The sequence below is a fragment of the Gossypium hirsutum genome, chromosome D13, assembly GCF_007990345.1.
Source record: "Gossypium hirsutum isolate 1008001.06 chromosome D13, Gossypium_hirsutum_v2.1, whole genome shotgun sequence".
NCBI lineage: Eukaryota > Viridiplantae > Streptophyta > Magnoliopsida > Malvales > Malvaceae > Gossypium > Gossypium hirsutum.
Window position 1 is genome coordinate 57726802 of NC_053449.1, and position 70022 is coordinate 57796823.

At 32.5% G+C, this 70022-nt stretch overlaps 9 protein-coding genes across 12 annotated transcripts; 5 read left to right on the forward strand and 4 right to left on the reverse strand.

Annotated features, from left to right (window-relative positions):
• Positions 1 to 1367: 1367 nt before the first annotated feature.
• On the reverse strand, positions 1368 to 5042 carry LOC107888293 (TATA-box-binding protein). The gene is made up of 9 exons (XM_016812356.2): positions 4513 to 5042; positions 3335 to 3422; positions 3157 to 3228; positions 2943 to 2993; positions 2739 to 2783; positions 2518 to 2610; positions 1961 to 2062; positions 1808 to 1881; positions 1368 to 1705 (listed from the first exon to the last, which is right to left on the reverse strand). Coding segments are annotated over exons 1-9 (606 nt in total). The 5' UTR covers positions 4593 to 5042; the 3' UTR covers positions 1368 to 1704.
• A 15573-nt stretch (positions 5043 to 20615) lies between these two features.
• On the forward strand, positions 20616 to 26707 carry LOC107888294 (casein kinase 1-like protein HD16). The gene is made up of 17 exons (XM_016812357.2): positions 20616 to 20944; positions 21642 to 22104; positions 22524 to 22649; positions 22737 to 22810; positions 22922 to 22991; positions 23080 to 23135; positions 23248 to 23319; positions 23415 to 23509; positions 23622 to 23688; positions 23774 to 23903; positions 23993 to 24211; positions 24298 to 24428; positions 25073 to 25247; positions 25348 to 25438; positions 25741 to 25898; positions 26005 to 26193; positions 26414 to 26707. Exons 2-17 carry the CDS (start codon positions 21697 to 21699, stop codon positions 26471 to 26473), a joined length of 2121 nt encoding a protein of 706 aa, XP_016667846.1. The 5' UTR covers positions 20616 to 20944; positions 21642 to 21696; the 3' UTR covers positions 26474 to 26707.
• Positions 26708 to 27458: 751 nt separating this feature from the next.
• Positions 27459 to 28390, forward strand: LOC121225161 (uncharacterized). The gene is made up of 2 exons (XM_041109273.1): positions 27459 to 28001; positions 28079 to 28390. The coding sequence occupies exons 1-2, from the start codon at positions 27825 to 27827 to the stop codon at positions 28157 to 28159; spliced, it is 258 nt and encodes an 85-aa protein (XP_040965207.1). The 5' UTR covers positions 27459 to 27824; the 3' UTR covers positions 28160 to 28390.
• Positions 28391 to 28595: 205 nt separating this feature from the next.
• On the reverse strand, positions 28596 to 31257 carry LOC107888295 (J domain-containing protein DDB_G0295729). The gene is made up of 3 exons (XM_016812359.2): positions 30722 to 31257; positions 30127 to 30195; positions 28596 to 29372 (listed from the first exon to the last, which is right to left on the reverse strand). The coding sequence occupies exons 1-3, from the start codon at positions 31022 to 31024 to the stop codon at positions 28755 to 28757; spliced, it is 990 nt and encodes a 329-aa protein (XP_016667848.1). The 5' UTR covers positions 31025 to 31257; the 3' UTR covers positions 28596 to 28754.
• An 8349-nt stretch (positions 31258 to 39606) lies between these two features.
• LOC107890156 (adenylyl-sulfate kinase 3) lies at positions 39607 to 41808 on the forward strand. Of its 2 annotated transcripts, XR_005923084.1 has the most exons (8): positions 39607 to 39731; positions 40014 to 40166; positions 40253 to 40402; positions 40659 to 40777; positions 40861 to 40945; positions 41096 to 41142; positions 41236 to 41401; positions 41577 to 41808. XR_005923084.1 is itself a non-coding variant. In XM_016814658.2 (7 exons), exons 2-7 carry the CDS (start codon positions 40043 to 40045, stop codon positions 41335 to 41337), a joined length of 627 nt encoding a protein of 208 aa, XP_016670147.1. In that variant the 5' UTR covers positions 39607 to 39731; positions 40014 to 40042; the 3' UTR covers positions 41338 to 41808. The 2 variants fall into 2 exon arrangements, 1 of the variants encoding a protein (XP_016670147.1); XM_016814658.2 differs by having other exon boundaries at positions 41236 to 41808.
• A 1305-nt stretch (positions 41809 to 43113) lies between these two features.
• LOC107888296 (probable protein S-acyltransferase 17) lies at positions 43114 to 46869 on the reverse strand. Its single transcript, XM_016812360.2, has 10 exons — positions 46382 to 46869; positions 46195 to 46288; positions 45388 to 45482; positions 45128 to 45295; positions 44973 to 45045; positions 44789 to 44841; positions 44183 to 44274; positions 44047 to 44099; positions 43776 to 43901; positions 43114 to 43681 (listed from the first exon to the last, which is right to left on the reverse strand). Exons 1-10 carry the CDS (start codon positions 46528 to 46530, stop codon positions 43403 to 43405), a joined length of 1182 nt encoding a protein of 393 aa, XP_016667849.1. The 5' UTR covers positions 46531 to 46869; the 3' UTR covers positions 43114 to 43402.
• A 7424-nt stretch (positions 46870 to 54293) lies between these two features.
• Positions 54294 to 56594, forward strand: LOC107888297 (gibberellin receptor GID1C). Of its 2 annotated transcripts, none has more exons than XM_016812362.2 (2): positions 54294 to 54741; positions 55551 to 56594. In XM_016812362.2, the coding sequence occupies exons 1-2, from the start codon at positions 54735 to 54737 to the stop codon at positions 56531 to 56533; spliced, it is 990 nt and encodes a 329-aa protein (XP_016667851.2). In that variant the 5' UTR covers positions 54294 to 54734; the 3' UTR covers positions 56534 to 56594. The 2 variants fall into 2 exon arrangements, with proteins under 2 accessions (XP_016667851.2, XP_016667850.2); XM_016812361.2 differs by having other exon boundaries at positions 54361 to 54741; positions 55451 to 56594.
• A 5795-nt stretch (positions 56595 to 62389) lies between these two features.
• LOC107888298 (gibberellin receptor GID1C) lies at positions 62390 to 64964 on the forward strand. 2 transcript variants are annotated; one of them, XM_041109275.1, is made up of 2 exons: positions 62390 to 62741; positions 63542 to 64964. In XM_041109275.1, the coding sequence occupies exons 1-2, from the start codon at positions 62735 to 62737 to the stop codon at positions 64435 to 64437; spliced, it is 903 nt and encodes a 300-aa protein (XP_040965209.1). In that variant the 5' UTR covers positions 62390 to 62734; the 3' UTR covers positions 64438 to 64964. The 2 variants fall into 2 exon arrangements, with proteins under 2 accessions (XP_040965209.1, XP_016667852.2); XM_016812363.2 differs by having other exon boundaries at positions 62391 to 62741; positions 63442 to 64964.
• A 3478-nt stretch (positions 64965 to 68442) lies between these two features.
• LOC107890157 (histidine-containing phosphotransfer protein 1) lies at positions 68443 to 70014 on the reverse strand. Its single transcript, XM_016814659.2, has 6 exons — positions 69565 to 70014; positions 69311 to 69441; positions 69155 to 69223; positions 68933 to 69004; positions 68783 to 68855; positions 68443 to 68701 (listed from the first exon to the last, which is right to left on the reverse strand). The coding sequence occupies exons 1-6, from the start codon at positions 69622 to 69624 to the stop codon at positions 68657 to 68659; spliced, it is 450 nt and encodes a 149-aa protein (XP_016670148.1). The 5' UTR covers positions 69625 to 70014; the 3' UTR covers positions 68443 to 68656.
• Between the last annotated feature and the right edge of the window lie 8 nt (positions 70015 to 70022).

A 70022-nucleotide genomic window follows, 5' to 3' on the forward strand; every position in this document is an offset into this window, starting at 1 on the left:
ACCAACTGCTAAAGTAAGAAACTAAAACATGTATGATATCAAATACTAGCCATCTTCTTCCAAATGACACCATACATGTATGGAGATAATTAGATACGTACTTGTATTTTGATATCAAATAGTTAATAGCCAAATAAGAATCTCTTTAAACTTGTAAAAAGAGCTTCAAAACACCAACCAAAATAGCTATCACGTTGTCCCAAACTGCATTCAGTTGAATCCACTGCAACCAGAAGTTAGCTTGCCATTTACTCACGACTACAGTTTACAACAAACATTTGCATAGAGCCAAATTTTGCATGGCTTAATCTTACAAACAAGTATATTCAGTTGTTGTTAGGAATAACCGGATTATTACCTCAAGAAGTAGTAGGCGACCTTCTATTAGTTCTGGATTGTGTCTCCAAACCTGCCCTTCAAAGGTTACTGCTCTTACATTTGCATTGAAAGTAATATACCACGTGAAAAACAAAATCGTGATTTAATTGCGAAAGCATGCATTCTTTGAGATTATTTTTCATAAAATATTTTTTTAACTTTATATATGATTTCACTAACAATATATATATATATATTGTTTATAAAATTAAAAACCTTATGGTTTTTGGGCCAATTTTTAAACGGACTTAAAAAAAAAGTTCAATGAAAAAAAAGTAGAAAAATAAAATAAATGTGTTTAAAACTCACTCTCTTTCCATTTTGTTCCTTTATCATATCCTTCCACCAATCAAATTCTATTGTTTCATCCCCTTCCACCAATCAAACTCCCCATCTTCCATAATTTATTTTCTTTTTCCTACTTCCACCTTTTTCACTACAACTCCATTGCCACCCTGAAAAGTGGCTGTAGTCATTAATTTTCTTCACCACACAGCCGAAGTGTCAAGAAGACCAAGTCCAAATTACACATCTTACCTGTGAAATTTCTTAGTAGAGTATAATTCAATTATTAAAAGCGCTATTACCTTGTTGTAGACTTTGTTAACAAGCTCATCATATGTGCCATTGTGAGGATCAAAATGGCAAGCTAGATGATAATCTAACACCCTAAAAACTACATAGAAAAGTCTAATGCAGAAACCATCATAGTGCTTTTCGCCTGGATGTTTACCATCGAGTCACGTTGGGGGGGATGAGGAGAGACAAAAAAGACATGAAAAAATTCCATCGAGCCGTTGATTGTTTTAAGTTTTGATTTATATGGACCCTACGTAGTTAAAATGGCTTTGGGAGGAAGGAGAGACCATAAAAATGGCAGCTCGGTTTGCAAATTCAGCAGAGCCCTGAGAGTGAGAGGGAAGTCCATTTTCACACAGCTTAACCAAGCTCGAGCTTAAAAAATTATGCTCACTTGAACTCAATCAAATGCCAAACTCCAAGTTTAGAATGAACTCGAGTTTGTCTTTCTTCAACTAGTTTATCTCCACTCAGAAATTTTAACTTGGTTAATATAATATCCAAAATTGCAATATGCTAACAATTATACATTATAGCATATACGAGGTACCCAAAGTTTCCTAAGACTAAGATGAAGGATCAAAATTTTAATCACTAAAACCAAAATGTCCTAAATTACTGCTTAGATGAAGGATATACCATCCATTTAAGCAGCCTCCCCATTCTTTATATATTCACACTTACGAATCCAACTCCATGCACCATGGCTGATAACCAAATCAAATAAAAGTCCCATCCGAAGGTATATCTGCCAGCAAATTAAAAGATCAGTTGAAGCAAAACCGGAAAAAGAAAACAAATAACACTTGTCAATCATTTCAGAGATAGGGGACAAGGTGTAGCTTCCTACCATTGTTGGTTCTTCCGAAATTCTGTAAGGACTGGATATATATTCTCAAAGGCTGTGTATGTTTCATCTCTAACCTGAGTCACTCCAACAAAGAGAAATTAGTAATTGTCGGACATAGAATGTGGAATTGATGAACAGTCTGAAAGCAATCACCTTGGCTCCGGTGATCACAATCTTCCCTGACACGAAAATGAGAAGCACAATCTTCGGTTGTTTCATACGATAGATGAGGCCTGGAAAGAGTTCAGGTTCATACTGTATTTAAACAACATCAAAGATAAGTCACAGTCGTTAAACCAAACAAGCAAAATCTGGACATCAAATATGTAACGGACGCAACTAATTATCTCAACCTCATCCAAAACAGAATCAAATCCAAGAATACATAGCATATTATAAGACCAAACTTATTTTTATGTTTCAAGGCTGTTTACTAGCTAAATGAAAACTCAGTCTCAAGTTCATTACAAATGATGTTTCAAATTTCAATATCATTGGACTGAGAACTTTGACCTCAATCCCTTGAGCTTAACACCCTTAAGGGCCAGCAAGTGAAACTCAAGGAGCTCACAAAGAAAAGGCTCATTTTGTACGTCCATACAAATCATAGGGAAGAGCTCAGACAGCCAGCTAGTCATGCTGGGAAAGGAAACATGTCCAATATTCTTAAATAACAGCTAAACAAAAAATGAACAACGAACACCACTTACACTTGAAAAGGCACTATGGGAGTATGCAAGACCTTCAAGTCTGATGGGAAATTTGACATCACAGGACCCAACAATGTTCTGAATTTTGAAGTCCTGCCGATCACAACAAAAAGGTTAAAAATGAGTAGGGTAAAACATCATCGAAAGTAGAGATATTAGTCTATATACATGGAATTTTATGAGCATGGTTTGTATAAGAGAAAAAGGAATTATGTAAGTACCTTAAACTTAGCAGGAAAACCAAGCTTTTGGATAATTCTGGCATACTAAAAGCGCAAAAATAATGTCAGCTATAGCCTTCATCTTTGCATCCAACTATCCTAATGATAGAATATATTTACACATATAATCACACAACAAATTCACATGAAACATAGTTCACAAACGCATTTGAAGGAAAAAGCATCTCAAAGAAAAATATTTACCTTCCTTGCAGCCAGTTTAGATTGCTGTTCACTTTTAGCACCAGTGCAAACCTGAAAAAGCAAGAAAATTTGTTTTAGTAAATAACTAAATCAATAATTAAACAAAGATAACATGCTTGGGCTCAAGCAATTGATGTAAGCACTAGTTATTTACTTATGGGTTTCAATACTTAAAACAATAAAATAAGTGCAATTTTAATTCCAATGGAAGTACCATCTTTCCAGAGGCAAAAATCAAAGCTGTAGTTTTTGGCTCCCTGATTCTCATAATGACAGCAGCAAAACGCTGTAGGTTGTTTTATAAATAAAAAGGTTAGCATCCAAATATATTAGCAGCTGATAGAGAAGCTGCACAAACTAAGAAAGCTAGAATTTAACCATCCCCTGCATACCTTCGGATTATATTCTGCATTTCGAGCTTGAAGTGCAATTTGCTTAAGATCCAACTTGCAATCTAAGTTCACAGTTGATACAATGTTCCTTGAAACACAGTAAGACTAATTCTAAGATTTCCAAATATCAACTGTGGTCAAACCCGATCCATAAAGGAATCAGAGCACAATTTAATAGAAGAAATTGGGAAAAAAAAAACTTTCCATTTTTTTGGTTAAAAGTTCGATACAGATCCACACCTTGTTAGTTGCTGAATCATTAAAACCTTACAACCATAGATAGGATATATGCTCGGATGCTGAACTTTAATAAACCATTCAATCTGAATTGTTAATAAAGAGATTTTACTGAATGCAACAGTTTCCTACATCTGTTAAGATCAGTTAATGACGAGTAACCGAGCCAAAAACAAGTCAAGCCCCGTGCAATTTATGTGTTTGGCTGGTTTAACTAAGAACAAGACTCAAGTTTTATACATGATTAAACCAGATGAGCTTGATTTCATTTGCAGGCTAGTGGGCTAAGCCTGCACAATCGTATTTGATGTAATTTATTTATCATTCATATCAAAATTAATCCAAAGAAATCTACGAAACTTTTTTATTATATCAAACGCATCAAATGAAACATAACACAATGTTACTCCAATTATATCGAATTAAAGCTTTCTACTATTACATTACTCCAATGATATTCTCAACAGAAGCATACTTTAAGCCATAGACAACAAAAGCTGACATATCATGGCCCCTAAATTCACCATTTCTCTTCCCAAAATACAACCAAAACCCATCTCAAAACTCCCTCTCATCATTTCAAAGAAAAATTTGATACACACACACACACACACACACATAATATATTTGCTCCAAAAAGATTTCATTTTCAATGATTTAATTGACTACAGGTCTGCAATACAAGATATCATCCACAAACTCTGGTCAGCCAAATAACATCCCATTCAAGTTAGAAATTCACCAAAACCTCAAACACCCATATCCCAAAAGCACTCCCCCCCCCCAGCGATTTAATTGAGAACACATCTCCATTACACCTAAAAGATCATCCCATCGCGAAACTCTGTTCAACCAAATCTTACACATACATATAAATTTATTGCACAAAGAAAACGTATACATTTCAGAATACAAAGACGAGAGGCAAAAAGGAGACTTACTGAAGAGTGGGAACAATGCCAGATGGGTGCTTGGAAAGATCAACTGGTTGGCTCCCTTCCAAGCCACCTTGTTCTGCCATCGCTTTTTTGTTCCTCACCCAAAAAAAATCCTCCAAAAAGACTATGGGCTTCCTCTTAGAAACACCGAGGGAAAAAAGCAGATCGAAATTCACACAAGTCTAATAAAATTGAACCCTATAGCAAAATTTGAAGTTTTCAAAGGGTGAACACGAAACTTAGGAGGAAATGAATGAAATAACAAAAAACAAAAACAGATCACAGTTTGATACAAATCTGAACAAATTCATTATTTTTTCACTAAAAAAATTATGAAATTACAAACAATAAAGCTACAAAATGGAGGGAAATTTGAGAGAAGAAAGAGAGAAATGTTTGAAAAGAGGTGTTTATATAGGTTTTTATTTGAATTCTTATATATAAGAGAGAAATTACTGAAAGGATCTGGTTCGAAAATGAGATTTGTGAGAGATCGGCTCATAACAGATAGAGATGCGGGTGTTTCGAGGGACATATGCACCCTAAGATTATTCTATTTATAAACGTTGACTCTTTTAACCGGTCAAGCTGTGGAAGTTACCTGTTTTTGCCGGTCATGTTTAGAGGTGTCCATGGGCCAGGTGGCCCGGCCCAGCCCGACAGCCCGTCCGAAATATGGGAGGGTTCAGGTAAAAATATAGGCCTGAAACATGGGTTTGGGCAAAAAAATGAGGCCTGTTTAGAAAACGGGTCGGGCCTCGGGCACCACTTTTTTTACCCTAGCCCAGCTCGGCCCGGCCCAAATATATAATCAATATATATTCTTAGTTTTTTTAATTTAAAATATTTTTAAAATACTTTTTTATTTTTATGTTTAAAATATTTTTGGTGTTTATTAAAAAATGGGTCAGGTCGGGCCGGGCTTAGATTTTTTCGCGGGCCAGGCCAGGACAATTTTAGGCCCATATTTCGGGCCAGGCCAGGCCCAGGCCTAAGACGAAAATTTTGGCCCAGCCCGGCCTATGGACACCTCTAGTCATGTTGGGAGGAAGAGGTGACTTGTCCTTCCCCTCCTAAGCAAATGAGAATTTGTGATTAAAGTACTCTCAAATCCACTAATTGTTTCAATATCAACTTTGTAAATTGAATTAAAGCTGAATCAATTTTTAATATTTGTTTTACATATTTAAATTATTTTATATTTATATTTATATTTACATAAAATATGAAGTTATCAATAACTTATATTATATATATTAGACAATCATATTAGACCTTTCACCAAAGTAATTGATTATTGCAGAACTTTGATAACGCACAATCTCTTCATAGCATCGGAAAAAAAAACTCAATCTTATAACCTTACTTAAACATCATACTCATTAGGCTTAACAATGCTCAAAAAAACATATTGAGAATAACCTCTAACAACATCTATCAATCTATCACATCCATCAATCTATCACATCCAATAGACGTTTTGTCTAATTTCTTCAAGTCAACTCTAACAATGTCCTAAACTGATCTAGGGTAACACTCGCCACTTTATCATTGCACTTGAAGGAAAGGGAACACAATGGCTGGGACGCATGCTCTACCTCAATCCCCCAAAAACACCCTTCATCATTGGGGCAAAAGTACTTGTACCCTCATTCTTCTCATTTAATTCTAAGATAACATTAAAATCTTTAGCCAAGATCCAAGGCTTAGAGACTGCCTTAGCAAGGCAACCCAACAACTTCTCGAGTACTTTTCAATTCAAACAATTGGGACTACCATAAACGATGGGAAGGAAAAATCCCTTATTCAAACCGATGGAATGTATCTTTAGATGAATAAACTGAGGGTGGTTAATAAGAATGATGACAAAGACAAAATTATTCCAAATAATCTAAATGCCCCTAGAAAACCTAAAAAACTTCTATTCTATGGGAGAAGCTATAATGCATTTTCTTTATAACATTGCACGTTACCAAACCATTGACTCTCGTGTATATTAAATCAACTAAGCTCATCTTAAATTCCTTGAAATATTCTCTAAATATTCGCAAAAATGTACTTTTACTAGAACATTGATAATTCCAAAATAATCCCGAAAAATTCATCAAATAAAAAAGACAAAAGAACTCTAACCAGTGATCGCATGCACGCGTGTTAGAAACAAACAATTTTTTAAAACGATTTAAAAGTGTGGTTTTAACTACAAACGTATAGTGTTTTTGTAGTGTTAATGGAACACTAGAGTATTTTAAGGATCAAACCCAAAGAATTGCCAAATTGATAAATGTGTTAACAACGTTAATTACAAGTTAAAAAATTATTAATCTAGTAGAATCGGAAATTATTAATGCAAATTCAAAGAAAAATACAAAATGGAAGATAGAACGACTAAACCAATGGATAGATGGATAAGTGTCAAATTGAACCCTTTGAGATATCAATCCCAACAAACTCAATTAACAGTTCTGATCAGCCCTCCTAGAAATGATCATTGGCAAATTGAAGGATGAAGAATGAATTCTCACAACTCCTTAAAGAAAATCAAGAAAAAAATTACTTCTAAAAATCACAAGAAAGAAATATTGCGCAAAGAAACAAACTCTCAGAATTGAAAACTTTATTAATGAAAACAATTTGTGACATTAATGAACAATGAAGAAGCCTTTATATAGGCTAGCTAGGTACATCCAAATAAAACTCTAAAGTATACTGAAACTCTAATTAATCTAAATAAGAAGTAGTTTTAAATTAAACTTTCTTATTTAACTAAGAAATATAAAACTCCTAAACAACTTAAAATACTTAAACAATATCTGAAATTTGTAATAAATAAATAATAAAATAACAAAAGCTAATAAATACAATATTGGGCTCATATATAATAAAAAATTAAGCTTAAAATCGAACCCAATATGATTTAAACTCGAATTAAAAGCCCGAAACATGAAATTAAGTGATTTAAAGTGCGTTGCAAAGATAAGAAACAGATATTCGATTGATATGAAGACATATTGACCCAAAAATACCTATATTCCTTCCAAAAATGCACCGCAACTTGATTGATTATAACACGGTTAGATGTGTGGGCTTGATTGAGGTCCTTGAAGTGTAACACCTAAGCTTATTAACATATTTCACATGAGCTTGTCCTCATTCATTGAGATTTTAAGTCCACAAATAAAATTGGTCCCTTCTAATTCATCTTCACTTCGTATTAAGCTCCAAAGTTTATCGTCTTGAAGCTTCAGCTCTTTTTCTCGAAATTTCTTTGTGACAAAGTCTTGAATGAATATGTTGAGTTTTGACTTAAACTTATTAGATTTGGATCTCGTGATTAGGCCTTGAGGTAAACTAAGATCATCTCCCTCATGGACTTTGAATTGAATTGGGCAGCTCGTATCATTCTTTTATGGTAAAGTCATCATGATTTTAACGGAATTAGAGTTGGATTAAGAAGATTATTTAATTGGAAATATATTGAGATGTTTATTTTGGAAAATAGAAAAACATATATCGGGTTGAATTCAATTATAAAGTACTGAGTTAAAAGTTCATGAAATACTTGTAATTGGACCCAATATGGGAGAGGCCCAAAAGCCTCTCGTGTTAATTAAAGGGATAGCAAACCCTAGTATTATTAATTAGAGTTATTGCCCCTTATACTTCTAGATAGACTAGAACTTCGTTTTTCTAGTTGAAATAAACTTCTACAATTCAACAAAAGTTATGTGTAACACCCCTAACCTATATTCGTCACCGGAATAGGGTTACGGAGCATTACCAGAGTTTACATATCAAATAGACAGACATTTCACATCATTTAACATTAATGTCAGAAACCAATCAAAAATCAAATATATTGTTCCTTATACGAGCCCTCGGGGCCCAAAATACGTATTAGAAACAAATCGGGACTAAATCGGGTAATCGGAGAATTTTTCAAAAATCATTAAAAATTTTCAAATGTGTAAGGGGCACACGCTCGTGTGGCCAGGCCGTGTGACTCACATGGTCAATAGACACGCCCGTGTCTTAGGCCATGTGGGTATTCGAAATAGGGGCACACGGCCGTGTCCCAACCTGTTTCCATACTAGTGTAACTTTCTAACTTAGGTCACACGGCCAAGTCACGCGCCCGTGTGCCAAGCCGTGTGAGCATGCTGACTTGCATTCTTAAAAGATGCAGGGGAAACACAGCCGTGTCACTTGGCCGTGTGTCACACACGGCTGAGACACACGTCCGTGTCTCTGCCCGTGTGGACGAAAGTAGGCCATTTTCCAAGCTACATTTCTCACCCAAATTTTTACCAACTTAGCCTCAACAAATCACACATCAATAAGCCATATCAAGACATTCAACACAAACTAAAATCATGTCTTAAACATTCATCATCACCACAATCAACCAACATGCTCTTAGACACCTCAAATGACAACTTATAAAAAAGTCAACCAAAAATCCAAACTTACCTATTTAATCCATCTAACAAATTTACTAAGATTCACCACAAAATAATTGCATACAAACATATATCACTCACACCAACATCACTAATATGCCTCATTCTCAAACCAATATATATAAGTTGGTTATATAAACAAAATATAATTCATAACATTTACATAAGCCAAACTTTGATCCAATCCACACAAAGGCCTATACATGCCATATAAACCGTATTGAACGTTTCAAAAACTACCGGAATAAGCTGGATAGTGTGACTTGAGTGTTGATCTGATCGTCTAACCTTTCAAAAATCTACAAGGACATTAAACAACTCAAATAAGCTTAATAAAGCTTAGTAAGTTCGACGGAATAAATAAAAATCTTACCGAACTAACTATAATAAATCAAATAATAAAAACCATTCATGATAACTCCCTGTCAATCACAATTTCAATTGATGAATAGATCTGTTTTCAAGTCATTACCAAAAATAAATAACATGTCTTTCAATTTTAATAAGTAAATCACCTTACCAAATCATTCTCATTCGAAGAACGACTTACGAATAAGAGTACATCGTTAACAGAAGCTCATAAGAGCTGGTCCATCTGAATATGTCAACAGAAGCTCATAAGAGCTTAACAGAAAGTCATAAGAGTTAAACAGAAGCTCGTAAGAGCTAAACAGAAGCTCATAAGAGTTGAACAGAAGCTCATAAGAGCTGAACAAAAGCTCGTAAGAGCTTAACAGAAGCTCGTAAGAGCTGAACAGAAGCTCGAAAAAGCTAAACAGAAAGTAAAACACAAGAGTTAGCAAAAAATCTGAACCCTGATTTACTTGGGTAATTTTTTGATACTTTTCTCCAATACCATCATACGCCAAATCACGAATGTACTCAGATCATGCGTTCAATTCAAATCGAATATCCAATTCAATATCATAATTCGTATAATAAATTATTTCCAACAATAAAATATATGCTTAATATCAATCATCAATTTATATAAATATTAAAGTTTAATCGTACGAACTTACTTGGATTAAATTATAGTAATTGTAAAAGTTTAGAGACTAGTCTACTATTTTTCTTTTTTAACGAGTATCTACGAGATCTTGATCTAAAATATAAAATTACTCATCCATTAGCATATATTTCATTTCCAATTCATTTCATAATTAATACCCTTTTATTTTTCAAATTGATAGAATTACCGCAAACTTTTACAATTTTTGCAATTTAATCCAGGTAAGTTCGTATGGTTAAACTTTAATATTTGTATAAATTGATGATTGATATTAAGCATATATTTTATTGTTGGAAATAGTTTATTGTACGAATTATGATATTGAATTGGATATTCGATTTGAATTGAAAGCGGGATCTGAGTACATTCGTGATTTGGTGTATGACGGTATTTGAGAAAAATATCGAAAAATTACCCAAGTAAATCGGGGTTCAGCATTTGTTGCGAACTCTCACGTTTTACTTTTTGTTTAGCTCTTTTGAGCTTTAGTTTAGCTCTTACGAGCTTCTATTCAACTCTTATGAGTTTTTGTTCAGCTCTTACGAGCTTCTGTTTAACTCTTGTAAGTTTCTGTTCAGCTCTTATGAACTTCTATTGGCATATTCAGATGGACCAGCTCTTATGAGCTTCTGTTAACGATGTACTCTTATCCATAAATCGTTATTCGAATGGGAATGATTTAGTAAGGTGATTTACTTATTGAAATTGAAAGACATGTTATTTATTTTTGGTAACGACTTGAAAACAGATGTATTCATCGATTGAAGTTGTGATTGACAAGGAGTTATCGTGAATTATTTTTATTATTTTATTTATTATAGTTAGTTCGGTAAGATTTTTATTTATTCCATCGAACTTACTAAGCTTCATTAAGTTTATTTGAGTTGTTTAATGTCCTTGTAGAGTTTTGAAAGGTTAGACGATCAGATCAACACTCAAGTCACACTATCCAGCTTATTCTGGTAGTTTTTGAAACGTTTAATACGGTTTATATGGCATATATAGGCTTTTGTGTGGATTGGATCAAAGTTTGGCTTATGTAAATGTTATGAATTATATTTTGTTTATATAACCAACCTATATATATTGGTTTGAGAATGAGGCATATTAGTGATGTTGGTGTGAGTGATATATGTTTGTATGCAATTATTTTGTGGTGAATCTTAGTAGATTTGTTAGATGGATTAAATAGGTAAGTTTGGATTTTTGGTTGACATGTTTATAAGTTGTCATTTGAGGTGTCTAAGAGCATGTTGGTTGATTGTGGTGATGATGAATGTTTAAGACATAATTTTAGTTTGTGTTGAATGCCTTGATATGGCTTGTTGATGTGTAATTTGTTAAGGCTAAGTTGGTAACAATTTGGGTGAGAAATGTGGCTTGGAAAATGGCCTATTTTCTTCCACACGGGCAGAGACACGGTCGTGTGCCCCTATTTCGAATACCCACACGGCCTGAGACACAAGCATGTCTATTGATCGTGTGAGTCACACGGCCTGGCCACACGGGCATGTGTCCCCTACACCTTTGAAAAATTTTAATGATTTCTGAAAAATTCTTCGAGCACCCGATTTAGTCCCGACTTGTTTCTAATACATATTTTGGGCTCCGAGGGCTCGCATAAGGGACAATATGTTTGATTTTTGATTGGTTTCTGACATTAGTGTTAAATGATGTGAAATGTCTGTTTATTTGATATGTAAACTCCGATAATGCTCTGTAACCCTGTTCCGACGACGGAAACGGGTTAGGGGTGTTACATTATGCCTCATCTTCTTATAAATAGATGACACTAGTAGGGCTATTTACACAACTTTAAAATATTGTTACTTTGCCCGAAAATAGAGATAATTTATTCTCAACTATTAAATCTATTTTCTGGAATAACAATTTTTGTCGGTTTCCATTGAGAAGGGAATTTTCGTTTTCCAACTTAAACAAAGAAAACTATTTCTAGTTATGTATTTTGATTCGAATTGTTCGAACCCACACTCGAAGCAGTTCGTGATACAAGAATAGCGGAGAAGGTCATTGGTTTAAAGCCGAGAACGACAATGATTTGTCTATCTGAAAACACTGATGCGAATTCAATTATGGGTTTATTACTATAAATATCACAAATCAACTTAGTTTTCAAAAATTTAAAATTTTGCTGCGAAAAAAAAACCGTTTTCAAACTGAATTTTTTCAACACCTTGGTTAAGTCTGCCTCCTTAGTGATCTATTCACAAACCACTTCAAGTATTTCTCCTAGGCTCTTAACAACCCACTTTGGATGCACTACTTTCCCCTTTCTCCGACCTAGTTGCTTAAAAATTTAAGGCATTAGAATCCTGCCCTTTAACATCACCTCTACCAATTGAGGAAACATTAAATATGCCTTTGCTATTATGTACGAGGATTTACACATCACTTAAATCTGTTAGCACCAAGAATCTGAAGTTATCGAAATCATTCCCAACATATTCCAATTGTCATTGGTCCTTTCTACTTCTATGCCTCGATTTCCACTTTGCTATCATCCAAAGTCCAAGATTTTCAACCTCCGCCAGTTTCTTCCGTTGGACCTTCGGGTGCCCTTTCTTGTTAACTTTCTCATTTTCTTCTTCCACATCAAAAATCATACCACAATTCTCCTTTACGTGCCCATGAAATCCACATTCGAAACAAATATTTGGTAGAGATTCATATTCTACATTCTAGAGCTTTCCATCAATTTGAATCTTTGCAACCAAAAGCTCATTCAAGTTGACACATATTGCCAAGCGCATAAATCTACTTAAGGGGGAGACTTGGATATGTTTTTGTATGAAGAGAATAAAGTGCACTAAATCTATTCAAGTGGGGAACAATGTTTTGTGATTGCATATTGATAGTAAAACATTTGTGTTTTGATTTGACTTGTTGAATTCACAGATGTGAATTTAGTAGTGAGAGTATCAATCTTTAAAGTTCAAAAGTGAGGAAAATTATTACAGGGCGTGTTAGTTGAAAAGAATGGATATTTCTCACTGAACTAGGATCCACAAACGTAGAAAAACCAAATTGTGCAAACAATTCTTGTGTGTTAGATTTGATTTTTGTTTTTAGAGTTGGTGTCAAAAAAGTACCCACTTCCCTACCACTCTTTCTATAGTTTGCTAACAACAGTTTCAAAACTTCAAAATACGTAAACTTAAAAGATGATCAAACATGATACATCAAATACATTAAATAGTGAATTGGTCATAAATATAAAATTTATATAACAGATCAAAATGTAACTAAAACCTACTATTTCCTACATCATATAAATTTAATAATATATAAAAAGTAGTTGTATTGATTTTTATATGTCAATTGGTCATGCATATCATATAATATAATTATGATTATAATTAAAAAATAAATCTTTATATATTAAAATATTAATTTAAAATATTATGAATATTTGCTTATTTTCTACTTAAAAGCATCATAAAAATAATAAGAAATATAAGACATTTTTAAAGAACCTTTAATATATAAGGGATTGATACAGTTGATATTCAAATTTCAGAATTATTGAGATAAGGGAAATAGCAAGGACTAAAATTGTGAATAAAAAAGGCCGAGTATCCTAATTAATAAATTATACGAGATGGAAGGATTTAATATGCAAATAATCCATCTGAATATGAAATAATAATGTTTTTCTTTCCTTTTTCTTCATTTCTACCCTTCAGCCGTCACTGGATGGAAATTCATTTCCAGATTTCGGCTTAGTTTACTTCAACTGTTCGAAAATATTTTTAAAATTTTATAATAATCTTGAACTTTTTTTTTTGCATCTGTGCATTTATTTTAAGGCTTAATATAATTTATACAATAACCAAATAAATTAATAAATTAATTTTGAGAATTTAAGAAAAATATATAAGTGAATCAAAATCTTACATATGAGAATTTATACCAGTAAAACCCACTGCTTTTAGTTGAAGCCATTGAACTTGCTGTTTTATAAGTACCTCCTTATCTTGCACCCTGTAATTAAAAAACGAATGAACAACGTTTAATGATTTCGAGAAAAGATTTTAATATATTCCAAATAGATAAACAACTGTGTACATACTCAGTAGACCTGTCCATGGGCTGGGCGGCCCGGTCCGGCCCGACGACCCGCCCAAAATATGGGAGGGTTTGGGTAAAAATATAGGCTCGAAATATGGGCTTGGGTAAAATTTTAGGCCCGTTTAAAAAATGGGCCGGGCCTCGGGCAAGATTTTTTGGCCGGGCTCGGCCCGAAAAATATTAAATATATATATTTATTTTTAAAATATAATAGTTTTTATTTTAAGTTTATTTACTTTCATTTCCTTGACTAGTGTTATAAAATAATAATAATAAAACATCAAGTTTGTTTTACTAATCAAATGTTAGATTTTGTTACAACAATTAATACAATTAATACAATTAATAATTTGATAATTTTACTAATCAAATGTTAGATTTTATTACAACAATTAATACAATTAATAATTTGATAAATTTACTAATCAAATGTTAGATTTTATTACAACAATTAATACAATTAACAATTAATAATTTGATAATTTTACTAACAATTAATTTTAATAACAATTAGTTTTAATTTTATTAAAAAAACTAATTTTAATTTTAATTTTAATTAAAAACGGGCCGGGCTGGGCTCGGGCCCCATATTTTTTCTTCGGGCCGGGCCTGGGAAAAATCTCAGGCCCATATTTCGGGCCGAGCCGGGCCCGGGCCTAGTAAATGGGCTGAAAATTTTTGTGGGTCTGGCCCGGCCCGGCCCATGGACAGGTCTAATACTGAGCACCATTCGTTTAGACTCAAAGGCTCATCCGAAAAGTGGGGGTTTTAGATAAAAATTATATGCTCGAACAAAAAATAAGATCCGTTTTCTAAATTAGTCAGACCTCGGGTAAGATTTTTTGGTTCGAGGATCTAGTTATTTTTTTTTTGCTGTTGTTTTGTTGTTGTTTTTCTGTCATTTTTCTATCATATTATTACTATTTTGTTGTTATTATTTAAATATTGTATAACTCTTATTTTGCTACTATTTTTTAATGTATTTTTAATTTATTGAAAAACATTTATTTTAATATTTAGCGTATTTGATCTATTACATTTTTTAAAAATTATTTTTATATAAAAAAATTTAATATTGTTGGGTCAAGCGAGCTTAGATTTAGTATTTTTTATCTAAATCGGGCTTGGATAAAGCTTTAAACTCATTTTCGAAGTCAAACCTAAAATTTTTACATTGACCTGATCCATGATAAGATTTGTTAACCATACAAATGATATGAAAAATTTGAATGACCCATATGTGAATGTGAATGGTAGTTATCTATATGGATTGATTAATGTAATTAGACGATGTTGTAGCTTTGTCATGGTAAAGCAAGATTTAGGGTAGTTAATGTATTGTAATCAATTTTATAGTAAAATAAATTTAAATAATAATTTTATAAAATACATAAGCAGAATAAAAAATTAATGTACACTAAAATTCTATTATATATAGCTAAAAAGAATCTAAATCAATAAATAATTAAAAATATTTTATTAAAAAATCCAAATGCTACAAATGACAATGGTTTGGTCGTGGTGACTTTCCTAATACTATCCTTCGACTTTTCCTTCCTTATTTAAACATATACGCTTATATTTCCAACTTTTCCATTTGCTTCACATTTAAAAAATTACGTAAAAATCTTTAAAAATTATATAAAAAAAAGCTAAATTCTAAGAAACATACCTATTGTAATGAAAATCATTGCAAGCATTCATCTATTTATAACCGTCAATAAGTACATGGTAGTCAAAGATTTTTAAAAATTCTAATTATCTAATTAAAAATTATAATAAATATTAATTATTAAATATAATAATTATCTAAATTATTATAAATATTTCTTATTTAATAAATAAATATTTTTATAAACAAATGGATAATAAATAAAAATTTTGAAATGTAAATTTTACTTATATTTTAATTTAATTTAAACTATACAAATTATATCCAAATTTGATAATTAGTTTTTAAATTTTTATTTAAAATTAAAAATTAAAATATATAAATGGATATTTATCTAATTATATTTTTATTTAATTAAGCATTTATCTAAAATTTAAAAATTTTAGTTATCTAATTAGAATTTTAATAAATTTTAATTATTAAATATAATAATTATCCAAATTTTCATATTTAATTAAATAAACACTTTTATAATCAAATGGGTAATATATAAAAAAATTATATGTAAATTTGATAATTAATTTTTAAAATTATATATTATATATAAATAAATATATAAGTTAAATCAAATGGATAATTATCTAATTAATTATCCTTTTTGTTTTTAGATAAATTTAATATAAATTAAAATATATTTTATAATTTCTCAATTAATTTTTCGGTTAATATATTAATATGGAAATTAATTTATCAATTGATACATAATTGCAATTGTACAACTCAGAAATTGATTGTAAAAATAATAAAATTGATTATTATTTATCAATTAGCATCCTTGTGTATAATAAACCCATTTCACTCGGAAATATAAACATTTCTTTTACCCATTGTTTACTATGGGTAATATATTAATTATCAAATGGATATTCAATTTTTAATTTTACTTAAATTATCTAAATTATATTCAAATTTGATAATTAATTTTTAAAAATTTTGATGTTAAAATTTAAATTTAGAATAAATAATATATAAATAAATGTATAAATTAAATCAAATAGATAAATATCTAATTAATTTTATTATCTAGTTATATATTTATCTTTTAGAGATAAAATTAAATTAAATTAACTACATATTAAATAAAAAATTAATTCAAAAAACTAAAAAAAACATAATTATGCCACTTGTCGCAATTATTGTGTATATACTTTGTTATATTAAATATATATAAATACATTTATGCAATTATAAAATTTAAAATTATTAATTGAGTTGAATAATTTAATTCTATAATTATATTTTAAGTTTAAAAGTAATGCTTAAAATGTTTAAAATAAAAAGTAAATTTAAAATATAAAAAAATTTATATTAACCGGTATGAGTCTATATGCATCTATATAAATCGATATTTATACAAAACCGACTACCATGGGTATCCTAGATGACGTAGTATGAAATGCTTAAAAGAACCCTAAATTGGCAAAAGTAGAAACAGAGGCAGCCGCCGACAAAGGGGATTTGTTTCTTTAGCAGGGTGGGTTTTGGTTTGAGCATGCACCACTCTTCTTTTCCTTCAGACTAGTTGGTGAATTTAATTGAGTTGGTTTTTTTTAATTTGCATTAAAGAATTTTAATTTTTTTGGTGAATTTAATCGGGTTGCTTTTTATTTTTAATTTATATTAAAAATTAGTTTAAGGGCGTAAAAGGTTCTTAATTTTTTTTAAAAAAAATTAAATCCCTACTCTTTTTTTTTGCACTCAGTTTAATTTTCGAAATATATCAAAAAGCTCTCAAACTTTTTCAAATAAAGTAATTAAGTTTCTGTCTTCTTTTACTCAATTAGGTACTTGAATTGCTAAAATACATTAAAAAGCCCTTTGACCGTTAAAGTTAACTGCTCCTAAACATTTTTAGTTAAAGTCACCACGTGTCATAATCAATGCGTAATATGTGACAAAAAAAAGGATAAAAATAAAAATTAATAAAAGTTATAGAAATTATTAATTTTAACAAAAAATGTAAAAATATTTAAATTGGAAAAAATTATAAAAATTGTAAAAAATTATAAAATATATAGAAATATAGAAAAAAATTATAAAATTTTATAAGTCGTAAAAAAATTATAAAAAATGTAAAGAAATATAAAATTTGTAAAAAAATTATAAAAATTATCGTACCAAAAGAAGTATTTTATAATTTTTCTATAATTTTTATTGATTTTTATTTTTTATCATTTTTCACCACATATCATGTTGTGTTGTGACACGTGATGACTTGAACTAAAAATAACTTGGGATCGTTTTTTAACAATCAACGGTTGAAGTTAATGGTTAAATTACCTTTTCGTTGTATTTTATAATTTTTTATGATTTTTATAAATTTTTACAATTTTTTATTAAATTTTAATAATTTTTATAACTTTTATTTATTTTTTATTTATTATATTTTTTTTGCCACATACCATGTTGTGGTTGTGACACGGGTAGTTTTAACTAAAAAAAATTAGGGGCAATTAATTTTAACGGTCAAAGAGTCTTTTTGGTACATTTTGATAATTTAAGTACTCAATTAAATTAAAAAAGAAAAGGCTTTGTTGTGTTTTTTTTCTTTTTTTTTTTTAGTTTGAGTGATTTTTTGATATATTTTGAAAGTTCAAGTATCCAATTGAGCGTAAAAAAAACAAAAATTTAATTACTTTTTTCTTAAAAAATGTGGAGACTTTCTAGTGCCTTAAATATAAAAATTTTAATTTTTCTAATTCGATCAAAATAAATTTATTTAATATTAAAACAGTTTTTCATTAGGTAAATAAAATCTATGGATTTCAAATGGAGCTTCCAACTTCAAAATGAATTCAAGCTTGTGCTTCTTCTAGCTGGAGTTTTGCTTAATTCGATTAAAATTCTATTTTTAGACACATATTTAATATGTATATATATATATATTATATTTTTATATTTGAAAGATCATACTTTCATAGTCGTATATGTTGAATATAAATATGAAAAAATCAAAGCTCGAAAACACAGTCCCATGTGCAAATATGCAGAGAGTTATTCATACACGATCCACAATCAATGTTGTCCACCTTCTTTAATACAAATGCAGTAAATTTATAAAATTTGATTACACCACATGTTTTTTTTCCCCTTATTTGCAAACATACTCCAAATTGTTAACCATAAACAATAATGATTTCTTTAACTAGTTCATTTTCAAGTTTCTATTAACACATAGTCAGGGACGAAGCTAGAAAAATATTTTTAGAGGACCAAAATTAAATTGTAATTTTTATGATAGTAAAAATGTAAATTTTAAAGAATTAAATAAAAACTTTATTATTGTTAAGGAGCCAAAGCATAAACGTAATTTTATTTTTACTAAAAATTTCTATTTTAGTGGGGCTGTGCCTCTCCAACTCCTTCCAGATTCGTCCCTGTACATAGCCATTTTCTACATAAATATTAGAAAATGGTGTTTTAAAAATTTTTCCTTTTGCCGGTTGAGTATTAGCTCAATTGACATCGACATTGTTGTCGATATAAGAGGACATATATTCGAGCGTACTGAAGTGCATTATCTTTTTATTTAAGAGTTTGGACAGACCATGAGTAGTTTTAAGTATTATATTAAAAAATAAATGTTAAAAATCGTAATACTACCCTAAGCAAGTAAATAAAAAAAGAATTTTTTGCTTTTAATTAAAAATCAATATTATTTTATAAATATTTTGGGCATTTTGCATTCCATTCTTTTATTTTTTTTATTCTGAACGTTGTTTTTTATTATTATAAATAATTGTTATTCGATACAACCTAATTTAAAATTAGATTATACAAAAAATATATATATTAGTAAAATTGAATTGTAAATAATATAAAATTTAGAATAACTTATAAAAATAGTCACTTTTGTTTGTCTCAAATTACATTTTAGTCACTTATATTTGAAATGTTACGTTGTTGTTTTGTTACGAAGTGGTGACTCTACCGTTAAGCTCCGTTACCTCCCCAAGACGATCTTACATGGCAGTCCAAATTAAATTTATTTAATTAAAAACCTATCTTCATCCCAACAACTAGACATCCAAGTTGGCATTTAAAACCCATTTGGACTGCCACGTAGGGAGGTAATAGAGTTTAATGATAGAGTGAACACTTTGTAACAAAACAATAACATAAGTGATAAAAACGTAACATTTCAAACATAAATGACTAAAATGTAATCCGAGACAAACAAAAGTGACTATTTTTTATAATTTACCCTGAATTTTAATATTATTCAATTTGTCCCAATTCATGAATAAATGACAAGTAAAGAAGGAAAAAGAAAAAAAGAAAGAGAAAGAATTGAATGGTAGCCAAACCTACCCAAACGAAGGGGAAAATCTGTTATTTGAATCACCCAAATTGGTATTTGGGTCAATTGATACTTATGTCCATGCATTTAAAACAATTAATATGAATTATACAGTAAAGCGAGTGGGTTTTAGGCCTTTGACCCTTTGTAAATTGTAAGTCCACAAATACAAAATCTTCTTTTGGTTCCTATGTTTCCACATTTGCATGTCTATCATATTTTATTTTATTGGAAAAAAGGAACAATACATTAACTAGTATTTTAAAATAATTTTTCCTTCATAAAAGCTATTTCTCAACCTATTAAGAATATTGGAAAATAAAAAATAATTTAAAAAATACTTGTTTAAAAAATTAGATTTGATCATAACGTTATTTTTTTCCTGAATTAATTTTTACCAAATCCAACTTAAAGTTATAAAATATTTTATTTAATATTTGATAAATAATAAGTATATTCCTATTTTGTTAATATAAGAATTTAGAACTTACCGTTCAAAAAAAAAATAAAATTAGAGCTTACCTTAAGAAAACCATGTATATATATATATTACTTTTTAGATGATTTTAGGCTCTCTTTTTTTTTTGATACGTAAAAGATCCTCACCCAAATCTCCACCTAATAAACTTTCTTATTCTCTATCTTCTCTTAAATTTCAATTCAATCAATCTCTCAAGAAAGAGTTTTTTTTTCTGCCTCTTTTTGTTACCCTAAATTTTGGAATAAATTTCTATCTTCATACCGCAATAATTCAAAGAACAAGACTGGTTTTTATTTATTTATTTCAAAGTCTTGATTTTTGTATCTGGGTTTTTAAAATTAAGCCCAAGAAATGTATCATCTGAACATATCGTTAAGGATCTGAGCTAGACCCATCAAGTTATTTTGAGGATATTTGATCTGTGAGTTCTTGCTTTAGCTAGTTTGATGATAAGTTTTAGTTTTGATTATATGTTTTTGATGAGAAGTTGAATGATCAGATTCCAGAATTTGGTTACTGAGAATCTGCTTTGAACTGATTATATAAACGGTTGCTTTTTATGGAAAGTTTTAAAATTTTGTCAGTTTTTGGGGGTGATGAGTGAAATATGAATATTGTTGATCGAGCTTTGTTGTTTCCTTTTGATAGATATAATGAACTCAAAGTTTCGTTGTTTATTTTTTTCATTGTAAATCACCGATGATCTATGAAGTGTGAATTGCGTTGATTTTTTTGTATGTTTTTAGCTACTTTTACTTAATAGATATATGGTACTTGGCAAATAATATATTTCTTGTTGAAGGGTATTTGATTAATTGCTAAAAGTATTATTTTTGGTTTATCTTCTTTGAGATAGCTTCTTAGTGGATGATTATAGTAACAATTGTTTGTTTCCTTAATTTGATCATTTGCTCTCTGATTGTGTTATTATTGCGTATAGTTTTGATGGCATGATAGGTTAAATTTTTGTAAATCTTGGTTATTTGTGGAAGGGTACCTTAAAAATGGTTAAATATTTAGTTATGGATTATATGAGCTTTCCAAATGTGTAGTGTTTTGCTTACGAGACATGTGTTAATTAGTTTCTATATCGGTAAAGTTGTTAAACTTTTTCACAGGATTTCGTAGGGGAGCTTAGGGAACTAAGTGGCATGTGAATTGCACGCGGTGAGGATGCCAGAATTGCGAAGTGGAGCCCGGAGATCGAAACACCTTGATGATCTTCAGCCACCTCCTCAACCGGTTGAACAAGCGGAGAATTGGGTTCTGCCTGCACAAAACAGAACCAGGAGGAGAGCTGGTGGAAGAGGAAGGGGTAATGCTGCCGGTGTAGCCAAAGGGCCCTTGGCGGCGGTACCCACAAGGCCTACAGCCGCCGGTAGAGGCCGGGGCATTAGGTTGATAGATTTAGATCCCGAGCCTCGTCAGGTTCTTCCTCAGGCTGAACCTTTGGCTGCCGCTGGACCTGCTTTCAACCGAGTAGAAGTAGTGGCAGATAAAGATATTGCGATGGAGGGTCGGAGTGCTGATAAAATAGTTGGAGTTGAAGAAGAAGCTAGCACCACCCCTGTTCCTGAAACGGTAGCTCCGTATTACATACTATATCTTTCCTTTATTGTTGAATACAATTATTTACTAATTAAATTATCCGTATTAAGTTGCTTATTCTGTTAAGCCCCTCTTTGGAAAAAGAACTGTCTGAATACGAAATTCTTTTCCTAGTATGCTCTTAAACTAAGAGCTAAGTACTATCTTACTAACAACTATCTTATTAATACAATTCCGAACCTAGTGATTCTTCATTTAAGCATTTTATAAACTATTCGAATAATTATTTGTGTTGATTTTGCGTGAAAGTGATGAATGTTTTAGTATCAAGCCACATGGATTCCAGTTGTCTGTCTTCTATTCCGAAACTTTTACCGTAAAACATTCCTAGTATTAAGTTGTTCACCTTGGGGAAGCTCTTGACTGAATACTGTTTTCGTTACTTCTTGCAGGTACAAGTGGGTAATTCTCCTGTATATAGGTTAGAAAGGAAATTGGGCAAGGGCGGTTTTGGCCAAGTTTATGTTGGCCGAAGGACAAGTGGTGGTAGTGATAGAATTGGACCCGATGCAATTGAGGTATTTCTGAGAAACTTGTGCTCATGTAAAGGTTTTTCCACATCAAACCACTTGGGAGCTAATGTGGTAAGATTTGTTTCGTTGCAGGTGGCCTTGAAGCTTGAGCATCGGAACAGTAAGGGTTGCAATTATGGTCCGCCTTATGAGTGGCAAGTGTACAAGTATGGTGTTTTTAATCATCAAACTTTTAGCAAGCTTTTGTTCCTACATATTTTACTGCAGTTGTTTAAATTCTCACATTTTTTGTTTTAATCTCCAAATCAAATGAAAAGTTCCCTAAGTGGGTGTTATGGGATTCCTTCTGTGCACTACAAGGTTCGCCAGGGAGACTTCTATATTCTTGTGAGTTTTGATTTCAAGCTTCTTAGTGTTTTTATTCCAAAATTACCTAATGTATCTTAATCATAAAGAATTTTATTGAATATTTCAGGTGATGGATATGCTTGGTCCCAGTTTATGGGATGTTTGGAATTCTCTAGGACAGTCGTAAGAAATAATAGAATCTTTTTTCTTTTGTTCCTCTGTCATACCTCTTTGGGCATGTTTACATGTATCTACTATATTCTCTCAACTTTGGTAATATTTTGTACTATGACAGGATGTCGCCAAATATGGCTGCATGCATTGCCGTGGAGGCAATATCAATTCTTGAAAAGCTTCATTTAAAGGGGTAGGCCATATCATAACTTTCTAAGATTTATTGGATTCAACCTCCTATTTTGCATAGTCACAACTGACTGTCGTTCTGTCATCTGCTTGAAAAAGGTTTGTCCATGGAGATGTGAAGCCCGAGAATTTTTTACTAGGTCTACCTGGATCAGCTGATGAGAAGAAGCTATATCTTATTGATCTTGGTTTAGGTATGTTCTTTTGAGTTCTCTCATCCCCTTTAATTGTATGTTCTTTCCAAGGTTTCAGGCATGAGTTCATTATGGTTGACTGTTAGTATTTTCTTCCTCTCCAACCAATCAGCTTCAAGATGGAAAGATGCACAGTCTGGTCAACATGTTGATTATGATCAGAGGCCGGATGTTTTCAGGTGTGTAGACTTGTTCTTAAGTGTCACCACTTACTGCTTATGCTCGGTGTTAATATCTTCACCCTTCGGGTATTTCTTCTATCAGGGGAACAATCAGGTATGCTAGTGTGCATGCGCATTTGGGTCGGACTGGAAGTCGTAGAGATGACCTTGAGTCATTGGCATACACATTGATATTTCTAATAAAAGGGCGGTTACCATGGCAGGGTTATCAGGTTCGTGTTGTTGTTTCGATTAAGGATTTACTTAATCCGATTTACTTACTTCCTCTGAACTATATTTCCTTTTGTCTGGAATTTTACAGGGTGATAACAAGAGTTTTCTGGTTTGCAAGAAAAAGATGGCCACTTCTCCAGAGTTGATGTGTTGCTTTTGTCCTGCCCCGTTTAAGCAGTTCCTTGAGGCTGTTACAAATATGAAATTTGATGAGGAGCCCAATTATGCGAAGCTTATATCCTTCTTTGAGAGCCTAATTGAACCATGCACTCCATTGAGACCGATAAGAATCGATGGAGCTCTTAAGGTGGTTTTTATATCTTTTCCTTCAATTAAATTGGACTGGATAGCCTTTTCAATTAAACAACCTTTTTGCTGTCTTCTATTGTATAGGTTGGGCAAAAGCGAGGAAGACTGGTCATTAATTTAGAAGAAGATGAGCAACCTAAGAAAAAAATACGACTAGGTAGTCCTGCTACTCAGTGGATTTCGGTTTACAATGCACGTTGTCCTATGAAGCAGAGGTAAAGTTTTGCATTTTCTTGTTAAATATAATTTCCATTTTTTCCCCTTCTGCTCAAACATTTGGCTAAATCTCGACTTTGGGATGTTGTTTGCTAGTTTATCCGAGTGGTATGAATGATCAACATTTGCTTTTATGGTATTCCCACAGTGCATTAATTTCATCATGTTTTCATCATCACAGAAGCATATTTGGAAACTCTATTAACTGTATATAAAAGCAATCCCCTTAGGCGAATCTTCACAGTATATTTTAGCCATATATAGTTGTAGTTGAATCTATAGCTATATTTGAAATTGAGCACGTGTAAATTTAACTACAAGCTCCTTTTTTTTTTTTAATGTGAATTGTTTAGCATTTCACTAGCTTATAAACATGTCCATGAACTGAGCTGTCCACAAGGCTCACGGGTTAGGCCATTGGTAAGGATCTTAAAACCCTTGTACTCATAGTCACTGGTTGTTCAAACTGGACCTTGGTCTATTAAAATTAGACTGCCAGTATCTGATATTTGTTTGGCTGTGCATTTTGCTTGAAATATATGATACTGAACCATGAGCTGTGAAACTTGTTTTGCGTTTGTTCATCTTGAGGTAGTTTGTGAATGGTGTTTATCCGACCCCTAACTTTTTATCAAAATTGTAGATATCACTACAATGTAGCAGATTCAAGGTTGCGCCAGCATGTAGAGAAGGGTAATGAAGATGGATTATTTATTAGTTGTGTGGCATCGGCTGCTAACCTCTGGGCCCTGATCATGGATGCGGGAACTGGTTTCACGTCCCAGGTTTATGAATTGTCAACCGTCTTTCTGCACAAGGTTGGAAAATTACTCAAAAGTACTATTTCCTGTTATTTTTGTGCGCGGATTGCGTACATTCTCTTTACTTGCTCATTTAATACTTATTGGATTTCATCAGGATTGGATTATGGAGCAATGGGAAAAGAACTACTATATTAGTTCAATAGCTGGAGCAAATAATGGAAGTTCCTTGGTTGTTATGTCAAAAGGTTGGTAAATTCTTATTTTACAATTTAGCCTGGAAGTTCAAGACACCTATGTTACTCGGATTCTTCAATTTTCTTGGAATAGCCGTATTTAAGACCCATTTCCAACACAACTCGGATGTGTGTATGAGGATCCTTCAAAGATCCTCTAAATACATAGAAACACTTGGGAAAAAATGAATATACTTATGCCAGATGTATTCATATTTGACATTCGCGTTTGAGTCTGAATAACAATGGAGATTTTTATACACCTATAACATAAATTATATTGACAACTGTTACAAAATTCCGCGACTTTGTAGGGACTCCTTACACTCAACAGTCATACAAGTTGAGCGAATCTTTTCCCTTCAAATGGATAAATAAGAAGTGGAAAGAAGGCTTTCATGTAACCTCGATGACAACTGCCGGGAGTTGCTGGGGTGTGGTAATGTCAAGGAACTCTGGGTTCTCTGATCAGGTATTCGTTCCTTTTCATCTTTATGTATGTCTTTGGTTTTCTGCTACCCTTGATTTCTCCAAAGCAGCTGCTTATACTTTGTATTATATTTAATTCATGATTCAAGGTTGTGGAGCTTGACTTTTTGTATCCAAGTGAAGGAATACATCGGCGATGGGAGAGTGGTTACAGAATAACATCTATGGCTGCAACCGCAGATCAAGCTGCCTTCATACTAAGCATTCCGAAACAAAAAATGATGGATGAAACTCAGGAAACTCTGCGCACATCCGCCTTCCCGAGCACCCATGTAAAGGTGTGTATTGCTTGCCTATGTTGTTTATATTCTTTGTTTTTCTTGAAGTATCCACATCCAACACCCATATTTGTCATATTTTTGGACACGAACATCAAAAAGCTTAGAAAATTTGTAGATATCCGGATTGACTCTCACATTCGAATCTGAATAACCTATTCTCTTTGATTATATATGCTCTGGAGTTTGATGTTTATGTGATGATTGTTTATGTTTGCAGGAAAAATGGGCAAAAAATCTGTACCTAGCATCAATTTGCTATGGGCGAACTGTGTGCTAGTTCTGTGTGTTGTGGAGTGGGGTGTCGGATACAAATATGTATCGGACATGAGTATGTTTTACTTTTGATGTAATTGGAGGGTCATATTTATATTTCTGTATTCATATCCGAGATGTGTCGGATACGGGTTTCAGATACAATTATTTTAAGAAAAACAAAGAGTCATATAGTAACATAGCTAGTTTAACTTGCTTCATAAAGAAGAAATAATGATTCAAAGATCAAATTTTGGAAGCTGTTTCTTGACTTTATATACATGGGTGGGGTTGGTGGGAATTGGGAAACCGGTTCTGAAATTTTGAAGAACCATTCAAATGTTGTTGCTCGGGGTAGTATGGAGAAATCAGGTTAAACTGGTGTTTATTATTATTATTATTATTATTTTATTTATGAATTTCTAATTGAATCGAGAATTTTTTTTTTTAAGTTTCATAAGTAAAAAATGACATGATTATTCAAAAAATAGAATTTACACGAAATAAAATACTTTTAATTTTATTATTTTGGGGTTGAATTCTTGAGCCAAAATATGTTGATCGAAAAATTAGACTTAAAATATTCTATCTGCGTATAGAAGATGCAATGAGTATAAAAAGTGACATCAACATGAAGTTAATATAATATTTAATTATAAATATTATATTTATATTTATAATATTTTATTACATTCAAAATAATAAAATCAATGTTTTTAAAATTAGTTTGGTGATTGAACCAGTAAAATTACCGGTTTGTCAATTCGATTAATTAAATAATTAAAAAATTCATAAAAAAATTAATCTTATGTGTATCTGTGAACTAATACTTTAACTGATTCTTGATTCAATCGATTCAATCTAATCTAGTTTAGACAACCATGAAAAAAAATATTTGTACCTTAACTGATTCTTGATTCAATCGATTCAAATGGTCAATCTAATCCAGTTTAGACAACCATAAAAAAAAAAACATTTGAGCAATAGAGGACCCTAGAAAATTTAGAAATTTCTAATTTTCTATACTTGCCAAGGAATCTAGATTAAATACCATACCAATAATAAGACTATCTCTTAAGAGTTGAATATTGTTATCTTTTTCAAATCTTTTGGGTTATATGTTGGAACTCCAAGCTATCAGTTAGTTTGGTATATATTCTTTTCATACAAAACAGAACTAGAAAAGCTAAAATTCTAACCAATTGTTGATGTAGTTGGTAAGCCACTATAGATTTTGTTATACCATACAATAATATGCCCAAACCAATCCGTAGGCTTGCTTTTAAGGAGAAGATGCCTCCATTTTCTTTCCATTGTCTTTCTTTAGTTTCTTAAAAAAGAAGATATCATTGATTTTGAAAGAAGACAAAGGAGAAATGTGTCCGCTGAGGTTCTTGCTGGTGTTTCTCTCAGCAGTTTTAGCAGGATACGTAACATGGAGGACGGCACATTCGTCATCCAATATTGACGATGATGGCGGCAATGGCAATGTAGTTTCTGAGGATTCTGGGAAGATTGTTGCCATAGAAAAACAAGAAATCAGTTCCAAAAGGGTATGTGCCAGAAATGTTTCATTTTCTTTTTTAGGTTTCTGGTTTTTGTTTCTTACTTTGATTTTCTTGGAGTTCAGATGGTTCAGAATGCATTCTGGGTATTTGTTGACATGGCTAGTGGGAAGTATTTGTGGAGGAATTTCAAGAATTCAGAATAGGAAAAGAAGAAGAAATATCGACTCTACAAATGTCGAGATTCGAACATAGATCTACTAGATATCAACTTTTAAAGATGACTCATGAGTCATGACTGCACGAATCTCGAACCTAAGAGCCACTTGTATAATTTTTACATGTTGTACAATTCAAACTTGGAACTTAATCTAGGAATGTGTGAATGCAATGGGGGAATCTGGAATGTAAAGAGATGAAATGCAATTTTTTCTGGATCTCTACCCTGTAATGAATGCAATCTATCCAAGTATGATCTTTGCCAGAAAAATTGAAATTTCCGACAAAATTGTTTCATGACTTGATGAATAGAAATTGAAACTCGAATTCACTCGTGTCCAGATTCGCATAGGATACGAGTGTTGGTCTATCAAAGACGAGTATTTCAAGAAAAACAAAGAGCTGGAATCGATCGAAGTGACATAGCAGAAAAGTATTACTAGTCATGTAAGGAATATAATAATAGAAATCCACATTCTTGAAATTTTCTTTCTAACAAATTGCCCTTTGTGTTAGATTTCAATAGAACAAACATATGTACAAAATCAACAGTTGATGTTGCAGATAATGTAATGAAGAACATTAGTGCAGATCAACCTGAAGCTTGATAGACATGTATAAAAGTGCAAGGAGGGCACCTTGAGGGAGTGGAGCATATCTTGCTAGATTGGAGCCAACCCACATGGCTATGACCACCAGAACAACCACACTGCTGCTGGTTTTCCCACAAACCCAACTCGCAAACAAAAGACATAAAGTCAGCAAAACGCCGCCTCTTCCGCCTAAAACCCATGCAATTACGTAACCGATCTTATAGCCAGCATCCAGCTTTTTATCGAGTAGAGCCATTAGGCTGCTGAAGGTGAGAGAAAACTGAGACCCAAATGTCTGCAGCAAGAACAGCAATATGAAAGCAGATTTTATAACTTCTATAAATGACCCTCTCCCTTGTTGCAGGCTTTCTTTGTCGGTCTCATCACCAGTTTCTTCGTAAAAGGAAGAATATTCCTCATTTACTTCATATTGTTTTCGGAATCTTTCTTCTTGCATTTTTCGTTTGAGTTCAGCCCACCTATATATCCTAACCCCATCTTCATACTTGGGACTATGATTCCGCTTTCCTTTGTATGACCTCCCAACATCCTCTTGAAACGTAAGTGTTCGATCATACCTAATCCTTGTTACTTCGTTAGATAAGACCTGTTCAGAAGTGAAAATGCTTAAGAGAATCAATCATTGATGTCTGAAATATAATAACCCAAAAAAGAAAAATAGTGGGGAAATGGAGACAAAGGGAGTTACTGCATCCGAAGAAGTATAATAGAATTTCTCATCTTAGTGAAAGCATTGCAATGGCCTACAAAACCATCATTACAGCCCAAGCAGAAGCAAATTTTCATGACAAGAAGTAACTCACGGTCATACTTAAGGAACTGAAAGGAAAGTTTTAGTATTAGTAATCCAAAGCGCTTTTTCACTCGTTTGCACTCTCTCCCCATTCTTTACTTCCTAAGAAGCTCATTATTCAGTGTTGGCTTTAGTAATCCAAAGCGCTCTTTCACTTGTTTGCACTCGCTCCCCATTCTTTACTTCCTAAGAAGCTCATTATTCAGTGTTGGCTTAAGCTAGATCCCAGGAATGCAGCTCCGGACTGTACACAATCCTACACTTCGATTTTGCATAGAGTGGACACATTCAAGCTTGAAACACACACACTTTTGTGCTTTCAACCTAAAATTTCTACTGAGTCCAAATATAGATAACAAGAATTGCAAAGAATCAACGTCTTTCTTCCTACATGGCTACATCTACCCAAAGCTACAACGAGTTATGCTGGTTCAAAGTTCATAACTAGATCCTCTTGATCTAAAGCAACCATTTTCTCAAACTTATTGTAACAATAAAAATCAGCAAGCAATGAATCATGAGATAACAAGGAAAAAGGAATTCTCACTTCATAAGCCTGGCGGATGCTCTTGAATAGCTCACTAGCTCGTGAATGCTTGCTCACATCGGGATGATACTGCCATCAAAACATGAAAATACATGAACCATAACAAAATTCATTTCATAGACACTTCCTAACTAACATACAAATATACTGATCTCGACCGGAGCCTCACGTTCTTGAACTCTATCCAAAGATTCAAAGAAAAAACCATTTTTAATATATATATATATTAAGATAAGATTCGTGCAAAAGCAGAACCCGACAAAATTAATAGTATAAGATTTTTTTTAAATTCAGAATCTATTTCTATAAATTTCCTTCACGAAGCATAATAAGTTCACTGTAATTCATATAGCTTCAAAAAAAAATCATCGGTATATAACAAATTCAACCTCAGAGTAGCTCTAAAAAAGGATATTTTTCGAGCCTCCTATTACAAATGATCATTTCTAGATCACAAAGTTCTTAATAGTTAATTCACAAGATTTTGTAAAAGAAAATTTTAGACCTTAAAAACAATTGGCGGTGAAAAAAAAAATAGTCAAGCATAAATTGAGTTAAAGTAATTGAGAATGGAAAAAGAACAAAAAACGATTACCTTTCGAGCGAGAAGTCGATAAGCTCGCTTGATATCAGCGGAGGAAGCATTCCGAGCGACGCCGAGTACTGTATAATGATTCTGCTCGCCGTTGATTCCAGTCGCTGGTGTGAACGATGATGATGACGGTGGGACCCAGCGGTTACGATGTTCGCTCGGGTGTTGGTTGTAAGGGTGGCGCCAGCTGCCGTTGAACGGAAAAGCGGAAATGGAAGGGTTGCCGCCGTTAGCGATGAAGGAGAAGGAGGAGGAGGAGGGAAAGCCGTGGATGGAAGTGGGTCCCACCAAAAGGTACCACTGCATTGTGGTTCATGGATTTGGTAATGAAATCTACGCCTCTTTAAATGGCTTTTTTCTTTTTCGCGTTCTGGAGGAAGGAGCAGTTCAGTAAAGGAGGAATGGTAATTTGACTTGCGAGTGACATAGGATATGGTGAATGTCTCGGACCAACCGTTTAGCGAGATTTTTTGACCCGATAATTATGGTCTTAGCCCAATCTAGTGTATTAATTTTTTTTGTTGTTAATGAATTACAATAATAGGGTGAAGCAAGAACAATTAATATAATTAGTGCGACTCAAATCCAGATCATACTTGAGACGAGAAACACCATTGACCATCAGTCATCATATGAAGTTTCTAGTGTATTAAATTTTACTTTTAAAATACTATTACATTTTAAATTATATATATTCAATAATATTAATAGAAAATAAAATAGAATATCTTGAAACTATAATTTATTTTTAGTTAATGGAAGACATGAATAACACAAATTTTTATAAATTAAATAAAAATGAAAATTATGACATTATTTATTTATTTTAAATATCATAATATTTTTATTTATTATTTTTTGTTGTTTTGGAAGGTGAGATATATCAATATTATAATTAGACAATTTAAATTTTACATCGATATAAATAGATTTTTTTATTATTAAAATTAGATTAGCCATATTATTTGTGTTATTAACTAAAACTAAAATAAACAAGTTTTTTTCAAGTAAAATTTTTAATTGATTTAATATTTCTATTATATTTATTTAGAATATTATTTTTTTAATATATATTTAAGGTTTAAATTTTTTTAAGTAAATAAATAATTAAATAATTTTAATTTAATCAATGACTAAAATATAAAATATGATAATTTTATCATTAAATTTTCAATTAGACAAACAATGGAAATGTGTGTGAAAAATGAAAATGTAAATCAAAATATCCAATAAATAAAATTTATAATTATTAATATTATAAAAACTTATTTATATTGTACTAAAAACTTTTAATTGAATTTGTTGAGACAAAATGAGCTGATAGTTGTTGAATTGCACTCGATAGTACTAACTGCAGATTGTCACTAAGGTGGTTTAATACTTGCAATATTTGAGTTAGCAATTTAAAGATAAAAATCTTTGGACCTAATTATATGTTGTTATATTGAAGATACTTTGATCTAGACCTGATCATGGGTTGGGGCTGACCGTTTTCTAAGTCAGGGTCGGGCTAGCTCGAAAAATGGGTCTAAAAGTTTGTCCAAGCCTAGCTCAGATAAAAAATGTTAAACCCGAGTTCGATTTGTTAGTATTAATTTTTTATATTATTTTTTATATAAAAATAAATTTAAAAAATATAATACATCAAATACGCTAAGAACATTAAAATAAATGTTTTTAACAAATAGGGGTGAAATCAGGGGGTTGGCAGGAGCCCCGACACCTCTAAAATGGAAAATTTTTCATATAGGCCTTTTAGTAAAGGTAAAATTATACTTTGATCCCCCTAAAAATGATAAAAATTTGATTTAATCCTTTGAAAATTATAAAAATAGAGGCTATTAAAATGGTGAAATCATGCTTTTACTATCGTAAATATTACAATTTAATTTCAACCCCCTAAAAAGATTTTCTGGCTTCGCCCCTGTTAACAAATTGAAAATTCATTAAAAAAACTCTTCATACTTAAATAACACTAAGATAATTGCAACTTTGCAAGCAAATACATCTAAAATAGTAGCAAAATTAACAATAAAATAAGAGTTATACAATATCAAAATAATAACAACAAAATAATAGTAATATAATAGCAAAGTGATAGTAAAACAGCAGCAGGAAAAAAATTAGCCAGATTTAGGCCGAGCCAGGGCCAAAAAATTTTACCGAGGAACGGCTCATTTTCTAAACGGGAATTTTTTTGTCCAAACCTATTTTTGGGCCTATATTTTTGCCTAAACCCTCTTATTTTTCAAGCGGGCCTTCGGGCCTGGACAGATGACTCAACCTATGATTAGGTCTACTTTGGTTCATCTATGGAAACCAATCATTGGCATTTGAATATTAGGTTGAATTGGATTCATGTGAATCAATTAAGTCCTTGGAATGTGGATATGTGACCAATATAGTGCTGTTAATTTTGGAGAACATATCTTCAATTGATTTTGCTTTGATTGTTAATTATGTAATAACTATTTTTAAGGAATTATTTTGTATTCATATAGATTCTATGTTAGCAAGCCGAAATTGATATATGCTTAAGGTTTATTTAGGTTTTGTATGAGAGCTTATTTGAGTGCATTCTAATTTGTTCACTATAGAACTATGTTGTTAGATAATGCAAACTGTTATTGTAAATATTGTTGAGTGTTTACTGCCCAAGTTCTCAGGGGGAAGATTGGAGGTGAGTATTTTACTCTTTAGGTATAAAGACGAGATCTCTATACTTGTGGAGTGATAGAGTGTGAATCACGTGTATTTGTGAATAAAGATTGTAATACCCCCTACCCGTATTCGTCGCCGAAATAGGGTATGAGGCATTACCAAATTTTACCGAATAAAATTTTCACAAAATCCCAAAGTTTTTTTTAAAAATTCAATATAACCCCTTTTACAAGTATCTAATCTTCCCTACAATTTTAAACCGAGACCAATCCAACACAGCCAATCAATTTCAACATATTTTCAAGATTGATTTAATGTATTCATAAGATAACTCCATCACATACCAAAACTAAAATTTGTTAGTCATACCAATGGCTAACCATACATTCATTTCACATTAACATTTACTTTACTAGCTTATACATGCCATTGATTTCCAAAATAAAGTTTCTTTATATACCGAGATATTGAGGTTGATAGTGTGATGCGTCTCCGACCAAATCAGACCTCCGAGCTCTTAACACTACAAAACAGGGGAAAAGGAAACAGGGTAAGCACTTTTTGGTTAGTAAGCTCATGTAACAAGAATTATACTTACCTAATATTTTCAATACAATGCAATAAACATTCATACACCCACTCAAAACATTATTCCCCTATCATGCACAAACTCAACATTCAAATTAGTCCAATAATTTCCACGTATCAATAATATATACCATGATTGATGAGCTCATCAATACCATGATTTCCATTTCCTTATTATTTTTCCATATTTATCCCGTTGAACTACTTGGAATTTCGATGGATTTTCAGGGGTACACCTAAGTGTACAAATCCGGGTCCGTCAATTCATATTTATGTGCACACATTTCCATTTCAGAGAGCACACTCCCGTGAACCTCATCCTTACAGCCGGATTACCAGTCCAGGCTAAATCCCTTGTAATATAAACTCATAGAGTATTGTCAGGATTATCAGTCCAGGCTAAATCCCCTGCAACAACAATTACTCTAATGAGCTTGAATCTGAATTACCAGTCTAGGCTGAATTCAGACCCTAATTCAGATTACCCGTCCGGGCTAAATCTATTTTCCACATATTCTTCGAGAGGGCTATATCAGGATAGGATCACCCATTCGGGCTAGATCCTTTTTACCGTCAATTCCTTTTCAGAGATCCATCGAATTTTTCTTCCATTCAACCGGGATTTCTCCCCTTTTTATCAAATATATCAATGTTTCATCAATTTCCATACAATTAACATTCAAATCATATTCACATCAATAACAAACATTTCAAGCATTCAAGAATATAATTCAAGTTACACGAACTTACCTCGATACTTGCTCGTAAACAAAAAATCTAATAATCCCAAACTTTTTCTTTTCCTCGATCTAGCTTCGTATTTGAATTTTCTGGATCTAAATAAATAAATTTAATCATTAAACTAATACATTTCATGTTCATATGTAACATTCTCTATAATTCCATTATTATCTATAGTTCATCTAAAGTTGTCTCCTTGAGTTATAGTCACTAAATTATTTATATCTTGAGCTAAGGAACTCCAAATTAAGATCCACTAATTTTCCCCAAAACTAGACTCACATATCTTCTTACCATAAAATTTTCAGAATTTTTGGTTTAGCCAATAAGTACAGTTTATTCTTTAAATTTCCCATGTTTCACTGTTTGACAGTTCCGACCCCTCTTCACTAAAAATTAATTATCTCATTGTACAGAATTTGGATGATGTTCTCGTTTGTTTATTTTGAAAATAGACTAATTAATTATTTTAAAAATATAAATTTAAGCCCCTAATTATTTTTCTCCAATTTTTTATGATTTTCCAAATTCAGAACAGGGGAACCCAAATTCATTCTGACATTGTCTCACAAAATCTATTATATCTCATGATTTACAATTCCATTGCTTACACTGTTTCTTTTATAAGAAACTAGACTCAATAATATTTAATTTCATATTTTATTCATCCTCTAATTCGATCTCTATAATTTTTGGTGATTTTTCAAAGTTAGACTACTGCTGCTGTCTAAAACTGTTTTAGTGCATGATGTTAATTACCATTTTTCCCCTAAGCTTTCAATAAATGATAATTTCATCCCTGCTCAATTAACCTATCAATTGAGCTGATTTTTCTCAATTAAAACTTTATCCCATCACTTTAAACTACTTTATAACCTTTGGAAATTAGAATTTTAGCACTAGACTTCAATTCCAAACCTTTTCACAATTAGGTTCTACAAATCAATTTCTATTGAAATTACCTAATAAAGTTATCTCATAAACAAATTAAAGCTTCAATTTCATGCTATTTCATCATAAACTTCCAGCACATATTCATAGAAATTTTCAATTTCATTCATAAAATCAAAAACTAATGAATTTAGTAATTGTTATTTTTCCATTTTACCCTTATTTCACCAATTCTCCGGATTTTATGTTAGTAAAATTTGTTATTTTTCCATTTTACCCTTATTTCACCAATTCTCCTGATTTTTCTCAGCTTATGCAGCCCAAAATATCTCCTTTTGGGCTTATTTACAATTTATGTCCCTCCTCATTTAACAATTGAGCTATTTAATCATTCTAGTAACTTTTACACCTTTTTCAATTTAGTCCTTTTCACTTAATTGACTACCCAAACATTAAAATTTTCTAACGAAATTTTAATACCATATTACTAACACTTCATAAATATTTATAAAAATATTTCCGACTCGGTTTTACAAGATCGAAGTCTCGATACCTTGTTTTTACCCAATTTCTTTAATAATTTCTTTTTCTAACTAACCACTAAATCGGTAGAATTTTTCTATCGATATTTTCATACGATTTTCCTATCATATCAATATTCATGCAAAAATATTAAAATAAATTTCTCATTAAATTGGATTTGTGGTTACGAAACCACTATTCCGATAACCTTGAATTTGGGTCATTACAAAGATAGTGGAATTATTCACTGAGCTAAGCTTTGTAGACGTAGGGAAATTGAATTGCGTAAATAAACCTTGATGTACTTTATGTTTTTGTTTGCACAATTTTAGTTGTGTTAAGCCGTAGTGGCCATTGTAGTCTAGCACTTCTAGTGTAGTTTTCCTTTTTTAGCAAACAAACAACTTAAGATAACAACAGAGTTAGTGCCATGAGTTATCCGAATACCAACTTAATTAAAAAATGATTAAAACCTATTCTTTAACAAAATAATAAATATAATTATATAGTTTTTATTTTTATATAAAATCTATAAAATGCCAACACTATACTTGAACCTAATATATTATGGGTGAGCATTTAATATGTTGATAGTGTACTTTTCTTTGGTGAAAAATTAAAAATACAAAGTAATTAAACTAGATCAACAAAGGAGGATCCTCAAAGAATCTTAAATCGAGGCTTCTAGTGCAAATTGACTTAGCCAAACTATCTGTAATTGAGTTCTCTTCTCTAGGCAAATGTTGAATCTTCCACTGCTTAGACATATTTAGGACTTGAATTATCCTCTTGATTAGGGTAGAATTAGAGTTTATGGAAGAGCCATCTTGAATAATGTTAACAATCTCAATAATGTCATTTGAATTGAGATCCTATCGAATCATCTTTCCAAAAGAAGGTTTAACCCATCCAAGATCCCCCAAAGCTCAGTCTCTGTCACTGTGCAATTACATAAATATCGATAGAACCTAATGATCCACCCACCATTATGATCACATATGAAACCTCCAACTACTATAACACCTTCGTTAAGCCTAACCGAACCATATGTTCTTAAACAAACCCAACTACGAGCTAAAGGTGAAGAGTGGAGATAACTGCGAGGCTTATGAAGTGCAGTTTTGGAGATTAAAATGTATTGTTTTGCCCAACTGAATGAGATTTTAAGAATCTCATCATTACTCTAAGAAATGCCTTGAAAGGTAAGCAAGTTCCGCTTCTTCCAAATATGCCAAGCAATGATCCCAAAGAGGCATGGCCAATCCACCCCATCCAAAGAAATGTTGAAATGATTCTAAAGGTTTTCTGTCATCCAAATAGGGAGGGAACTAGTGCAAAACCTAAAGAGTTTGTCTTCTGGGATGAGTTTATCCCAAATAGTTCTAGCAGTAAGGCAATCTCTGAATACGTGCAACACATCCTCATAATCTTGCCCACAAAACCCATAAGTGTTGTTACTCCCAATGCCTCGCCTTACCCTTTCAGCATTCGTAAGTAGGCGTTGCTTGAGGGTGAGCCATAAAAAGAAACAGATCCGTTGAGGACTTTTAAATTTCTAAGGTATCTCCCAAATATGTTCTTTCGAATTCAATGTACCTTCTTAAATCTTCCCATAGGTGCTTTTAAGAGAAAAAGAACCAGTTGAAGTAGCTGTCCAAGTTATTTTATCAAGATCCGAAAAGGGGTGCGGTGGTGGAACACCTGCAATTTTGTTAATGGTCTCTTCTAAGATCCACAATCTGAAGAGGTCCAAATTCCACGATTTTTCACCTGCAACCATGCTACTAAGAAGACAATCCATATTAAGGTTAGAAAGAGATGGAATCTGTACAAATAAGGGACCACAATTTGGAATCCAAGGGTCACGCCAACATTAGATATTATTTCCATCTCTAATAGACCATAAAAGGTTTTCGCGAATGAGGGGCCATACCTTAGAAATGGATCTCCATAAAAAGAAGCATCTAAAAACCCCGTACTTTGACCAGGACCCGAACCCAAAGGGCATCATCGTTGACACATTGAATCCCAACTTTCTAAAGCCATATTTGCACTAGCACTAGAAGATCCCCAAACGAATTTCCGTACAATGCACTCAATCTCTTCATAAAGGCCTTTGGGAACCATCATCGTCTGCATAAAATAGCTTGGAATTGAAAGTAGAACCGATTGAGCTAAGGTCACCCTTCTTGCTAAAGAGGGCTATCTTGCATCCCAGCTAGACAACTTACTACGCACCTTATCAACCACAAAGCATAATGTATTGTTGGTAACCTTCTCATGGAAAAGGGGCACACATAGATACGTTCCCAAGTTACTTACCTCCTAAAAACTAAAAAAATCTACTGATACTCCTCCCTATACTGCCATCAACCCCTCTATAGAAAAAAATATTCGTCTTCCTCATATTAATCTTGTGTTCTGAGTAACCACAGAACTCATCAAGAATGTTTTTTATTACTCGAGCTTGATGTTCCTCAGCCTGGCCAAAAAGAATCAAGTCATCTGCGAAAAATAAATGTGATACCGGTGGACCATTACAAGCCAGTCGAATAGAGGACCAGTTACCAACATCAATAGCAGCACAGATTCTATGGCCCAACCACTCCATGCACAAGAGAAACAAATAGGGAGATAAAGGACATCCCTGGTGAACGCCCGTAATTGGCCAAAATTTTAGAGTTGGAATCTCATTCCACAAAATATGTATAGTAGAGCTAGAAATTGCAGACATAATAACATTACGAATAAAATTAGGAATACCTGTAACTTGAAGCAACGCGTCAATGAAATCCCATCGTACCTGATCATAAGCTTTCTCTAGATCAATTCTTATGGTCATCCATCTCTTGTTCCTTTGCATGCTTCTCGTAGAGTGTATAACCTATTGTGCGATGATGATCTTATCCATGATGTTCCATCCTACTACAAAACCAGTCTGTTCGGAACCTATAACTCTCGGAAAGATCATCTTAAACCGATTTGCAATGATCTTCATAACCAGTTTGTAAAGGACAGAACATAAACTAATATGTCGAAAGTGGGCGAAGCCCTCCAAAATTTGAATTTTAGGGATAAGCACGATAAGCAAGTTATTCAATTCCGAATCAAATAGTGTACTTTTTTTATTTCACAAATAGTTTTAAAAAACTTCACTAATGCTGTACCAAATATTTTTCAATACATTATTCTCTCTAAAATTTTAACTTTTTATCATTTTAACCAAAACCACTACATAATTTTTCTGTTTATATAAATTTTATCTAGTTAAAAATAAATTTTATATAAAAATAATAAAGAAACTTTGGTTTAACTCACAAAATTAAAGATTTAAGAAACTCAAGTCTTAAATTGTTTCTATATAAATTTTATATAAAAGTATAAAAAATAATAATAGTGCAGTATATTAATGGATGAAAATATACCAGAAAAAGGAAAAAAAAACTGTTTCCTTTTCTTCTTTCCTATGTGTATGCCGCCTTCAGCTCCGCTCCGCTCCTACCATCTCCTCTTCCATCTATATAATAAGCACACAGTTTCTCTCTCATTTGTTTCATTCAACTTCATTTAAAAATATAACTTTCAACAGCCTTGTTTCTTTCTCTCTCAGGTTCCTGCCATTACTTTTCTCTCTTTCTTTCATGTGATGGGTAGTTTCCCTGGAATATATATATATATATATGCGACATAATGTGTGTTTTTGGTTTACGTGTACATTCATGTGGACGATGATGTAATGTTTTCTGAGTCTTCTGCAAAATTTTGATTTGTCCAGCCTCCAAAGTCTTTGGAACATTTAAGGGTTGAAATGGTTATTTAATATTGCGTAATATGTAGATTATCTGGTTGTTAACAATTCTAGGTCTACTTGTTTGTATGCATATTTATATAGAGACACAGAAGACAACTAAAGAACTTAAGATGTCGACGGTCGGAAATTCAACCAATATATTTTGGCAAGAATCCCCGGTAGGGAAGCTTGAAAGGCAGAAACTCCTTCACCAAAAGAGTTGTGTTGTATGGATCACAGGTCTCAGTGGATCAGGTTTATACATCAAAGGACTTTCCCTATATGTTCCAACTTGCTCTTTTCTTGGCTTTGAATTTGAAATTTGCTTCAATCATGTTCAGGTAAAAGCACACTTGCATGTTCATTAAGTAGGGAACTCTTTACAAGGGGAAATCTATCTTACGTACTCGACGGAGACAACCTTCGACACGGATTAAACCAGGATCTCGGTTTCAAGGCCGAAGACCGAACAGAAAATATACGCAGAGTTGGTACGTATGCTCTAAGTTTAAGAGTTGATGGTTTTGCTTGGCGTCCAAGAAATGTAATATATGTATGTATAGCTACAAATCTTGGCTCAAGTATGGTTAAATGTGCAACTTTCACTAAAGTAACCACGGACATAATGGCTTAGAGGAACCCGGATATCGGTTCGGTAGAGCCGGAGGTGTGATTAAGGCATGGTTCTTCTTTGACGCATCTTGTTTGAGTCGGGTCTCTAACGTTTTCTGCAATATTAATATTTAGGTGAAGTTGCAAAGCTGTTTGCAGATGCTGGTTTAATCTGCATAGCCAGTCTAATATCTCCCTATAGGAAAGACCGAGATTCATGCCGTGCTATGTTGCCGGATGCCAACTTTATAGAGGCAAAACCCTTTTCTTTCGTTTGATTTGTTTTATCTTCTTATTTACTTGAATGAAAATGCTTTTTCCTTGTACATATTTGCAGGTTTTCATGAACATGCCTCTGACATTGTGTGAAGAAAGAGACCCGAAAGGCCTTTACAAGCTCGCACGTGCCGGAAAGATTAAAGGTTTGATCGATTGCCTTCGGACATTCGTGGACCGCAAACTTGCCTCCTTATTCCCTTTCTCCCCTCCCACCAACAACAACATGCATACATACATGAGCAATGGCCTCAGCTTTAAGGACTCTAACAAGGGAATTGTGTTGTGTATTATAGGTTTTACAGGCATAGATGATCCTTACGAACCGCCATTGAACTGTGAGGTATGCAAGCTACTAATTATGACATTGAGATTATAGTTAGGCTATCTTTCTGCAAACAGTGGGAAATGGATAATCATTTTTGCTTATTTCCAGATCGAAATAAAGCAGAAAGCCGGAGTTTGTCCGACACCAGGAGCTATGGCAGGGGAAGTAGTTACGTACTTGGAGGAGAAAGGATATCTGCAACATCAGTAATGAACTCTCGAAGGCGGTCGTTTTTACAACATTACTTCTAGGATTCCATTTGCCCCTAAGCATGGTTAGTTGGTTCTAATTATATCATCTAAATGAAGATTGTTTTGTGTTCTGGTGCTAGGGACTATGTTACTCGAACTCGAGGGTTTCGGGGGTCAGTTTGCTTGCTGCAACTCCATTTGCCCGAAAGCATTGTTTGTTGGTACTAATTACATCATCTACTAGTTGTTATTTTGCAGTTGCCAGGGATTAGCAACCATTGTTTTACTGGAAATTCCAGATTCAAGACATCCAACTTCTTGTATTCTGGATATAAGTTAATGAACACCACCTGTGACTTGATTCCTAGTCTATTAGGTTTGATTTTTAATGAAATGGTTCAGAAAAACGACAAACCAAAGGTTAAATTTTGCTGTTAGTCCTTATATTTTGCAAAAGCTGTAGATTTAATCCATATACTTTAATTTGGTATTTTTAGTCTTTGTACTTTTCAAATTTTAAAATTTCAGTCCTCACCAATTGTTAAATTCATCAAATTCTGCTATTTCTGAAATCCGACATGACAAACATATTATCATATGTATAATGCCATGTTAGTTTGTTATTTTCACACATTATTCACTAAAAATCTAGTTAATGGATTAATGATCGACGTTTGCATCATGACTAAAATTTCAAAAAAAAAGTTATTCAGTGCTATAGTTGGATGTCAAAGACATCTATTTTTAAAACAAAACGATCGGTCTTTTGATGCCATTACTTATCTATTCCTATAGATTTTATAAATTATAATTATATATATACTACAATACAAATTGCATAAAAAATTAATAGAGATGAGAAAATCGCATAAAATGCTTCTATTCTAGAACAAAAAAATAATATGATATAACCCTTTTTTTTATTTATATTCCATACACTATCCAGAAAAAAAAAAGAAAAAAAAAGAAGAATTTGTATTTAATTTATTGGTACCTTTCTTTTTTATATCTCCATTCAAATCTACAGGATAGATTAGGATCTATATCTATTATGATATATAAATCGAATTGATAAAATCAAAAAAACGCAAAAAAAAGTCTTTCTTTTTCTATCTCCGCCTAGTTTTTTGTTGTCTTACATTTATAATTTATACATCTCCATTTATACATGAAAACTACATCAAAATAAAAAGTGTAAAACCCATTTTATCTACCTATGCAAACTTGAATTTGATTTTTTTTCCATAAATTGGTAATTGGTCAAGCTCGAAGAAAGGGTATGCCCAATTTTCAATTTCAACCAAATTCGAATGAGACTCGTAATTAATATGTTAAATGATACATAATTTTGAAAAAAAAATATTTTATTATATTAATAGTCATTTTTCTTTTAATCATATGTAAATAGAAAGGAAATATCAGATAGTCTTTCCTACAAGAAAAGGTTCATTTATTGTAGTGGAAGACAATCAATTAATTCCGCGATGAAAATGAACTAGTTAATAAGTTCGAATAAACAAGCTCAAATAATTTGTTTTTCTTTTAAGTTCTAGGACACCCTATGATTTATATCATACTTTTTGAGGGGAATTCTTTGTATTTTTTATCGATGTATCTAACTTATTGTAAATAGAAATTATTGTAATATGTAATAATAAATAATAATTGATATTTTCAGAAAAAATATTATTGTTTTTCATTATAGTAACTTGGCGAGATCATTTGATTACTTCTAATTTTGAAATTTGAATATTTTTGAAATAGTTGCGAAAGATTAAAAAATTAAGAATAAAAATTCCAGCCAAAAAGTAACACAGAGAGTGTACTCTCTTTAATTTCTTTAGTCTCCAATGTTGTTCATCTTACAAAAGTAACAATGTCTGGATTCCCATTTTCAAGGACAATAACATTAAGCCATCAAGAAGCTGTATAAATGGACTATCCTCCAAATCCCAACCTCGAGATTTCGATGCGATTATCCCATCTTGAACTTCTGGCTGAGAACATGATTTGACTGACGGAGGTTAAGCACGGATAACAGCAGAAGTTGAGTGAATGAATATGTAATATCAGTCGACAAAGCTTTAGCCGGATTTCGATTTAGTATGCAAAAATGATGCTCTTGTTGAAACTGGGAAAACGACCTCGTAGAGATTGTGAAAGAACCCTTTATCATACACATTCTTCTTTACAATGGCTTCAGTATCCTGTAGAAGGGACTGTCTGAAGAAGGATTTACATTTGCTCTCTCGAGGCTTTCCTTCAGTAGTCATCCCGGCGATGTTCGCTTTCAGTGCCGCTGTACTCGCTCGTGCTTCGATCAGTTTCTTCTGCCAGCTTATGTAGTCTTGCCACTTGAAGGTCTGTAATTTCAGATACACTAGAAGAGATGAGTATTTCCAGGTTTATGTCAGAGTAAGGTAAAAAACTAGCAAACAAGGTCTAAACAGATCTGACCTCATTTGTTGTTGTGTTCGTGAGACAAAGATTAGCGTGATATGCGAAGAAACCCGCTAACAAGAGAGAAACTACACCCATGAACACCATAAGAAGTATCTGGGTGTTATGTGCGTCTAATAGCCACTGCGAAAACCAAATGATTACTTAAATTCAAAAGAAGCTAAACTGCGTAGAGAATAATCTACACCATAATAAACAGGAAATCAAACATCGAGCAATAACCCTAAGCAAAAATTCAGATACCGGTGTATGTATATATGACACTCACCTGTACGACATACGGAGCTAAACTGCGAAGAGAATTATCCACACCATAATAAACTGGAAAAACAAAGAAAACGACATCAAATGATTAGTCTATAGATTTTTAAGAAACTAGAAAATATTAGTCCAAATCGATTTACCTGTTAAAACATGAACAATTTGCAATTCTTTCAATCGTCCAGCAAGAACCAATCCAATAGCAATTGTCCCATAAATGCAAAGAAGGAAATGCCTGAAGAAATGCTAAATATGAATTTCGAACACTAAAATGGAAAAGCAGCTTTTTTGGTAACGCATATTACCAAGACAGGTCGAGCACAGATGAGTGCTGAACACAAGGATATGTCATGTTCTCAATCTCCAACAAGTACACAAATGAAAAAAGTGCTTTATATTAAAGGATAAAAAGCAGGCACTTCTCGATTACTAGATTTAGATCATCAGTCCAACCAAAATTAATCAGAACCTTTATACTTATAACTAACTTATATTAACGAAATTGGATGTTCAAAAGCTCCAGTCATAGTTAATGACTACGACCCAAGTAATTGACAGAAATGGCTGCTAGTGTTGGATGATTGCCACCTAGTTATGTTACTTGGACTCGTGTTTAACTGTGTATGTGTTTGACACAGATATGTTCAACAATTCAAGCAAAATGAAGAGTCAATGTGAACATCACCGCCCTAAGTAAATCGAATGAAAAATAAAGACCACTAGCTGCAGATAAATAGTGCAGAACTCACCATAAAAGAAAAGCCAAGAAGTATCGGGTATTTCTCTCCCCAATACAGTTATTCTGCAATATATAAGAGCATATTAAGTAGATATTGAATGAGATTCAGATTTTTTAAACATTATGTACATAAAACAACTTGCAACACAAAGTAAAATAACAAAGAAAAGAATAGATTGAGATGCCGGTCAAACCATCCATCCACAGTGATGATCAAAGCGAGCAACGCATCGATTGCATAAGCTGCAGTGCTTCGATCTAGCAGGTCTGGAACAATAGCAAAATCTCATCACACTTTATGTTAACAAAAAGGCTATCAATAAATACAAAACCAACGCAATGACCCTACTTTGGAATTTTACAAGTGGGACATTCTTTCTCGGTATAGATGATATTGTCATAAGGATAAGCAGATAGATATCGTGAAACATTATCAGCCTTCACAGTCCCCGGATCAGAAAAGCTAGTTACTAGAAAGAGCAGAATGCCGACAGCTACAGCCAAAAAACTTGCGTACCTAAAAGAAGATACAAAATACAAGGAAAAGAGGGAAGACGATCATTTTGAAGAAATCAGGTTACAGCAGAGAACTCGCTTCTTAGCACATACCTATGAACTTCACTCAGATAGTACCCAGGAATATAGCTAAAAGACGTCTTCACTATAATGTAATAAGTCGTTCCAATTATTGCCAAGTATATAAGCTGTCATAAAAAGAAAGTCATAAAATGGTTTACCACAATACGGAAGAAAAATCACCCCTTAACTAGTACAAAACAACCCTTTATAAGATCATCTTTTCAATACGGGTACTTTTCAAGCTAGGGTAGAATACTGGAGCATCTAAACCGTGAATTCTTATCATTTGCATCTGAGAGCGATTTCTTTATATAGTATGGTGTAGGTTTCCTCATTTGACGCATGTATGTTGGCAGTGAGTTTTGACATTAAAATGGACTTTATAGGGCAGTGACAGAACCGAACCTCTATTCGGTTTATCCTCATTCATCATATATAATGTGCATATAACTAAAGCCGTGAATCAGATGACAAAGATCAACAAGAAAACTCAGCCAATCATCTTATAATTCAATACAACATCTCAAGCTTCACACCGTTGTCACTCTCCCATAGAAGGGCAAAGGCCGAAGTTTCGAGTTCTCTCTCCCCCTAAGACTTCCTCATATTGATGGGTACCAAATGAATCTTATAATTCAATACTTTAGCAACTGAAACTAAATATCATTACCCATGCTGTATAGCTTTCTAATGTTCCCAAAGAAAACAACTTTCATGTATCCTAATTCAGATTCTACAATAAAATACCCAAATTCATAGAAATTCACTCAGCTATGAAACAAGAAAAAAAGCAGAAATCATTTTTCCCAGGGGCTTCAATTGGTATTAGAATTAAACCTGTAAGATAGGATTAGGCCTATCACAACAATAATACTCAACGGAAAGGATCAAATTTGTTCCTCTATCTCCAAAAACAGCCCCAATAAACCTCCTGAAACAAATTAAAACAAGAAGAATCATACCCAAAGCAAGAAAAAAAAAAGAACCCATCAAAGAAAATGTGGTAAAAAGAAATGGAAGTTACAGGAAGTATTGATAAGCTCCGAAAGTGAGGAAACGATGGATAGAGCTGATGGGTGTTCCTTGGAAGATAGGCCACTGCCCACAAAGGAAGGAAACAACTATTGTAAGAGTTATCAACCCATGGCATATCAATGCCCAATGCAAAGACATCTTTGTGAACAAGAATAAAGGGGCGAAGCTTTTTCTGGGTCTTTGAGACACAGGGAAAAAAGGGGTACTTTGTGAGAGAAAATCTGGAAGATTTTCAGGAAGAGGTGGCTTGGTTTGACTTTTCGATGTTTTGTTTTACTTTTATGGCAGTTTCTTAGTTGGGGTTTGGTTTTTCGGATGTTTGTTCTAACTTCATGGTATTGAATTGTTTAGTGCACGAACTGAACAGAGAGACAATTTATCAGAAATCTTTTCCTATTTGATTATTGAATTGTTCATTGGATTGGATCTTTCCTTCTGAATTTGGGAATGGGGTCATGGCCTGTATCAGTTGGGTACGATGTTAGAAAAGAAAATCGATTTAATTATATAAACTTAATTTTTTATAGGGTAAATTCCAAGTTGGTCACCCAACTTTTAGGGTTCTTTCATTTTGGTCACTCAAAATGAAATTCTTACAATTTAGTCACTTAAACTTTTAGGGCATTTTCATTTTAGCCACATCATGTTCACACTCTCATTTTGGTAAAAAAATTGGTTTCCCTCTCCCTCCTTTCGTTGATCTACCCGTAGAGTTCATATTCAAAATCCTAAACCCTAAATTCCGCTGTGAAGATAGAAAATGGAAAACGGGAAAAGAGCAGAAACTTCAATTCGATGGAAAGTTGAGTAAGGTGAGTTGCGGTATTTAATATACCGGTGGTTTGAGGGATCTGATTGGTGGAGTGAACACTCACGAAGATTGCCAACGTGGGAAAAAAGTTTTGGTTTCCCGCGAAAATCTGCTCTCTGTTTGGAATCGTATCGGTTCTTTGTCTTTTATTCAATATGAAAACGCTGTCGTATAAATGTGCCACAATTGATGTTACTTGAAAGGATCTCAAAGTTTTGCCTAAACCGATATCTTGTTTTTGGGCTTTAATCATTCACAAATCTTCATTGTTTTTGGGCCCAAAAAGAACCCAAACATATGACTGCCATGTCTCGTGTTTTTTTTTACTAATTTCTAATATCACATGTATTACATATAATTTAAGGTGTTTAAATTTTAAAGTAATTTTAAATAATATAATTTTAATTATTATAATTAATTTTTAATTTTTTATTATAATTTTAATAATTATAATTATTCTTAAACAAACAATTATCATAATTTCTATTAAATCATAATTATTTTTAAAGTATAATCATCATAAATTCTATTTTATGTCAATCTTTTTAATTAATAATTTTAAATTAAATATTGAAATTGTTTTTAAATGTAATTTTTGGAGTGGGTAATAATTTTTGAAATTTTATTGGGCGAAGAATTGACTTGAATGAGTGTGAAATTATAAGTTTTAATAGTTTAAGGACTAATTTGAATAAGAGAAGAATTAAAAAGGTTTTAAGTTATGATTAACCCAAGGGTTCGATAGCTATGATGGAGTCAATTGCCGTTCCCTTCTCTGCCGCCGAGAATTGTGGTCCCCCATCAGTCAAAATGTTTTGAATTGTTGGAGGGATTGGATGATTCAACCCAGGAATTAATAACCATTTAAACACTCATATATGTTTATTTTTGTATAAAAATATTTTGTATGAGAATTAATTTGTTTACTCTAATTACTTATATCATATATTTAAAATTGAAGATTTTACTAAAAAATTCAATTTGTGGAAACCATATTCGGGCAAGTATTCTATCCACTATGAAATTAAAGGCATATTGAATTTGTGTATAAAAATTTACGTACTCTAACATGGAATTAGTTATATTGTATAGGATTTTAATCTTTTAATTTAACCCAACCAATTTCACTCAATTCAACTCGAATTGAAGTTCACTTCAGTTGACTTGATTCGAAAAAAATTTAAATCGAATTAAGATGATAAAATAAGATTCATCAACTTGATTAATTCAAAAAAATTATTTAATTCAACTCGATTCGATCGAATACTCACCAACATGCTAAAAATGTATTAAAACAAAAGGGAAAGAATCATACAATGTATCTGAGCTCTATTATGCGTGGATTATATTATTTGATAATGAATATAAAAGTGGGCTGTAGTATTGGCTGAGTGTGTGTGTCCATATTCGAGGGAAGTCCACAACAATCCAAAAACTGATCCCAGTTGTTGACCCATTGCCAATGCTTCCAAAACTATAGGGGGACTGTGGGCTGAGAGAGAGATGCCTAATAATAATAGCAAAAACTAGAACTTCACGGACAATTACAGCGGCATATATAGACAGACAGATACTAGCTGTTTGGTTTTGCTTCCTCACTCATTTTTCCAATTACTTATGTCTTGTTTTATTTTTATTCCACTTCCTTTTCTTTTCTTTTTTTCTAATTTCTCATTAAGTTCTATATTTTTTTTATTTTTAATACATTTTAAGTTAATTATTCCCCCTTACTCGTTTTTAATATATTTTACGATTGAGAAGATATGAAATTATTTTAAATATTTTTTATTAAAAATAAAGATTATTTGAGTAGTAAATTCGACAAGGGATGTATTAATATAAGATTTATATTATTTTCTTTTCAATTTAAAATTTTAAATTTTAATAATTAAGTTGATTGAGGATTTAGCTCGATTTGTATGGGCATTATTATCAATGTAAAAGAACATGGGTTCGAGTACGCTGAAATGCATTATCCTCCTACTTATGGGTTGAGGAGAGACTTTGGGTAATTTTAGATATTGTCTAACAAAAAAAAACATATATGACCAGAAATTATAACAAGATTATTTAAAAAAAACTTAATAATTAATATTTATATAAATCAGTCATATATGCTAGATTTTTTTAATTAGTCAAATAGGTCATTTTTTTCAAAAATTAAGAAAATAGATTGATTTTGGAGAGAGTGTGTGAAAGCGTGCTTTCCTGCCACCTGTGACGTGCTCGGTTGGATGCACTTTCTTCCAACGATCATTTCCCAATGGTCAGAGTTTGAAAGAGGCCAACGGTATTTTTTTTTAAGAATCTCGCATCTGGCAAATAACCATATTGGGACTACAAATTGGATCCTACACTTATCAACGCTTTGGTGGAAAGATGGAGACCAAGATATACACATTCCATCTTCTATACAATGATTGTATAATCACACTCGAGAATGTAACTCTACAACTCAGTTTACCGGTGGATGGACTAGTCGTAACAGGGTCAGTGGTAGTTCGCAATAAAAAAGATCTTTGCGAAGCATTTTTTGAGGAAGGTGCTGAGAAAGTTTCAAGGTGGTTAGATAGATATGAAATGATTGGAATATAATTTCAAAGATCTTCCTCCAGACATGACTACCATTGTCAAAAAACAATTCGTCCGAGCATTCATCTTGAGGTTATTCGGGGGAATTCTAATGCCCGATAAATTTCAAAATTTGGTACACATAAGATGGCTACTACACCTAATCGAATTCAAAGAAAACAGATGACTGAATTGGGGATCAATCGTGGTGGCCACGTTGTACATGAAGTTGTGTCAGGCGACGATAGCGACTACCATTTTTACGCCCCGAGTGAAAGGTGGAACCATGGGTCGAGTTATGTAGGGCTACTGGAATAGCTCGAAGATATCCGGCTGTTGTCAGATCAACGCTCGAAAGTCGAGGTTAGTTTTTTTTTCAAACCTATAATAATTACGCAATAATTTGAAATTTAAAATTTTACAAATAACAAAATTTATAATTGTGCACTACAGTTTGAATGGATGTCATACGCCGATTTGGATATCATAGAATATGTCCCACTCAAATTTTTGGCTATTTGGAGTATGTGGGACATGAGGGTGCCATTGATAGTTTACGCAACAATGGAGATGCACAAATTGGATCGAGTGATGCAACAGTTTGGACAGAGGCAACAAATTCCACCACAAGATATCAAAGCACTACACAATTTTGATTTACAGAGGGAAAATTAACGAAAATTGGCAATATTTCCACAAGGACTATATTGACATTTGGGATCATAGGATGGATTCCTTACCCATTCACGAATCTTTTTCACATCAGATATGGTGACCTATTTGGAGTACATGTATTGGTTTAGGGTCGCCGACAAGCCATATATACTGTCAGTGGAGGCGAGGAGTAGGCAACTTTGTCCGAATAGGCCTCGGTAACCGCCCCAGCATCATAGGTTCGGAGCAAGTGCCGCGACATGTTCGTCATTGGATCCAACCCAATAAAGGCCACTGATGGTTACACCACATCCCAATTAGTTCCCTCCACATATTCATATTCCTTTCACTAACTCCATGTTTATTTCACAAGCACCACCACAACATCCTGCATCTACACCTCTTGCTGATATGAATTTCGCTATAGCTCCGTCCCCAACATATTACACCCCGATGTCGATATTGATGTTGACACAAATGTCGACACCAATGCTGATACTTGTTCTAAAAGCAATGCCATCATCAATATCGAAGTAACTGAGTTTTACGACATCGTACAATTATTCTTCAATAGTGCCACAAGCACTCACCGCGTCATTATTTTATCAATGTGCCTTATCATCGTAACCCCTTCTCATAGAATAGAAGACACATGATAGGAGGCTAGGATGACATCACACTCAATTAAGGAAGAAAGAGATGAAGACGAAGACGGGGGTGGAGATGAAAATGAAGACGAGAGTCGATATGAAGATTAATATGGGGGTTGAGGTGAAGAAAAAGAAGATGAAGACGATGATCGCGACCAAGAGGAAGAGCCGACACCCCAAGTTGTACATAGAAATCCTACCCACAACTGTCAACCACCACCCTGTGACACACATTCGACTCGACGGCGCCAGTGATATATTTTTCATTTACTTTTTGTGATGTAAACATAATTGATATTGATAAAATATGATAATGTTTTTTTTATATTTTTGTTACAACTTATAATTGTCTTTGTTAAATTCTATTATATATTGTATGAAAATTTTCCATATATAATACTTGATATGAAACATGTAACGATTCGAAAGTTAGTAGTGTCGCAAAACGTGGTTTCAAAAGCCCATTTTCATAAACTGGAGTCATAAATATTTTTATTCAATTTTTACGGAGTTATATAGTAGGCGAATTGAACTTTGGATAGTTACTTTTATCGAATTAGTGATTAATTAAGGTATAGAGACTAAATTGTAAAAATAGTAAAAGTTCAATCGCTAGAGAAATTTTAATTGGTATTTGAAGTAGGGCATAAAGTGGCAATTTTTTCACTATGTTGCTTTCATATACCCTAGATGCATAGCCTCTATTGATTGTCCCTCTCTCGAACATCCATATTGGTGCGTATCCGAGTAGAATTCGGACAATTGTTTGGGAAACGACGCAAGTTCATATTCGGGGCCAACTCAAATGAACGTTGGACACTTGCGGCTACATACCCTAATATGGGACGAGTGGGAATTTAAATCTCCATACATTTTGCATGTGTTCTAGTCTGTACATATCGTTAATATAATGCGTGTACTATATTTTAACATTCGCACACGCAGTAATTACATTTGTGTATGGGAATCGAAGTGCTTGGAATCTCTCACTATCGAAAGTCCATTTCGCTAGGTTTGTTTTCATGTGCCCGTATCGTAGACCCCTATCATATGATTGTGTCCATTGTTCGAATGATATATTAACGAGGTAGGCAGTACTGGCGCTGTTGATGGTGCACAAGTTATCCAATATTTTATGGAAACGATGTTAGATGAGTTTGTACCCTGTCAAAAAAAGTATACCTATGAATGCAAACAATGAACGAAATATCGTATAACAAAGTTGTGGAAATAGTGGCAACTACGTACCCATGTTAATGCATTGATCTTGCTCACTTTTCGAAGGCCATTTTGAGTGATAGCTGGAGCCGACATGTCGTATACAATACCTATGATGTGCGAGATCCTAAAAGTCACTGTGTTCTTCAATAGCATCCAAGATTTTGGGTCCCCTATCGGAGATGACACATATGTTGGGCTGCGGGCAAACACGATGGCACAATCAGATAAGGAATAAGTCACAATTATTTGTTATTTTTTCTGAATTATAGCAAATGCTATTGACAAAATCCTCTAATTACCATCTCGGGCATCAACTATCAACAACCGGTGCTCATACCTCCCGTACAGCCAGATGTCGTTAATTTGTATCAAATGCTTACAGTGCTGAAAAGTTTTCCTGCATTGATCGAAGATCTAAAAGAATCGATAGAATACTCCTTTCCTAGGGACTAGACGATTGTGAAAGTACGCTTGGTGCATTTCTAGATTAGTTATGAAACCTGTTATGCATCAATCAAGTACCTAACACCATTGCCACAATCGTTATATGACCTGTTTCAGCTGTGATGCAACTTATCCGTAGTCTATTGTTTTGCAACCCATGACTTGTAGTACGATGACATGTAATCGTAAAAACTACGAATGTTGGCAATCAACACCGACACAAGAATCTTGAGACTCACTTTCACCATAGGTAGAATTATGTCAGATATCATGTTAGAGTCTAACCTCGAATGATCCTGATTTACACCTGCAAAGTACGAGTTAAAGTTACGTTATTGGCAAAAATGAAGACCCTTGTTAGGTTATGTTATGTCGAATATCGGGTGATTGCATCGCACACCTGCTGCAACTCAAGCATGTAGACTGATATACTTCTTTATTATCCACAAGCTCGTCTTCTTCTGAAAAGATGCTATGATTTATCATTTGCATATTCTGTCGTGCATTGCACTTTTTCCCTTAAATTTCTCCGAACGAGATTTTACGACATGATAGTTCACACAGTTCTTGAAGATGTACCACTTCAGTGCAACAAGAAAAACATCATTGTTGGATACTCCATGCCAACTTCCAATACCCGAACATTTGATGATGAACTTGAATGGCCAGGTGTTCTATACGAGAGCTACGGGAACTCTAAACCACTCTCGGCGGAGAGGTCGATGTTGATAATGTGGTGTGGAAGTTAATATAAGATATATATTTTGTTCTTTTTAATTTAAAATTTAAAATTAAAAACTTAATAATTAATATTTATATAAATCTTTAATATAAATATATATTTGGGTTAAATATGGAAAACTAAAATAAAAAAAAATTGTACAAATTTCAATAAAACTACATCCATAGGACCCAGTTAGAGGTGATCATGGACTGGGCCGGGCTGAACCCGGACAAAATTTTAGACCTGTTTTCTAGGCTCAGGCTTGGCCCGGCTTGAAATATGGGCTTAAAAATTTGACCAAGCCCGTCCCGAAAGAAAATTGCTAAGCCCGAGCCTGACCCGGCCCGTATTAAATTTTACAATACTAAAATAGCATAAAAAACCTACAAAATATAATCAACCAACCAGAATATCTATACATTAACCAATCAACATATTTAATTTTATAACAAACTATAAATTGTAAGCTAAATTAAATTTCAACAATTAGAAATGAAGGTAACCTAAAAAGCAATCGAAGAAGCATGAAAGTTAAAAAGTATATTTAATTAAAAATAAAAATATATATTTAATATATAATTCGGGCTTGGTCGGGCTGGCCCAGGTCAAAAAAGTTTTACCCGAGGCCCGGCCCATTTCCTAAACGGATCTTATTTTTTGCCTAAACTCATATCTCGGGTCTATATTTTTACCCGAATCCTCCTATTTTTTGGGCGGGCCATCGGGTCAGATAGCCCAACCCATGATGACCTCTAGACCGAGTAAACATGTTATCTTTCGGCCGATAAATTTGTCATATCTCGTGTGCTTATTCACATCGGGTGTACTTTAGTCATTCTCCGTTTACATCTTCTAACCTGAGCCACAAGTTTCCTAACCTTCACCCACACCACACACATATAATAACCTCCCTGTTTTAATTTATTTATCGGGGTGAGATTTATCATTTTATTGTTTACTCTGTTTTTCTGCTCTCTTATGAACTTATAATTAAGCCAAAAAGAAAAAAAAAAGGTTTTAATGAATTTGATAATGAGCTGAACAGCAGAAAAAAGAGGGATCTTTGGAGTGGAAAATAGAATAAGAATAGAATCTTTGTTGTTTGTTTCTTCTTTTTAAAAAAAAAAAAACAAAATTGGTTTTGTGATATGAATTGTGGGTTTCTGGGTTGTTCTTCGAAAGGATCTGTTTGAAGCTTTGGGGTTTTGTTTTTGAGTCTTTATAGAAGGGGGGAAATGGGTAGAAGTAAAGAAGTCAACCTCAATGAATGCAAGGTACGATCTTTATTCTTTGTTTTTATTTGTCAATTTCTATTATTTCTATCTAGAGTTGGATTGTCAAAGTCGGTTTTTAATGGATTTGTAATCTACTTTATGCCTTTTTTGGTTAAATGAAACCCAGTGTAGCGGTGATTTTTTTTTTTTTTGGTTAGAGCTTTGTAGTCTTATCAAGTCATTTCTATTTGAAGATCTTTTCTTAAAACTTTGGGGGCGTTTAGGGTTGTTGAAACTTTATTATTTTCTTGCTTTTGGGGTATGTGTCTATTTAATTTGTGGATTGTTTTGCTTTTGGTTTTTAGTGATTTAGGTTTGGAGCTATTGATTGTGTTTCTCCAAGAAAGTTGAAGTTTTCCGATAGTAGTTTATTCTTTGGAGTAGTGTTATTTAAGAGGCTTGATTAGATTGTGAAGATCATATAAATCAGTGAAGGAATCTACATGTTGTTGGTTTGGATCAGCTTGCTTTGATGGATAGTTTTGTCTTTAGTACCTTGTGAAAAATTATGGAGTTCATAGCATGTATTCATACTAACTTTTGTTGTGTATATTGACAATTGACAAAGTGAGTCAAGTAAACAATGGATTTGATCTTTTCTTTGCCTTTGACTCTGAATAGATAGTGGTTTCCCTAAATATATGTGTTGCTTGGGAAGATGAAGCTCTTTGTTTTGGTTTTTTTTTTCTTTGCCTTTGTCTCCGAATAGATGGTGGTTCCCCTAAATACGTGGGTCCTCATCTCCAACTTTAAGTTGGCTTACAATCTTCTTCGTCGACCTGATGGCACTTTCAATCGTCACTTGGCAGAGTTTCTTGATCGCAAAGTCCCTGCTAATGCGAACCTAGTTGATGGGGTTTTCTCGTTTGATGTTCTCATTGATCGTGGTACGAGCCTCCTGAGTCGGATTTATAGGCCAGCTACAGCTGAAGAGCCTCAACCGAATATTGCTGAACTTGAGAAGCCTGTTACAGCGGAGGTGGTCCCTGTTATTATTTTCTTTCATGGCGGAAGCTTTGCACATTCCTCGGCTAATAGTGCTATATATGACACTCTATGTCGGAGATTGGTAAGGCTTTGTAAGGCTGTTGTGGTCTCCGTGAATTATCGCCGTGCACCCGAAAATAGATATCCGTGTGCTTATGATGATGGGTGGACTGCTCTCAAGTGGGTTAACTCTAGACCATGGCTTCAAAGTCAGAAAGATTCTAAGGTTCATATATATCTAGCCGGAGATAGCTCTGGTGGTAACATTGCACACCATGTTGCTCTGCGAGCCATAGAATCGGGAATTGATGTATTGGGAAATATATTGCTCAATCCAATGTTTGGTGGACAAGAAAGAACTGAATCTGAAAAGCGTTTAGATGGGAAATACTTTGTTACTCTACGAGATCGGGACTGGTATTGGAGAGCCTATCTTCCTGAAGGCGAAGACAGAGACCATCCTGCATGTAATCCTTTTGGACCTAACGGTAGAAGTCTCGAGGGAATCAAATTTCCAAAGAGTCTTGTCGTGGTTGCCGGCTTGGACCTTATTCAGGATTGGCAATTGGCTTATGTTGAAGGGCTCAAAAAAGCTGGACAAGAGGTTAAACTTTTATACATGGAACAGGCCACGATTGGTTTCTACTTGTTGCCGAGTAGCAATCACTTCCATACTGTTACGGACGAGATAAGCAAGTTCGTGAGTTCTGACTCTATTAAAACAATAGGGGAAAGAATCATGCAATGTATCGGACCTCTGTTATGCGTAGATTATGTATGTTTATTCAAATGTTTTTTAGGATAAGACGGAAAATAAATTGATTATTAATATTATTTGATAATGAATATAAAAGTGGGTTGTAGTATTGGTTGTGTGTGTGTGTGTCAATATTCGAGGGAAGTCCACAACAATCCAAAAGCTGCTCCCAGTTGTTGACCCATTGCCAATGCTTCCAAAACTCTAGGGAGACTGTGGGCTGAGAGAGAGATGCCTAATAATAATAGCAAAAACTAGAACTTCATAGACAATGACAGCGGCATATATAGACAGATAGATACTAGCTGTTTGGTTTTGCTTCCTCACTCATTTTTCCAATAATATTACTTATGTCTTGTTTTATTTTTATTCCATTTCCTTTTTTTTTAAATTTCTCATTAAGTTCTATATTTTATTTTTATTTTTAATACATTTTAAATATATTTTAATATAACTTTTTTTAGACTTTTTTTTCAGAGGAATTGAAATAACTATTAGTTTGTTTGTTTTTTTTTTAATTTTAGAAATTCTTATGAATAATATTTATTTTTTAAAATTTTTTTAAAAGCAATCAATTGTGCATTTACGGTTATTTTTTTTCAACATTGCATTTATTTTTCTTTTATTAACAGAAATTATTAATTACAATTCAATCATTATTTACTCAATTTTTGAATATTGTAGAGACTAAATTGTTTTTTTTATAAAGATAATTTGAACCAAATTATTGTTAGAATGAATATCCCGTCAATAGATTACAATTTAAGGTTTAAATTACTCTCTTTTTTTATCTTAATAATGATTAAATTGCTCCTTAATTCATATTCTATCAATGGAAATAGTTAATTTTGGTAATGCAAAAGAAAAGTTGGGAGAAGACTTCTCTAAGAAACTTTAAATATAACCCTACTTCCTACTTTTATCGAGTAACCGAGGATAAGGCCCAACACATTTACGTTGTTGTTGCCTGCTTGGTTTATGTTTGTGCCTACAACACATATTGGATGGATTTGTTATTTATCTTTTACGAATATTATATCATTTCAGTTTCTAAATTGTTACAATTTTGACTTGATCTGTTGTGTTTTTTTAAGGAAACTAGCTTTTCGCGATCATTGTCCTTCAAAAAATCTTATAAATAGTTGGGTCATTCTCCTCGTGTTCTCGTTTCTGAAAACTTTTTCTATCAAGTTTTCAATCTTGTTTTCCTGACCTCTTTTTCCAGATCCTTTTTCGAGAAGAACAATACCAATTGTGTTCCACATTCTTTATTCGGGTGTACGAATATTGAAGTTTTGTGTTAATCTTTGAGGGCGACGTCCACTACACGATTACACCGGCCAGGGCAAATTTGCTTCTAAGATGGTGATTCTTCCATGGCACAGTAATTATTTCATTTATTTACACAATTTACTCTTTCCTGTTAGTGCTAACAGTTTGTTTTACAATAATATGTTTCCAACAATTAACCCTGTTATTAATTGATTTTACTTGCTCACACAATATAGGCCTATCTATAGATTAAGCGATGAGTGTTTGAATAAATTTTTTTTGTCCTCATACCAATTTAGCTCAGTTGGAATTTAAATTAAATAATTTAAATATAATTATAAAATTTACACGTATTAATAAAAAATATAAAATCGATATTAATCGTTGAAATTAATTTTCGAAGGGAAATGACTTTAGAACTTTATTTTTACGATACGAATATAGAATCATGGTGGTACATTATGAGATTGACATGATTAATGTACTATGCAGAATGGGATGAATTATGAGATGGGGACAATGCGAGAGATGGATGGATGGATGGAGAAAGGTTAATAGGCTGAGGAAATGAATTTAGATTCAAGAAAACGAGAGTTTACCTAATTTTTTTAGAATATATAGTACTGGTATTCAAACCAGCAATGGTAATATCCTCAAGTGTCACCATGTACACATCAGTATTAAGTTTAGTTGTCTCAATACAGTCTTCTTTTAACTGAAGATGTCAATAAGCACCATCCAAAGTCTTGATGTTCTCATTGTGAGTAAGGTGCACTTTCATTTGCCCCCAATTATGAGGTAAGGATCGAATAAGGGCACGAACCAGATGATCATTGGACTGTGAGCTACATCTTTCAGCTCACTTATCATATTAGACACTTCTCTTACATGCTGCATCATATTATGATTAAATCATTTATTGTTGCCACTAAACTTCATCTTAAGAGCAATCCCCATTTCTTTTGCTATTTCATTCTTACCAAACTCACGTATGATGTCATTGTCTATACTACTTAGCAATAGAATGCGAGCAATGGAATTTATCTTTTTCTAGCCATCTTAAATCTCTCAATCCCTTCTATGTTGGGTCGTATTATCATCTTCAAACTCTTTCTGAACATTATTTAGAACCTCGTAAATCTCTTATTACTCTAAATCATACTGAATTTTTTTTTTTACTCTAGATTTCAAGATTTCCCTTTTAATTTTCAACTTTTTTTTCTGTTATTTTTAATTTGCATTAGCTTTACTTGTATATTAAAAAAAATGAATTCACATAGTAGGCTTTAAGGTAAAGAAAAAGAAAACCCACACACTTACTAAAAAATTGATAGTTAATCTTATATTTGATCTAATCTCAAAGTTTGAATCAATTTACTTTAAATTTAATAATAATATTATTATTTAATTTTAATATTAAAAATATTAAATAATATAAAAAATAAATTATTAACATTTTTAAAATCAATATTATTATTAAATCTGCTTGGTGCCATGAGTTAATAAGATACCAACGTAATTGAAAATGAAAAATAAAATAAAATAAATTTTGAAATAGAAATAACAAATATTTTTATATCTTAAAATGTATATTTTTATAATATATTTTTAATAAATGACTTAACTATTTATCTAGAAAAACCTCTTTTAAAAAATGTATTATTTTTTAAATGATTACCCACTTTCATAAAAATATTTTTATTTAAAAAAGTTAATGTAATTTTTGGTATCTAAATTTGACAATTAGATTAATTTTGATACGTATATTTTTTTATGGTCCACTTTACTATCTAAATTTAGCAATTAAATCATTTGTAATCTTGAACTTGGAAAATGTAAAACATTGATGACGTGATACTTTAATGTTACACTACGCATCACTTAAAAAAATAATATAATTTTTAAATGATGATGTGATACAACTTCAATATGTCACTGAAGACTAAAATAGACCGTTGCTAATTTCAAGAACCATAATAGATAAAAGGGGTAAAGTACAAAAAAATAGTTATTTTTGTTTGCTTCAGATTACATTTTGGTCGCTTATGCTTGAAATGTTACGTTTTAGTCACTTACGTTATGGTTTTGTTACGAAGTGGTCACTCTACCGTTAAGTTCTGTTACCTCCCTAACGGCGATCTTACGTGGCAATCAAAATTAAAATTATTTAATTAAAAACCTATTTTCACCCCAGTAACTAGACATCTAAGTTGGCATTTAAAACCCATTTAGACTACCACGTAGGACTGCCATTAGGGAGGTGACGGAGTCTAACGATAGAGTGACTATTTCATAACAAACGATAACGTAAGTGATTAAAACGTAACATTTCAAACATAATTGACTAAAATATAATCTGAGGCAAACAAAAGTGACTATTTTTATACTTTACCCTAGATAAAAGATACAAATATTAAAATGAATTTAATTAACAAATTCAAGATAAAAAAACATTTTTATTACTTTTCTCTTTCTAATATTTTTAATAATTTTTATTACATTTAAGTGTTCTAATTTTTAATAATATATTTCAAAGTTTTGGTTTGTTTCACATTTAAAATTTTAATTTAAATTGAGATTTTTCCAGTATAGATTAAATATAAGAATACATAAACATTCAAAATAAGCACAAATTTTAGTAAGGATAAAAATTCATGAATAGCTCATAAAAACGACAACAGCCTAAATAAGAAACGGCATCGATTTTCCGCCATTTTCCTTTCCCATGGTATGGTATTTCCGTGGTTTGGATGTCTAAAATAGGTGTAAAGTGTCATTTGATATAAATAATCATCTCAGGAAGTCAAAGAGGCGATCTGACGGACTCCGTTTGTCCTCACGTAACCTGACGTCGGCGCATGCGGGGTAGCTTTTGTTTTGTCCCCTTTTTTGTTTCTTCCTCTAAATAAAATCAAATTTAAAATTAAGAAAAAAACCATTTCCGTTATCGTTAGTTTCCAACTTATTAGAACGAGACCATTTTGTTTAAGGGGATTATTTTTTCAAGATATAATTGCGAGGTGAAAAATTCTATCGTACCACAACCACCGCCAATCTAAAGGCATATTCAATATAAATTAGCCAATAAGTTATTGGTAAGGGAAACAGTCCGTGGGTTGGACAAATTTTTTCCTTATAAATTCGTATAATTTAATAATTTACTCGATCAATTTAGCTCTTAATGAATTTATTCAAACTGATTTAGCATAGATTGAAATTGGATAAAAGAATCGGAAAGATATTTGTAATAAGATTTAGATTGCATTTTGCTCTTTCTATTAAAGAGATAGGTAAATTAATCATTGTATGTTAAATCAAAGAGCAAATTGGTCATTTGTTAAAAACTTCATCTATTTTTACTATTAAAAATTGGTCTTTGTATGTCAGCATGATATACAGGCAGTACAACTTGTGTCGCTATCTAGTTATTCCATCAGACACACTAGTTTTTAATTGTACAAAATAGATGAATCTTTTAAAAGGACTAATTTGTTCTTTGATTTAATGCACAATGATTAATCTACTATTTTTTAAGTAGATGGAGCAAAATGCAATCTGACTACTAGTATAAGAGCCTTTATGGTGCTTTTACCTTGAAATGATTCAATCTATTGAATTGAATTAGATTGGAATTGCTTTTTAGTTAAAGTTTTATATTATAAACTTTTTAGACAATGTGTCTAGAATTAGACATAACTCCTCAAATCCTTAAATAAGAGGATAAATGCACTTTGATGCACTCGAATCCATATCCTTTTACACTGACAACAATGTCAATGCCAAATGAATTAAGACTCAATCGACTTATATTATACAATATATTTGTTTTTAATATAAAAAACCCAAATTTTAATACTTAATTTTATCCTTTTACACTGACAACAATGCCAATGCCAAATGAACTAAGACTCAATCGACTTATATTATACAATATATTTGTTTTTAATATAAAAAACCCAAATTTTAATACTTAATTTTATCATTTGAACCAAAAAAATTAACCAAAATCTTTTTTATATTATATATTATAAACATGTTTTTAAAATGAAAAATTACATATATTAAAAAAAAATTAAATTGATGAACTCAATTACAAAATTTCATGATGAAGAACCTATCCACATAACTTTTTTTATACATCACAATTTTTAAGGCCCTACAAAATCATTTTTAACCATTATAATTTACTTAATTCAACTGATTGAATCGAAAATTATTTGTTATTTTTTTATAATTAAAGATAATATAACTCAAATTCATTTTTATATTTTTAAAATTCGAATATATGATTTTTTTTTATTATAAAATTCGTCAACGGATGTATTTATATAAGATTTATATTCTGTTCTTTTTAATTTAAAATTTAAAATTTAAAATTTATATAAATCTCTAATATAAATATATATTTGTGTTAAATATGAAAAACTAAAATAAAAAAAATTGTACAAATTTCGATAAAACAACATCTATAGGACCCAGTAAACAGTTATCTTTCGGCCGATCAATTTGTCATATCTCATGTCCTTATTCACATTAGGCGTACTTTAGTCATTCTCCGTTTACAGCTTCTAACCTGCGCCACAATTTTCCTATCCTTCACCCGCACCACACATATAATAACCTCCCTGTTTTAATTTATTTATTGGTGTGAGATTTATCATTTTATTGTTCACTCTGTTTTTCTGCTCTCTTATGAACTTATAATTAAGCCAAAAAGAAAAAAAAAAGGTTTTAGTGAATTTGATAATGAGCTGAACAGCAGAAAAAAGAGGGATCTTTGGAGTGGAAAATAGAATAAGAATAGAATCTTTGTTGTTTGTTTCTTCTTTAAAAAAAAAAACAAAATTGGTTTTGTGATATGAATTGTGGGTTTCTGGGTTGTTCTTCGAAAGGATCTGTTTGAAGCTTTGGGGTTTTGTTTTTGAGTCTTTAAAGAAGGGGGGAAATGGCTAGAAGTAATGAAGTCAACCTCAATGAATGCAAGGTAAGATATTTATTCTTTGTTTTTATTTGTCAATTTCTATTATTTCTATCTAGAGTTGGATTGTCAAACTTGGTTTTTAATGGATTTGTAATATATTTTATGCCTTTTTTGGTTAAATGAAACCCAGTGTAGCGGTGTTTTTTTTTGGTTAGAGCTTGGTAGTCTTATCAAGTCATTTCTATTTGAAGATCTTTTCTTAAAACTTTGGGGGCATTTAGGGTTGTTGAAACTTTATTATTTTATTGTTTTTGGGGTATGTGTCTATTTAATTTGTGGATTGTTTTGCTTTTGGTTTTTAGTGATTTAGGTTTGGAGCTATTGATTGTGTTTCTCCAAGAAAGTTGGAGTTTTCCGATAGTAGTTCATTCTTTGGAGTAGTGTTATTTAAGAGGCTTGATTAGATTGTGAAGATCATATAAATCAGTGAAGGAATCTATATGTTGTTTGTTTGGATCTGCTTGCTTTGATGGATAGTTTTGTCTTTAGTACCTTGTGAAAAATTATGGAGTTCATAGCATGTATTTCATACGGACTTTTGTGTGTATTGACAATTGACAAAGTGAGTCAAGTAAACAATGGATTTGATCTTTTCTTTGCCTTTGACTCTGAATAGATAGTGGTTTCCCTAAATATATGTGTTGCTTGGGAAGATGAATCTCTTTGTTTTGATTTTTTTTTCTTTGCCTTTGTCTCCGAATAGATGGTGGTTCCCCTAAATACGTGGGTCCTCATCTCCAACTTTAAGTTGGCTTACAATCTTCTTCGTCGACCTGATGGCACTTTCAATCGTCACTTGGCAGAGTTTCTTGATCGCAAAGTCCCTGCTAATGCTAACCCAGTTGATGGGGTTTTCTCGTTTGATGTTCTCATTGATCGTGGTACGAGCCTCCTGAGTCGGATTTATAGGCCAACTACAGCTGAAGAGCCTCAACCGAATATTGCTGAACTTGAGAAACCTGTTACAGCGGCGGTGGTCCCTGTTATTATTTTCTTTCATGGTGGAAGCTTTGCACATTCCTCGGCTAATAGTGCTATATATGACACTCTATGTCGGAGATTGGTAAGGCTTTGTAAGGCTGTTGTGGTCTCCGTGAATTATCGCCGTGCACCTGAAAATAGATATCCGTGTGCTTATGATGATGGGTGGACTGCTCTCAAATGGGTTAACTCTAGACCATGGCTTCAAAGTCAAAAAGATTCTAAGGTTCATATATATCTAGCCGGAGATAGCTCTGGTGGTAACATTGCACACCATGTTGCTCTGCGAGCCATAGAATCAGGAATTGATATATTGGGAAGTATATTGCTCAATCCAATGTTTGGTGGACAAGAAAGAACTGAATCTGAAAAGCGTTTAGATGGGAAATACTTTGTTACTCTACGAGATCGGGACTGGTATTGGAGAGCTTATCTTCCTGAAGGTGAAGACAGAGATCATCCTGCATGTAACCCTTTTGGACCTAACGGTAGAAGTCTCGAGGGAATCAAATTTCCAAAGAGTCTTGTCGTGGTTGCCGGCTTGGACCTTATTCAGGATTGGCAATTGGCTTATGTTGAAGGGCTCAAAAAAGCTGGACAAGAGGTTAAACTTTTATACATGGAACAGGCCACGATTGGTTTCTACTTGTTGCCGAATAACCATCACTTCCATACTGTTATGGACGAGATAAGCAAATTCGTGAGTTCTGACTGTTAATAGAATTAACCTGACCTACAGGCCGCCATAAACGACAGGAGCTTGACATTCCTCCACTTGTGGCAACCAACAAGTTTGCAGTTTATGATTGTGTAGTATTACTAGTTAGTGTCTTATTAATGCTGGTATTATTTTGCTCCATATTTTCGGACTACCGAGCTTGATTAAAGAAGAGGTATTCCAGCGCATAGCTGGATCAGGATCTGTTCTGGTCTGCATTCACTCGCCTGGACTTGAGTGTTATAGTTCGATGAAGCTCTTGTTTCAGTTAGAGCCTTTTTGACTATGTTTTAGCAGACTAAGTTTAAGAGTTACAAATTCTGGCTTCTTGCCACAAAGGAGAAGAAGACAGGAATATATGGATAACATTCGGTAACCGATCAAGGGATCGGTGTCTGGCTAATGTTATATATATATAAATATATATGCTAATTTTAGAACATGGATTAGAGAGTTCTCCATGGCTTTTATGACCCTGTATGTTTATACATATGTGTTAGTATATATAAAGATGTTTGCTTAAATCACTCTCCTCCCTTGTCTGACATTCAGCTTTCTCTTTTCCTCCAATTTAAATGTGGGTATTTTATTTGCTCTATTATTGTTTGAAACACTACAGGACAAGTGTAAATACAACTATATATATATATCCTATTAAGATTGAGACGTTTTGGACTCTCTTGTTTACAAGCAGGTACACTCTTTTAACTCTTAATCAGATATGGTAATATATGTTTGTGAGGAATCAAAAGGTGTAGACATTTCATGCATTAAATCCCAGCAGGGACAAAAGGGGTATCAACGCACCTTTGACAAATGATTGGAAGCAAATTCTAGTAAGTCTTTTATTATTTTTCTACCTATGGGATTGGGATTTTGATTTGATATTTTATTGTCATTTCTTGAATGCTTGTTATTATGGTATGGATGATTAAATTTGGAGGGTTGAATCTTTTGCATAAAATACATGAATTGGCTTGTTTTGAAAAAGGAAAGGAAAAAATAGAAAAAACATACATGGTATATTAATGGTGATTGCAAAATGGATGACATTAAAAGGGGGACCACTTGAGAGGGCATACACCATCCCTTTTTTTGTAAGCTGTTATGATTTGCTTTCATAGTGCTAAAAGAATATTAGCATAATGTTAAAGAACAGCTAAGCTTTTTGATAATGACATCAAAAGCCCTGTCTAATTGACTTTAATGGAAAATATGGCACTATCTTAAGAAATAAATTTAATTTCATTTTGTCCTTCTTTGTTTCTTCTTAACATATATGACAATGTCAACTATAGTGATTTTCTTTTTTTCCCATCCTAGTACAAGATTATTGTTTTGCTTCTAATCATGCATTCTGACTAGGATTTGCATCTGAAATTTCTGCTCATACACCTTTCTATTTCATTATTATTGAATATTGATGGTTTTAAGACTCTGCAAACATGAGATAATTTATACATTCTAATGTTTCCAAAATCATCAGCTTACCATTTTGTTTACGAAAGATATCATGCAGGTTGAGGATAGTGCCAACATTTATATCATAATCAAATTGGTACACAGCCAACGCAAGATTCATGCCTATTCTCAAAGACAATAAACCTTTAGATTTATAAAAATCTTGAAAATTAAACACATTTTGATATGATACAACGGTTTCTAAACCTCTTGCGTGATGGATCCTCATAATAGCTTGGCATTTTCTTTGAGTCCAGTCGAGATTTTGTCTCTCAATTTTATAGAAAGTTTGAGTGCTGTGAAAGGCGATAAGTTAAAATAATAGGAACGCCTTATTGAGATAATATGCACAATGCACTGTCACTTACCAAAGATATAGTGATTACATCATTTCCTTAGTAAGTGATGGTGCACTATGCACGATCCATTCTAACTAGACACTTAATACCTTCAAAATTACGAGAAAATAAAATTTCAATTTACATCAAATCTAGCATTCAAATTTATAAAAATATTAGAAAAAATTACAGCAAATGACATCTAAACACTTGGAAAGCATGAAAAAGATAGAAGAAGATGAAAAAGATGTTGGGTGATGATGATGATACGAGCTTTTTATAAGATAATATAAGAAAAAGAAGACAAAAATCTATTTTTATACATTCTGTCATTACAGCATACATTTTGGCTTTGTTTGCAGGTTTGCAGCAACGTAGGGGGACATCCCTGTCATCTGCAAGTAGTTTTCACCCTTATAAAATATTAATAAAATATTTATGTTCATTGAATGTGAATCACAACAAATCATGTAATGAATGCTGCTGTTTAAATGAAGAAAACTTCAGACATAGAAATCACCCCATAAGCGTGCCCTTTCCCTTTCTTTTCAATGCCTAAATTACCGCAGTTATGACCTATCTTTTACCTTATTCCTTAGAGTATGATTATGTGTCGGACATAAATACGTTTAGAGTTAATTACATCATCCATCCTTAAATAATGGTCATTATTTTAAATTAATTTTAAAATTTTAAAATATTCTAATTACATCCTTAAATTATCAAGGTTATACAGTCTTTTTGTTATTAAAATTATTAATTTAACTATTAAATTAGACGTTATATACCATGTGTCATAATTTAAAATGAAAATTTTTAAAAAAATATTGTGAAAATAAATGTTATAAAAATATTGATTTTGAGGTTTTCGAAGTTTTTACAAAAGATTTACCATTCATTCATTCTTTTTTCTGTTTTATTTTATTTTTAGTTTTTACTTTAAAAATTATGTGACAATATTTTATTTTTCTTTAAAATTTTTATTTTAAATTATTTCGGATATGATTTGATGTGTCATTTAATGTTGAAATTAATGATTTAATAATAGGACTTAATTGATATAATATAAACAATTTAGAGATGTAATTAGAATGTTTTAAAATTTAGGGACCAATTTAGAATGAGGGTCGTAATTTGAAGATGTTAAGTACAATTAACTTGTACGTTTATATATTTTTGAAGTTATATATATATATATTTAATCGAATACATTTTTCATAAATCATATCAATATTTAAAGGTTTGAATCACAAACTTTTTTTTTAATTTGGTACTTAAAATTTTTTTGGGGGTTATAAGTGGTATCTAAACTATTTTTCTCTCCAAATTGGTAGATTCATTAGTCCAACCTACAAACCGTACCTAAATTATGTCATTTTTCTCATTTTAGTATTTAAACATTGTTTTTTTGGTCAAAAGTGGTACCTAAACCAAATCGATAGTTAAAATAACCAGGCCTCTAATTCTCGGTTTAATTGATTTGTTTGGTTCAATCAAATAAATTATTTAAAAAATTATTTAAACATAAAAAAAATTAAAAAAGAGTGCTCCATCCAACCAACTTGGTTTACGAGTTAATCATATCAACCCCTATCTCCAAACCTATACTTGACCGATTCCCAATCGAACTAGTTCAACCGGTCAATCCTATTTGATTCTAAAAACACTGGTTTTAATTGATAAAAGAACTTTTTCAATCCCATCAAGTTGAGTAATAGGCAGTCAAGTTCGAAAATAAAATTATCCGTTATCTTCTCAACCTTAAAAGGATGAATTTCGAGCATTGCTAACTTTGCCAGATATTATTATAAAGAAAAAAAATAGAAAAATAACGTAAAAGAAGAAAAAATTAAGAATTATTTTTTAAAGTTGATATGGCATTGTAGCCTATTATTGATATGGAACTTTTTAATATAACATTTTGGCGTAAAATGGGTAAAATTAATAATTTAGGTATCACTTGTGACCTAAAAAATTAGACTTAACGGTTTAACTAACATACTAACTTCAAAAAAAATAATTTAAGCTATACTTAAATATGTTAACATCAATAATTAAGTATAATGTAATCAATAAAGTACGTCAATGAATATGTGGTTGGAAGATCTCCCCATCTTCATACATGGTGGTGGTTAAGCTAGTTGACCGAATTTGTTGCATGTATATCCATATTTAGGGTTTAATATAAAAATTGGCACTTGCATCATTAAGAGCTATGCTGGCCTTGATTAAAACACAGCAGTGATAATACCAGACATGTCTGGTTTAGTACAGAGTTGAAGAGAGAAGAAGAGCTTGTTGTTCCTAAATAGATTGATAATTATTGGAATTCACATGATTCGTTATGATACAAGCTTTTAAGCTCAAAAGTAGATACCATACCCAAAATCCCCATTCTCTGCACATAGGTCCTTTTAGAATTACACAGGGATTGAGCCACCAGCATTCAGGATTTGTTGTTCAAGCTGGCATTCAAAAAAACAATAGGGAGAATCAATTCTCAGCACTAATTTGGAACATTGATACAAGATTGGTCCTAATTTTACCTGGAACATAGATTCAAGCTTGGTTTTAATAATGCCATACTCATGCTTCACTTGTTGCAGACATTTAAGACATCTATATATACATGTAAGACATCAAATGTTCCGGATATATAATCAAATGTAATGATCCAAGGCATAAAATCGACTCACCCTTCCACGTTCTGAGCTTCGCAATAGTTCCGGAAGACGATGCAGAGTTTCTGGACTCTGTGAGCACCAATGCTGTTCATTTCACAACATTTTAGCCATGGAAATGAATCAATATGAATGGGATTCACAGCTTGCTAGACACTTATGAATGTTAATAAAATCATGGTCAAGAGATTAACCCAAAATAGAAAGAAAAAGCTTATGTGAGGTAAATAGTATTACCTGGAGCTGCTACCTTTCAACTGGTGAACTTGAGCATCCATCCTTTTGAAATCTATGACCTGCTGCTCTCTAAATTTAAACATCAGGAGCAATCATAATCAAATTACATTAAAGAGTAAAAGCATGGTAGAAAGTAGGGTCTTGATCCTCACTCACAGTGCTTTACTCAGTTCATTAAGAAGTCTTTCAGAATCTTCAAAGAAAAGAGACACTACTTCCACAACAAAATCTGGGTTATTTTCATCTTGGAGTGACTGAAGTTGGGTGAATTGTTCATCCAGAAAACCCTAATAATAAAACAAGAAATGGGGGTTAAAGAAAAGATAAAATGATGGGGAGGGGGGAACATTAAACCCAGATTTTCTTGAATGCCAAACAGTCTGCTAATACTACCAACAAACAAAACTAACCTCATGGTAGAGTGAGGTTCTGTAGTCAACTAGTTGCCTTTGCAACTGAACCAAATCCATTGCAGCTTTTCTTTTTAAGAATTATATGTTCTGCAGCTCTTAGAGAGCTATATATATATAATATATATCATGTCATTGGATTAAAATGGGTGGAAAAATGGATATTATAGTGTTAGGAGGCAAAGAATCTTTGCCCCTTGGAAGTGGACTATGTAAAGTCACACTTTTCCTGTTTCTCTCTCTCTCTCTCTTATTATTTTTGCTTCACTCTCTCCAGCCCCTCTGGGAAAATCTAACCATTAATGATGACCATGTTGAAAACTGAATTTATATATAAACATGTTTATGATATACATATGTATGTATATTTAAAGTATCAAAAGATTCAAAACTTGATGCCATTTATCATTCACCTTCCCAACTTCTTTCTTTATCTTTATACCAGTAGTTACTTCAAT

Bases quoted from the DNA above. Each gene is read 5' to 3' on its own strand.
- LOC107888294 (XM_016812357.2), top strand. From the start codon at position 21,697: ATGCCAGAATTGCGAAGTGGAGCCCGGAGATCGAAACACCTTGATGAT. The intron at 22,992-23,079 runs GTGAGTTTTGAT...TGAATATTTCAG, and splicing joins AGGGAGACTTCTATATTCTT to GTGATGGATATGCTTGGTCC. The intron at 23,689-23,773 runs GTGTGTAGACTT...TTCTTCTATCAG, and splicing joins CAGAGGCCGGATGTTTTCAG to GGGAACAATCAGGTATGCTA.
- LOC107888296 (XM_016812360.2), bottom strand. From the start codon at position 46,530: ATGTCTTTGCATTGGGCATTGATATGCCATGGGTTGATAACTCTTACA. The intron at 45,046-45,127 runs GTAGGGTCATTG...CTATTGTTCCAG, and splicing joins CCCACTTGTAAAATTCCAAA to ACCTGCTAGATCGAAGCACT. The intron at 44,842-44,972 runs GTTTGACCGGCA...TATATATTGCAG, and splicing joins ATCATCACTGTGGATGGATG to AATAACTGTATTGGGGAGAG.
- LOC107890157 (XM_016814659.2), bottom strand. From the start codon at position 69,624: ATGGATTTGGTTCAGTTGCAAAGGCAACTAGTTGACTACAGAACCTCA. The intron at 69,442-69,564 runs GTTAGTTTTGTT...TTTTATTATTAG, and splicing joins GAACCTCACTCTACCATGAG to GGTTTTCTGGATGAACAATT. The intron at 68,702-68,782 runs GTAAAATTAGGA...TTTGAATGCCAG, and splicing joins AGCTTGAATCTATGTTCCAG to CTTGAACAACAAATCCTGAA.
- LOC107890156 (XM_016814658.2), top strand. From the start codon at position 40,043: ATGTCGACGGTCGGAAATTCAACCAATATATTTTGGCAAGAATCCCCG. The intron at 40,778-40,860 runs GCAAAACCCTTT...ACATATTTGCAG, and splicing joins CGGATGCCAACTTTATAGAG to GTTTTCATGAACATGCCTCT. The intron at 40,946-41,095 runs GTTTGATCGATT...TGTGTATTATAG, and splicing joins ACGTGCCGGAAAGATTAAAG to GTTTTACAGGCATAGATGAT.
- LOC107888298 (XM_016812363.2), top strand. From the start codon at position 62,703: ATGGCTAGAAGTAATGAAGTCAACCTCAATGAATGCAAG. The intron at 62,742-63,441 runs GTAAGATATTTA...GTCTCCGAATAG, and splicing joins TCAACCTCAATGAATGCAAG to ATGGTGGTTCCCCTAAATAC.
- LOC107888295 (XM_016812359.2), bottom strand. From the start codon at position 31,024: ATGCAGTGGTACCTTTTGGTGGGACCCACTTCCATCCACGGCTTTCCC. The intron at 30,196-30,721 runs GTAATCGTTTTT...TTTTGATGGCAG, and splicing joins ATCGACTTCTCGCTCGAAAG to TATCATCCCGATGTGAGCAA. The intron at 29,373-30,126 runs GTGAGAATTCCT...ACTTCTGAACAG, and splicing joins GCATCCGCCAGGCTTATGAA to GTCTTATCTAACGAAGTAAC.
- LOC107888297 (XM_016812361.2), top strand. From the start codon at position 54,703: ATGGGTAGAAGTAAAGAAGTCAACCTCAATGAATGCAAG. The intron at 54,742-55,450 runs GTACGATCTTTA...GTCTCCGAATAG, and splicing joins TCAACCTCAATGAATGCAAG to ATGGTGGTTCCCCTAAATAC.
- LOC107888293 (XM_016812356.2), bottom strand. From the start codon at position 4,592: ATGGCAGAACAAGGTGGCTTGGAAGGGAGCCAACCAGTTGATCTTTCC. The intron at 3,423-4,512 runs GTAAGTCTCCTT...CTGTGTTTCAAG, and splicing joins GGCATTGTTCCCACTCTTCA to GAACATTGTATCAACTGTGA. The intron at 2,784-2,942 runs GTAAATATTTTT...TTGCGCTTTTAG, and splicing joins CTAAACTGGCTGCAAGGAAG to TATGCCAGAATTATCCAAAA.
- LOC121225161 (XM_041109273.1), top strand. From the start codon at position 27,825: ATGTGTCCGCTGAGGTTCTTGCTGGTGTTTCTCTCAGCAGTTTTAGCA. The intron at 28,002-28,078 runs GTATGTGCCAGA...CTTGGAGTTCAG, and splicing joins AAGAAATCAGTTCCAAAAGG to ATGGTTCAGAATGCATTCTG.